A 72,089-nucleotide genomic window follows, 5' to 3' on the forward strand; every position below is an offset into this window, starting at 1 on the left:
GACTCTTTAGGAGGGGATAAGAAGAGGAAGAAGAGAGACATAAGTTTTGATTGAGGATGATTTGAAGGAAACATAAAGCATGGGTTAGTAGCCAGAGTTATAGTCTGGAGTTGTGGGGTGAAGGAATGACTCTCCAGTGCAGATGCTAAGGAGATGTTTGAGAGAGACCCCCCAAATACTCCAATCCACACACATACAAACATATCTACTTACATACATTGCTTGTTATCCTGCTTACAAGACCCCCAAAGACACGCATTAATTTAATCCCTTTAATTTAAGTGCTTGTAAGACTCTTATACACATTTGGTTTGACTATCCTATTCATTCAAACCGATTCTCTTCATCCTTGTCGCTCCATCTAACAGACTTATTTACAGAATTCACACACAGACTCACAGACAGAAATACACACATTTACAACATGTCTAACCACACTATAAAACAGTCATACAAACAGATGCCTCTAATAGTTCTTTGGCAAACCAGGCCACACCCTGACAGACGACCTCCCTCAGAAGAGCGACCACCCGTCCTCTCATCCGGACATGCAGAGCAAAGTAAAGGACTGACTCAGCGCAATGCTAACTCCACCTCAGCTCCCTGACCTCCAACACAGTGTAAGTAAAACCACCTGCTGCGCTCTCAGAGGTCACAGCCACTGCGGTGGCGGGTGAACTCAGTGTCAGACAAGCTACAGATGCACACTCAAATCAGACAACATCCAAGAGGGGCATACTGACACCACACACACTGTTATCAGTGAACATGACAGTGATATTTAGACACACACGTATCACTCTCCACATGGAGTCTTAGACAGGCAGATTTATCCTTACCGAAAGCTTACATGCACACAAAACATTCACAAGCACTTAGATGGAGACAGTGGGTCTTATAGAAGCTGGGTGGGATTCCACTGCATGATTAAAGACAGCAAAGCCCTTTGATCTGTAATGAGTTGTAATTAATGCATCCTATAATGTGGGGATTAATAACTCTGTTCTAAATATGCTTCAGTTCAGAGAAACAAATGCAGTTTTGTCTTACTTCTTGCTCTTGATTTGGCACTAACATTCTTACATTTAGAAAATGTCAGTAGGTTAGACCTTTAATTAAATATTATATATACACAGTATGTACATATTTCACTGCCACTCAAGAAACTGAAATGATCTGTGGTGCATCTTTTAGTAATTTCACAACAGTTTGGCTGAACAAGGTCTTAAATTGGTGGTGTTTTGTCTACAATTATTATAAACAGTATTCTCACCTCATGCAAGGACTAATCCTGGAGATTATCTATCATTTGCTGCCCTCTATTGGACTAATCAGTTACTGCCTATCTATCACGAATTACAAACTCCACCTATTCGTTCTTTATTAATATTTATCACATTTTAGAATAATAATAAAATTATCAAATATATGAAATAGAACAAAAGTAGGGGATTATATAATGACCATAAAACATTAAATCAAAACACTGGGAATTCTTTCAAGCAACGTCTTGCATTCATCAGGGATGCTATGTAAACAATATTTAAGGCATTCTTATAACACATAATAGCTGCCTTTTCTTCACTATTCAGTCCTACTTATCCATTTTTATTTTACTAAAATAATCGTTTTATTTTTTAAATCATACTTATTCACAATTTAATATTTGTCTACACAATTAATTCAAGCTTTTAAGCATAAACCTTTACATCAAAAGGTTTTGAATATCACGTGAAACATAAATTCAGTCCTAATTTGTCCCAAATATTTGACTGATATTGCACATTGAAGGAATTTCTCAATGTAACCCCTCAAGTTTTCCTTAATATGTTTTTACATTATTCTATTATTTAAAAAATTTCCACATTTATAAATATATCTTTTTCTCTACACTAGCAACTTATTAGTGAACTAGGATTTTGACAAGTTTGGTGTAGAGAAAATAGCTTTGTTCCAGGAGGTTCTCTCTTTTTTATATATAATTTGGTGGCCTTTTTCAGTGGTCTCAAATAGCCTTCTCTGGTTGAGGTGTCTAGTCTTTGCGATACAAGGTTGTTGTAACATGACACACATGGAGGGAGGATACAAACAATCAGTGTCTTAATATTTGTTTTTGCTAAATTCGCATAATCCATTGGGATAAGGCCAAAAACAAGGTCAATAAAAAATCTGATTTTAAGCATTCACCAGATTGTTTTAAGTTGGCTTTAAAGCCAAGACTGATTGGTGCACTGACATTTTCAAGGACATTAAGCATGCAATTTCAAAATTGGATATCAAAAAACAAAGAAATCTTCCAAAATATACAAATGTTATTTTTTCATATCAAGTCTGTTTGAACCGTAACTAGAAACTTTTAATTTTCAATTGAAAATGACAAAAGATCCCCCCCCCCAAAAAAAACAAGATTCTAAGAAGTTGTTCCTTTTTGTCTGGTGCAGTCCACAAAAAAGCAAAGGAAAGTGAGTAACTGGGACAAGACCCAGTAGGCTGAACATCAGGAGGGGTAGTGAAAGCCACAAGAAAGTGAGGTTGTCACATAAAAAAATAAAATAAAAATCACACAAAAAAAAAAAGAAAAGAAAAAAAGAAAGCTGAACTGTACAGTTGCGGAGGCCTCCTGTTTGAACTTCAAAACCAAGTAAATGCCTCAGAGGAAACAGAACTGTAACCAGAAAGCTACTAAATATATGGATTGCAGCTGTTCATTACAAAAACAACAACCGTGGATGAATCCATTCTTTAAAACAAACAAGCACACAAAAACTGAAGGGTCTAGGTTGAGAAATTTCAATACACTTACATTCATTTAACTGCTTCATTCTTTTTTTTTTTTTTAACCCTTTTCTCCCAATTTGGAATGGCCAATTCCCAATGTGCTTTTTTTTTTTTTTTAAGTCCTCTTCGTCGCCTAGTGATTCGCCTCAGTCCGGGTGGCGGAGGACGAATCCCAGTTGCCTCGAGTCTGAGACCGTCAGCCCGCTCATCTCATCTTGTTGAGCACATTGCCACGGAGACATAGCGAGTTGGAGGCTTCAGGCCATACACCGCGGCAACCACGCTCAACTCACCACGCGCCCCACCGAGAACGAACCACATTATACAAGGAGGTTACCCCATGTGACTTTACCCTCCCTAGCAACCGGGCCAATTTGGTTGCTTAAGAGACCTGACTGGAGTCACTCAGCACGCCCTGGATTCGATCGAACGAGCGAACTCCAGGGGGTGGTAGCCAGCGTATTTTACCACTGACCTACTTTACCCCTAACTGCTTCATTCTTAAAAGAGGGCCTTGAAGACATACAGTGCTAAGGAGGTTTTTAATTTGTCCTCTGGTTTGAAGTCTCTCTCCTCTTTCTGTATTTGTAGTATGTCTCTTAACTGACGCAGAACAAGTGCCAAACATTATGCTGATCCATGATTGGATGATCGTTGACTGGCCACAGCAGGATGTTTGAATGTGTGTCTATACACTCAAACTGATGAAAAAATGATTGAACTGCTTAGTGAAGGTATAAAACTGGGGACTGTATACAGAAAAACAAATAATTTGGACAAAAATATAATGACTCTAATAAAAATACTTTCCATCAACATTCCATGAGAAAACAATGCTTTTAAAAACAGAAATTAAGGTTGAAAAAAATTAAAACATATTTTAGCTAACCCATCCTGAGAACAATCTAACAAAAAATAAAAATAAATACACCCCCATCACATTTTCATCAGTGTGTATTTAAATGTGTGCATGTGTATAAAGGGCAGACAGGGACAGGGCAATCAGTCCTGATTTAGTTGGCTGTTTGTCAGTATCCCTGGAGTCCATTATAAATCTTTTGAGATGGTGTCTGTTTCAGAAGCTGCCTTATACCTGAGAAAATAGTATATGTTGCATTTATTATAACAAATCACAGATACACAAAATATAAGGAGACAACACATTCAAAATTATACTTGTTAGATGTTTTCTTACCGTCTTTCTGCTGGTCATCAAGCTGCTCTTTGGGGAAGTCTACATCAAAGGTGACTATGAGTGATCCACGGATATTATTGTTATCAAAATTTGGCAGACCCTCACCCTTCTTCCAGAGACGAGCTCCTGGCTTTGTGATTTTATCCCTCACAATGTGCACCTAGCAAGACCACAAGAAACATGTTTTGGTACTTGCAAACATAATGAGACAATAGGAAGATACTACATTACAACATATAACCATAAACTAAGTTCCCAGAAAAACAAAGGATTTCATCTGATGAAAGTACAAGCTGGAAAACAGGACATGCCTTGTGACCATCTAGATGAGTGATGTCCATCTCAAAACCGACCAAAGCCTCTACCAAAGAGATGGTGACGTTTGTGTAAAGGTCATCGCCTCTGCGCTCAAACAGGGGATGTCTGGACAAATCAAAATTTACATGTGATAAATTGGAAACCCCAAATTATAACAGTGTATAACCTCACTCTTTCAGGTGAATTTACCAGAATACAAATACAATACCTATACTACATACATACCATATGTACAATAACAAATAGGCTGCAGATAAATGATATACAGTTGTGTTCAAAAGTTTGCATACCCTTGGAGAATTGGTAATATATGTACCATTATTAAAGAAAACATGATTGAGCAGGCAAAACACATTTCTTTTATTTCTTATGGGATTCATATTCAACTGCAGGTTATAACAGAATGGCACAATCATAAAACAAAACATGGCAACAAAGAAAAAAATGAAATGACCCCTGTTCAAAAGTCTGCATACCCTTTGTTCTAAAGATATCTTTTTATATCCTTTTCCATCTTTATAAAGGTCCATTACCTTGTTACGCAGGTCTTTTGACAGTTCTTTTCTGCTCCCCATGGCTCAGTATCTAGCCTGCTCAGTGCATCCACGTGAGAGCTAACAAACTCATTGACTATTTATTCACAGACACTAATTGCAATTTAAAAAGCCACAGGTGTGGGAAATTAAACTTTAATTGCCATTTAAACCTGTGTGTGTCACCTTGTGTGTCTGTAACAAGGCCAAACATTCAACGGTATGTAAACTTTTGATCAGGGCCATTTGGGTGATCTCTGTTACAATTATGATTTAAAAAGGAGCCAAACAACTATGTGATAATAAATGGCTTCATATGATCACTATCCTTAAATAAAAGACAATTTTTTTGCATGATCAGTCATATTTTCAAAATCAATGCCAAAATTTCACAATTTCTGCCAGGGTATGCAAACTTTTGAGCACAACTGTATACATTGAAAAAGAAAAAGTTCAATCCATTGATTGTTATTGTTGCAATAATATATAACTCTTACTTTAAGACTTTGATGCGGAAACGCAGATCTCCTGGCTCACCATCAATATGAGGTTCACCTGTAGAAAAAGACATAGAACAGAAACATAATATACATAATCTATAAATATCAATGTTTTAGCATTAAGCGAATTCATTAGAATTCAAGTAGAATTATTTCCCATACCTTCCCCAATGAAAGGGTATTCCATCTCATCTCTCACACCCTGCTCGATCTCCACCTCTAGTGTTCTCTCCTCATTCACAAGCCTGGAAACAATGATAAAGCCGTTTAAAAGAAAATCATATACTTTTTGGCGAGCCAAAATGGACGTGATTTTTGGGTAAAACTTACTTAATATTGGGGCATTCATCACACACAACTTCCTGTGTCATTTGGAAGCGACCTGGTCCTAGTTGTGTGGTTTTCATTTCCTGACGGCAATTGCATTTCCTTTTTCCTGGTGCTTCTTTTGCTACAGGCTTGTTTCGTACCACCTACATGTTGAAAGAGAGGAAACAGGAAGAGAGGATAGAGGAAAAGAGATTACTCTTGAGAGTGTCTATTTTCCCATGGAGTATGTACACTGCCAGACAAAAACATTTTAAAAAATCTTAAAGGAACAGTTCACCCAAAAAAAAATAATATATAGATATTTAATCATTTACTCACCTTTAAGCCATCCAAGATGTGTATGCCTTTCATTCTTCTGCTGAACAAATTATTTTTTTTTTTTAGAAGAATATCTCAGCTCTGTAGGTCCATACAATGCAAGTGGATGGTGATCAGCACTTTAAAGATCCAATAAGCACAGACAATCGTAGTAAAAATAATTCAAATGACTCCAGTGGTTAAATTAATGTCTTTTAAAGTGATACGATTGCTTCAGTTGAGAAACAGATAAATATTTTAGTCCTTTTCACCATAATTGTTTACTTCCAGTCGCACTCCAATGGATATCCATGAGAGGATCCAGTTCATGCAGCCTCTCACATGACACAAGCGCGTTGGCATGTTCAAATGAAAGCAAAACCAATGAAGCTTGTGAACAGCGGTCGCGTGAACACGCCAACACACTTATGTTATGCGAGAAGCTGCGTGAACTGGATCCCCTAATGGATACATTTGGAGAGTGACCGGAAGTAAACATTTATAGTGAAAAAGTCTTAAATATTGATCTGTTTCTCACCCAAAGTGATTGTTTTGCTTTAGAAGACATTAACCGCTAGAGTCAGATGGATTACTTTTACTACAATAGTCTGTGCATTTGGAGCTTTAAAGTACTGATTACCATACACTTGATTTGTATGGACCTACAGAGAGGAGATATCCTTTTAACATTCTCTATTTGTGTTCTGCAGAAGAAAGAAAGTCATACACATCTGGGATGGCATGAGAGTGAGTAAATGATGAGAGAATTTTCATTTTTGGGTGAACTATTCCTTTAACACAATTATTACACCAGAGAGGGAAATGTAATCAAGAGTGAAAAGAAGCTCACCTCAACAAAATTCCCAGAATACACCTCTTCTAGGGTTACTTCAAGATCCAGTACTATATCATTACCCCTTGGAATATCGCGGCTGGCTGGCTGCCTATTTCCGCCAAACATGAATCCGAAGTCCCCAAAGAAACTGGCAAGACAATAAACATCTTTGAAAAATCAATGCAAAGTTACATGATTTAGATTAAATCGTGCAGTGCCTAAATTATTGTTTATGTTTCGATTAGATATGCATCTGAAACTAGATTCACAAATCAGAAGTTTGCAGATGTAGACTACAAGCTCATACAATATTTTACAAATCAAACAATGTTCATGGACCAGAGACACACATTCATGAGAGGTGAAAAAGTTGAGAAAGTAATAGCAGGTGTTCCAGATGTATATTTTCAGTTGATTTGTTTGTTGTATGTAAAGCTTTTTGTTGTATTTAAAGCTTCTTCCTTTTTTTTTTTTTTTTTTTAAGTGTTTAAGCTTAAAGTAACCCTTTCAAGTGATTTGGGCAAATTAGCTTAAAAAAAGGTGACTTTAGCTGAAAGGTAAGTAGTTTGAATCCCTGATAGACACATTTACAAACATATCAGATATGAACTCTTTATTGGGCGATATTTTTGTAATTATTATGACGGTTGTTTACCTGGAGAATATGTCACCATGTGAACTATGATGACCTTCCTTTAACCCCTCCTCTCCATATGTGTCATATTGTTTCCTTTTCTCCTCATCTGAGAGCACCTGCATTTAGAAAGTACCATCAGAGATTAGTATTTATGCCTTTACCTAAACACAGTTATACCACAAGCAAAGTTTCCCTTTTTGTTTTGAAGGAATATCAAATCGAAATCATTGTGTAAACAATTATATATATTTTATATTCTATTAAAAGTTAGCTCTATATTTATGAAGTTCATATTGCAAAATGTACTTATGATATTGAGCGCTTACAATCCACCGATTAAAAAAAAATAAAAAAAATAAATTAATGATGTAACAATTACATTTTGCACGTTACACAGCATAGTACACCGCGCTCCGCAAGAGACGCTGGAGCTCCACGTCATATATCTCATGAATAACAATATGCAGACGTTTCTACCAATCAGAGGCGGCCACACATTTCTTTCAACCAATCAATTTCCTCCATCAGTTCGTTTCTAACAACAACGTTCATGCCCGATGGCACTGTACTGAGGTTTCGTTTAGAAATATGGGAAAAACTTTAACACGAAGTTTTAAAGACAAAACGTCCCCAATTTAAATGTATGTGTTAAATTTACGCATAATTTTCGCATCAAAATTATAACTAAGACATGCACTACACCTAGACATATAATTTTCATATCTATGATATCTGGTAAATAAATATTTGTTGAATACATCAAGAGCAACAGTTAAAACGATATATAAGGCCATGTAAAAGGACTTACGATAAAATTAACATACCTCGTAAGCAGCTCCAAGGTCTGCAAATTTGTCTTGGGCATTTGGGTCATCTTGATTTCTGTCTGGATGAAGCTGCAATGCCAACTTTCTGTAGGCTTTTTTAATATCTTTAATTGATGCTGATCTACTAACCCCCAGAATTTTGTAGAAATCCCTCCTGAAAATACAGAGCATTCATTCATTCGATGAATGGATGTGTAAATGTAACCTATAATTAATATCAGTGATTAATAACCATGTATCCATCCTGAAGAGCAAATCAATCTAAAGACAATTGTATGACGCTGTAATTTGAAAGCTTTCGATATTTATGATAAACCCACATTTATATAAGCATGTGGAACAGTACTTATGTTGCAGCAATGGCAAGTTATCAGCCTGGCTACTTCAATTGTACAAGTGATTGTAAAAAGCAGCTCTGACTATTTTTGGAACAATATAAATTACACTTTGAATTTCTTCCGATTTAAAATTAATTTATTAAAGTACAAGAGATTTAAAATTGTGATTTGCGGTAGTTTATGGTAAGATTCACCAGCATGGTGCATGGACAGTGGCGTAGACCAATCACAGTGAAACATGTGTACCAGCCGGAGAACTGAGTTTATTGTGCACTAACCAAAACCCCTGAAAATAACACGATATCTACTCACCCGGCCAGTACTGTCGTTATCAAATATAAAAGTAGAAAACACACACTCGACAATTTCATTCCTCTAACAGCCATGGGTCCGTGTTTCTTTCAGAAGTCCAATAAAACACACCGGCTGCCTGTGTTTTGTCTATCAATATCCTCTTCCTGCTCTCTCACAAGTCCCGCCTCTTTTTTGAACGGAAGTGACATAGAAGTGCAATCGCAATCGCAATCGCAATATTATATATATATATATTTTTTATAAGCAATCTGTCACTTGCACCTTTCGAAATTGTTGACATTAAATGCAAGCACTTATGATACCACTGATATTAATTTATTGGCAGATATTTTTAACTGCAGAATAAAACTCAGACGGCTATTACATATAATACACACATAAATAAATCTTGTATATTTGAATGTATATTTTGCTCATATTTTATCAACTATCATTTTCAACTAATGTAAATAATTGTAATTATTTCTTAACACAACTTTACACCGCTTACAATTGCAACTTTTATTTTGTCATAATAAACGGGAAGAGCGCAAGTTTACACTGTGTACTTCCGGAGAGAGTAATGGCATCTCTGGATAGGGTAAAAGTGTTGGTTTTGGGCGATTCTGGTAAGAAATAGTATCAAAATAGTTCCAGCCTTTTTCTGTAATCTCCTCAAAGATCACGCAAATGTAAATTTCAAATGGTAGCATGCTTGATAATATTCGACTCAAGCCAGAGGTGTTAGCTTACCATATTAGCTTGGAATTCAAATTAATTATGAGGATAAACATCAAGAGGAAATTCATCCACATGAGATGTACTTTTCTGTATAATAAAATAAAGTGTTTGAGCCTTAGTGTTCCTGTTCTGCTAAGTGTTGTTTGATGTTTGTTTACAGGAGTAGGGAAGTCTTCTCTTGTACATTTACTTTGCCAGAATCAAGTTTTGGGGAATCCATCATGGACTGTTGGCTGCTCAGTGGACGTCAGGGTATAGTGACAGTCAGCAGTGATTGTTATTGTGTCCTCATATAAATCTGTAAAGTAACAGTCTGTGTCTTGACACTTTGCACAGGTGCATGACTACAGAGAAGGCACCCCAGAAGAGAAGACTTTCTACACTGAACTCTGGGATGTTGGAGGATCTGTTGGCAGTGCCAGCAGTGTAAAAAGCACCAGAGCTGTGTTTTACAATTCTGTGAATGGTTAAGTATCTGACTCAACAAAAACCTTTGCACATGTAAATAAAAGTTGTATTTACAAGTGCAAAGATAAACACAAATGTGGGAATACATCATAGGCTCTATGGGAAGATATTTAACATTTCTAATGACTCCTCTTTAATGCTAAATCTCTGTGTGCTTATTCTTATTCCCGACAGGTATTATTTTAGTTCATGATCTGACCAATAAGAAATCCTCCCAGAATCTGTACCGCTGGTCACTAGAGGCATTGAGCAAAGACTCCTCGCCCACTGGGATCATTGTATCTAATGGGTGAGTCAAGGTTAACTTCTGGTTCGGTTAGAGCAATGCAACATTACTCGTCTCTTCATGTTGCCTCCTTGGGACCATGGGCTTTGCCTCAGCTGATGTGATTTTCTCGGTTGCTTTTTTAAATTTTTACCTAATAAAATAATGTGGGAAATAGATCAGAATACAATGACTGAATAGAGTATTTTAATTTTTAATTTGATAATCTCACATTCAGTACCATTCTGATCTCATTCTGAGGTTTTGTACTTGCAGGGATTATGACAGAGAACAGTTTACAGAGAACTCTGTTCCTCTCTTGCTGATTGGAACCAAATTTGACCAGATCCCTGAAAACAAGAGAAACGATGTCCTGACCCGTACTGCATTTCTGTCTGAAGATTTTAACGCTGAAGAGATCAACCTGGTGTGTGCCTTTTACAGCTGTTTTAATGTCTATAATCAGTCGAATTTCATATTAAGCAAAAAAAGGAAAAAATATAATTTGACGTGTCATTTGAAATTTTGGGTTTAAAATTGGTTGAGAGCTTTTTTCCTGCCTTCTCAGGATTGTACAAATCCAAGGTATCTTGCTGCTGGGTCATCAAATGCTGTTAAATTAAGTCGATTCTTTGACAAGGTAAAGGCTACAATGAAACCAAAATGTCTATTTTTTTATTTTATTTTTTTAATTAGTGTTATACAGGCCACAAAAGTCATAGACAAATATTAATTTAAACTTTTAAAATATGCACAGGAAATTTAAATGATTGTCTAGACTCTTTTAAGTCCTAAGCACAAATTTATGTTATGTAAATATATGCCTATTTAATAATGTGTATAACTGTGGAATGTGAGTACATTTCTAATACTAAACATATACTGTCCAATGTATGAGTATGTATATAAGATATGAGTATACAATTGTTGTTTGTCTCTTTAGGTAATAGAGAAGAGATACTTCACAAGAGACCCTAGCCAGGTGAGAGTGTGCATCTTTCTTTGCACTTTTTTGTAATAACTTGAGACATTACCTGTAGTAGTAGTACTATTCATTTTTGTGCCTTGTAGATGTCATTTTAATCACATTTTAATTTGAAATGCAATTCATTTGTAATTTTAAAGTAATGCAACCGATTATGTTCTTTTTCTCCTTAGATGCAGACTTTCACAGATAGGAGGCGTTTCAATTTCAAAAGTGTGCATTATGACTGAGTTTATGCATACACTTTGTATGTGGGTGGCTTTAGTCCTGTTTGTAATCTAAACAGTTTTCTTCTGTAATGTTCTTCTGCAAAGATCAATCATTATAACTCCAGTGTGGTCATTGTCTAAGTTTTTTTATATATATAAACATTGTTTAACATTAAAATCCACTTTACCATGACAGAAGGATGAATGTGGCTTGATGAGATACCTCATGTTCTGTTATTCTTTGTTGTCATGTTTAATGTTTATAATATGGGGAATATTAGGATCGTTGGGACTGGGGTGTCTTGCTTAACACAATGATCATTCATTGGGAATCATTCATACCCTTTAATTTCCCTTCTGATGTTTACCATTTCTACTAATGAGGTGACATGGACCCTGGTTTCTTTTTTTGTAAAAGGTAATCCATAATAAATGTTTCCCTTTTTTATAGTATCATTTAAGGAGAGACATTTATTTTCTGAATTACCTGAACCTACTTCTAATTAATCTTTGCAATTAGTTGGTTGCCAGTCATTTGAAAGTAGAAATGAACACTCATATATTTACATTTTTTATTGTTAATCTTTGTAATTTAAAGATAATTTCAAATACAAGTCTTTGCTATATTAGCAAGATGTTCATACTGTGCATGTACATAGAGCTATTTACTTGAAACATCAACAAAAAAATAAAGATGCATTTGAATGAACCGGGAATGTGTTTCGGTCTTCTCTCTTATCTTTTTTCAGTTTTTCATTTCTTACTTTTGCTCTGTATGTGTATAAACTATATACAGTATATTCTAGCTGCCACAACAACTGCAAATTCTGTATGATCTTAATGTTTGAGTTTTAGGTCTGACAACAGCTCAAAACAAGCTGAGTTCCACAATAAAAATTATTACAGATATACATTTTGAATCATGTTTGTTTTATTTTATGTAAAAAAGTTAATTTGACATCCCAATTAGCACAGACTCCATACAATGGTCTTAAGTCAGTACATAATTATCTTTGAATCAGCATTCCTCCACACTTATGCTGCATGTTACACTCTGTCGTTGCAATGTGGAAAAGTTGGAATTTAAATCAGTTGCTCATGTTTCATATGATATTTATACAGTATGTTGCCTATTTAGGCCTTGTATCAGATGTTATTTGTGCCAAAAAAAAAAAAAAAAAAAACATACAATAACAAATTATATTAAAAGCATATGATATAAATGACCTTGCCCCCAAAGAAGTTCTGCTTTTTCCAGGTGTACAAACACCTATTAATTCTTGTCATCTCTAGAGAGACAGCAGTGAGGAGTACAAAGAAACACAACTGGATGATACAACACTATCACACAGTAATGAAGTGAGACAAAATACCTTCAGCAGTTTTTACACCTCCCACCACACACTTGCATGCGAATACACGGGCTTCATAGAGTGACTTTTTGCAAAGTTACTCATAGTGCATAGGGTTGTGGAAACACATTGTGTAACAACTGTTTTTTGCAGGAACAGACTGATTCGAGGACCACCAATCAGTCACACACCCACTCACACACCTTCATGGCACGCACAAATCCCCAAAAAATGCAATTAACCGTTACTGTACATCTATTAAAAAATAAATAAACCGTCAGTGAAAGCAGTATATTTTGTTCTGCCAATCTAAACACACGGTAAGCTATCAACAGCACCAGCATAAAATGCCATGAAAATGTAATTCAACTGCCATTAATTATTTTTAATTAAAATATTTCTGTCTTTCTAGGTCAGTGAATTAATACTTCACCTCCAGTTTATTAATAATGTCAGTTTGGCTAATCACAAATACAAAAGTTCTGACAATTAAAGCAAGAAAAATGTCATGTTTAAATGCATATTGACACCAAAGGTAAATATTTAAAGGTGCACATAAAGTAATGTTTCATTGTCATTTCATCATACTAAACAACCAATACTGTACAACAGTGGCCTTGGACTTTATACTAACATCTTTCGGTGTAAATTCTGCATCACATATGCATTTGGCAGACGCTTTTATCCAAAGCGATTAAGGGGGGGGGGGGGGGGGTGGTATATTCAGAATGTTTTTGTTTACAACATATGTTTATTTAAATATAAGTACATAATCTTGGGGATTTATAAAATGAACTGGAGTAAATAATCTTAGGGATTAATAAAATGAACTGGGGCCAAACATTTTATCAGTATTTATCTTGCCTAACACTTGTATTGTAACTAACATGTTAACATGTAAAAACAAAATGGTTAATAATTTTTATTTACATTAAAATAGTATTTAATTACATTAAAAGAGGTCTTTAAATAACATTTTCAAGGTCTGGCTGTAAATTGCTTCTTAAGATCTGGCTGAAAATCAAAAATGACCTTACATCCTCAACTAATAAATAGGTTTTGATTAGCTTTACTTTGAAAATAAAAACATGCAAAGTAGGGTAATTATTTATGAGAAAGACTATTTAGATATGCTAAAGTGTGTATCTTTGTCAATATCAACATCTTTTTACACAAAATAAATGTAGCCTAAAACTGTAAAAGAGCATTATGTCTGTTTTTCCTTTTTAAAATGTTTATTATTCTCCAATTCAATGAGGGAAAAATTTGCCTTCCTTATCCTGCACACATTAATTTGCACACAGAAGCCAGATACTTGTGCAGACAATTATCATTAGAAACGGTGAACAAACTGATTTGATGATGTTCAGGATTGAGAACGATGTAGAACTAAACACTGTTAGGATATATGCATAGGCAAGTTCAATGGCAATTCACATTATCTTTTTACGAGCACTACAGAAAAGAATGGAGAATAAATGCATTTTTTCCCCATGTATTTTCTTTGAAGGTTCCGTTTTCATCATTATTTTGCCTCTTGTGAAAAAAAGGTTGTGCATATGACCTTATTCACTGCAGGAATGACAAGGCTGTGAGGGATAGACTTCAGTCTCTTCAATGGGTTGTACTTCTAGTTAAAAGTGTTTTTGGATCGTTACGTGGACAAAACATTGAAAAAACATTCCACCCAAGAAAATCCAGTAGACAAAAAACTCCATACAACAGAGTTGTGGAAAATAAGATGTGATCTTTTACAGCTTTATACTGGGCATGCCATTGAAGAGATGTATGTCTATCCCTCACAGCCTCATTGTCATTCCCATTAAAAATCAAATATGGTGCTACTGTGAATAAGGAACCCACGCAGAAGCTGTTTGAGTTCAGATCCCATTGCCTATATACAGGCATAACCCATGATTAATTTCCAAAATTTGGTCATGTTATCTCAACATGGCAGCCAGGTTACTATGATTGGAACCATCCTTATGTAGAAAAAAGCAATTTTCTTGATGCCAATGAAACCTTATATGTCTAAAACTTTTTAAGATGTAAAAATTTACTTATTAATTCTAAGAAATCAATTCAGTCATATATTCAATTTTTACCAATCTTCTTTTTAATCCAGGAGAGGAAGTAGGAGATTTGTACATAGACTTCAGGATACTTTCTAATTGTACAGTCACCATCAAAGGTAAATGAAGCGATTGCTTGCGGTTTAGTATCGCAGATAAGAGGACTTCCTGAATCACCCTATAGTGAATAAGAAGGGAGAAAAAATGAGAGACAGAAATATATTTGTATGTATATAAATAAAAGCTAATTATACTGTATAATATAATACAATATAAAATATATAATAAGACTCCTATAATAAAATACCTGACAAAAAGCATCTTTCCCATCTGAAACACTACAGATCATTCCCTCAGAGTTAAAGTAGTCCTGCCACTTTTCTTTACATTGTGAATTCTCCTGCAATTTGAGAGTGACTTCACGCAGCACACTTGATGCTCGATTATCTTTTGGTTTTTTTACACCCCAGCCAGCAATGGAGCATTTCACATTGGCTAATGTTTTTCCATTTTTCTTAGGAAGAGGCATCATTTCCACAAATTTGTTTAGCTTGGCTTTGGCCTTCAGCTGTGAATAACAGAAGTCGCTGAATTATTTTATGACATACAGCAGCTGCAAACAAAGAGCATAAGTCAGAGTCACAGTAGGTGGAGGTGATATACCTTTAGTAACATGATATCATAGCTGTAGTCTTTCTCGTTGTTTTGTTCAAACAGTGCATGTCGAATGTATTTCCTCACATTGATTTTCTGCTGGCTCTCCTCCTGTTTGCTAATATTGTGTGCTCCCAGAACAACTACTAAGTGGTCACGACTGGAGAACTCACCGTGTCTACAGGTGGAATTAAAAAATTTAATAATGAGGGAATTTTGGCCTTAGAATAATCCTAAAATACAGATGTACAGACAGTTAAACTACAGTGATGTGAAAAGTATTTGCCCCTTCCTGTTTCTTTTCTATTTTTGTCTATTTTTCATAAATTGTTTTAGATCTTCAAACAAGATATAAGATATACAGTTTTCAATATATATATATATAAATATATATGTGTGTGTGTGTGTGTGTGTGTCTAATAATGTTTATTATTAATATATATATATATATATATATATATTAATAATAAACATTATTAGATACATACACACACACACACACACACACACACACACACACACTTTCACAACGCTGTGGTGGAATTCTGGCCCACTCTTCTTTGCAGAACTGCTTTAGTTTAGCCACATTGGAGGGTTTTCCAGCATGAACTGCCTGTTTAAGTTCCTTCCACAGCATCTCAATCGGGTTCAAGTCAGGACTTTGACTAGGCCACTCCAAAACTTTAATTTTTCTTCTTTTGAGCCTTTCAGAGGTGGACTTACTCCTATTCTTTGGATCGTTGTCTTGCTGCATAATCCAGTTGCACTTGAGCTTCAACTCACAGACTGATGACTGGACGTTCTCCTTTAGGATTTTCTGGTAGAGAGCAGAATTCATGTTTCCCTCAATTATTGCAAGTCGCCCTCGCCCTGAAGCAACAAAGCATCCCCACACCATCTACCACCATGCTTGACCGTAGGTATGATGTTTTTTTTGTGGAATTCTGTGTTTGATTTACACCAGATGTAATGGGACCGTCTTCCAAACAGTTCCACTTTCGACTCATCAACCTACAGAACATTCTCCCAAAAGCTATGAGGATCATCAAGGTGTGTTTTGGCAAAATTCAGATGAGCCTTAATGTTCTTCTGGGTTAGCAGTGGTTTTTGCCTCGCCACTTTTCCATGTATACCATTTTTGTCCAGTGTCTTTCTGATAATGGAGTCATGAACAGTGACCTTAATTGATGCAAGAGAGGCCTGCAGTTCCTTGGATGTTGTCTTTGGCTTTTTTTGTGACTTCCTGGATTAGTCGTCGCTGTGCTCTTGGAGGAATTTTGGAAGGTGTGCCACTTCTGGGAAGGTTCACTACTGTGCCAAGTTTTCTCATTTGGAGACAATGGCTCTCACTTTGGTTCTTTGGAGTCCCAGAGCCTTTGAAATAGCTTTGTAATCCTTCCCAGACTGATGTTTTTCAATCACCATTTTCCTCATAATTTCTGGAACTTTTTTCGACCTTGGGTGAGACCTTTTAGCCAACTTCATGCTGCTGAGAAGTTATATTTATGTGTTGATTTGATTGAACAAGTCTGGCATTAATCAGGCCTGGGTGTGTCTAGTCCAGCTGAACCCCATTATGAATGCAGCTTCATAGATTTGGGGATTTAGTAACTAAGGGGGCAAATAATTTTTCACCCAGGCCCAGTTGGTACTGGATAACTTTTTTGCTTAAGTAAATAACATTATCATTTAAAAACTGTATTTTGTGTTTATTCAGATAGCCTTTGTTTTATGCTAGATTTTGTTTGAATGTTTGAAACAATTTAGTATGAGATATACACAAAAACAGAAGAAATCAGGCAAATACTTTTTCACAGCACTGTAAAAGTTTTGAGACTACAAGCAGTCTTTTTTAAAAACAACATAAAAACATATGCATACAGACTGGGACATACTCACTTTAAACAGTGTGCTGATGTCAGTACATAATCATGTCTAATCAACATCCCTCCACATGTGTGATGGCCGTTACGCTGAAGAGATGCTGTGTATGGCCTAGAATGAGGTTTAGCCTCTTTTCCTTCTGTAATACCACTCTCCATCCCAGCTGTGACAAAAACACAGACACAACATTTTCTAGACTATTTAAAAAGGGATTAAATGGAGGGAACATGAACCTTTTACACACACACACACACACACACACACACACACACACACACACACACACACAAAACATTCAATATCTTTTAATACAGTATCTACTAAATACTACTAAGTATTTTCTCTTAACAAAATGTGTACTTCCTTGGAAAAAAAAAAAAAAAAAAATCACTTTTACTTTCTAAAATTCAGAAAGAAAGATATGAATAGTAATATCTTACCAGCCGCAGAGATACCAAAGAAGAGAAGAAAAATGTAAAGACACATGTTGCAACTCTCTACTGAGATCTAAAGCCTGAGTTTAAGCCTTAGGTGTTGATAAAATGTTGATATGGACAAACCCACTCTCTATCTTCAATAGTTGTATCTCCTCCGCTTCATACCACAATACCTCAAACCAAAAATGTGTGTAGAAGGTTACAAGCAGCCATGAGCAAATAGGCAGTAGTGGGCTGACAAAAAAAAAAATGGGAGTCACAAGAACAATAATATGTAATAAATTTATATATTACAGTCCTTACACTACCTTATCATAAGGGAACATGTGGCTGGGCCAAGCATAAAACGTCAAGAGATAATTCACTCAAAAATGAAAAGAATATGTTAGTCAGAATGTAAGGGACTGATGGACTCATTTACCATTAATTTTCTTTAAAAAAAAAAAGAAAAGATGCCATGAAAGGCTGTCAGTCCTTAACTTTTATAACATTCATATACAGTAAACATTCATAACTGAATGTTTAGAAAGTAATATTTATTACAGAGAGAATGGATACATTATGCTTGAAAATGTTTATGGAGACATTCAAAGAACTGGCAGGGGCAACAGAGTGTAACCAAAAATTGTTCAAAAGAATTCATTTCAAGCGTTTCAGTGCTTCACAATTACAGTAGACCACTTCAGAGCCATAAAATTTGAAAGACGCAAGTAAAGTTACAGGGTAGATTTATAGGTGCGCATGAGTAAATGTATAAGACACTCAATAACTAGTCACAAACAAGAGGACTGCCAGAATCAACCTAGAGAGAGACAGATTGAGTTACTGTACTTCATAAAATGTATTCTTCCAGTATCTAAAATATTAGATGACATGTTTAAAACCTCTTGAACTCTGCGGACCGGCCGGGTGATCCAAAAGGGGGCGCTATGTTGCAAAAAAAAAAAAAAAAAAAAAAAAAACAAGTTTCGGCTTAAAAGTCTCCGAATACATAAGTCAGGCATACTGGCATATTTTCTGAAAGAATTAGACACATTTTTGGTAATTAGTCCACAGTATGTATAAATAGTGAGCTTTTAAATTTGAGTGTGAAAAATAGCTGACAGCAGCCCTACATAAATATATATATATATATATATATATATATATATATTATATATATATATAAATCTACACTTTAAGAGGTATGTTTATTTTTTTCATATATTTATAGGCCTATAAACATATTCTGGCCAACTTTGTTTTCACTGATTTAAAAAAACAAAAAAACATTTACACAGTTATGCGGGTAATTGACACGAAATTTTAAGCACTGTCATCAGTGTCCTGCTGTGTGACATTTTCTTCATCTAACTAAACTCATCAAAAAAAGAAACGTCCTCTCACTTTCAACTGCTTTTATTTTCAGCAAACTTAACATGTGTAAATATTTGTATGAACATAAAAACATTCAACAACTAAGACATAAACTGAACAAGTTTCACAGACATGTGACTGACAGAAATGGAATAATGTGTCCCTGAACAAAGGGGGGGTCAAAATCAAAAGTAACAGTCAGTATCTGGTGTGGCCACCAGCTGCATTAAGTACTATAGTGCATCTCCTCCTCATGGACTGCACCAGATTTGCCAGTTCTTGCTGTGAGATGTTACCCCACAATTCCACTGAGGCACTTGCAAGTTCCCGGACATTTCTGGGGGGAATGGCCCTAGCCCTCACCCTCCGATCCAACAGGTCCCAGATGTGCTTAATAGGATTGAGATCCGGGCTCTTCGCTGGCCATGGCAGAACACTGACATTCCTGTCTTGCAGGAAATCACGCACAGAACGAGCAGTATGGCTGGTGGCATTGTCATGCTGGAGGGTCATGTCAGGATGAGCCTGCAGGAAGGGTGCCACATGAGGGAGGAGGATGTCTTCCCTGTAACGCACAGTGTTGAGATTGCCTGCAATGACAACAAGCTCAGTCCGATGATGCTGTGACACACCGCCCCAGACCATGATGGACCCTCCACCTCCAAATCGATCCCACTCCAGAGTACAGGCCTCGGTGTAACGCTCATTCCTTCAGCGATAAACACGAGTCCGACCGTCACCCCTGGTGAGACAAAACCACGACTCATCAGTGAAGAGCACTTTTTGCCAGTCCTGTCTGGTCCAGCGAAGGTGGGTTTGTGCCCATAGGCAACGCTGTTGCCGGTGATGTCTGGTAAGGACCTGCCTTACAACAGGCCTACAAGCCCTCAGTCCAGCCTCTCTCAGTCTACTGCGGACAGTCTGAGCACTGATGGAGGGATTGTGCGTTCCTGGTGTAACTCGGGCAGTTGTTGTTGCCATCCTGTACCTGTCCCGCAGGTGTGATTTTCGGATGTACCGATCCTGTGCAGGTGTTGTTACATGTGGTCTGCCACTGCAAGGACGATCAGCTGTCCTTCCTGTCTCCCTGTAGCACTGTCTTAGGCATCTCACAGTACGGACATTGCAATTTATTGCCCTGGCCACATCTGCAGTCCTCATGCCTCCATGCAGCATGCCTAAGGCACATTCACGCAGATGAGCAGGGACCCTGGGCATTTTTCTTTTGGTGTTTTTCAGAGTCAGTAGAAAAGTCTCTTTAGTGTCCTAAGTTTTTATAACTGTGACCTTAATTGCCTACCATCTGTAAGCTGTTAGTGTCTTAATGACTGTTCCACAGGTGCATGTTCATTTTTTGTTTATGGTTCATTGAACAAGCATGGAAACATTGTTTAAACCCTTTACAATAAAGATCTGTAAAGTTATTTGGATTTTTACAAAATTATCTTTAAAATACAGTGTCCTGAAAAAGGGACATTTCTTTTTTTGCTGAGTTTATTTTAAACAACAATTTTATGATCTTGTATAGCAGTGGTTCTCAAACTTTTTTGATGAACACCCCCATACTTCATTCCCTACTTCAAGTTTTGTTAATAAATTCAGCAGGCTTACACATCATGAATGTGAGACCAAACCTTGCATTTCTTGAATTCAAGCAGATGGAGGGCTATATCTGGGGCCTATAAAATGAAAATGCGTAGATAGATATATATATATATATATATATATATATACACTATATTGCCAAAAGTATTCGCTCATCTGCCTTTAGACGCATATGAACTTAAGTGACATCCCATTCTTAATCCATAGGGTTTAATATGACGTCGGCCCACCCTTTGCAGCTATAACAGCTTCAACTCTTCTGGGAAGGCTTTCCACAAGGTTTAGGAGTGTGTTTATGGGAATTTTTGACCATTCTTCCAGAAGCGCATTTGTGAGGTCAGACACTGATGTTGGACGAGAAGGCCTGGCTCGCAGTCTTCGCTCTAATTCATCCCAAAGGTGCTCTATCGGGTTGAGGTCAGGACTCTGTGCAGGCCAGTCAAGTTCTTCCACACCAAACTCTCTCATCCATGTCTTTATGGACCTTGCTTTGTGCACTGGTGCGCAGTCATGTTGAAACAGGAAGGGGCCATCCCCAAACTGTTCCCACAAAGTTGGGAGCATGGAATTGTCCAAAATCTCTTGGTATGCTGAAGCATTCAGAGTTCCTTTCACTGGAACTAAGGGGCCAAGCCCAGCTCCTGAAAAACAACCCCACACCATAATCCCCCCTCCACCAAACTTCACAGTTGGCACAATGCAGTCAGACAAGTACCGTTCTCCTGGCAACCGCCAAACCCAGACTCATCCATCAGATTGCCAGATGGAGAAGCATGATTCGTCACTCCAGAGAACGCGTCTCCACTGCTCTAGAGTCCAGTGGCAGCGTGCTTTATACCACTGCATCCGACGCTTTGCATTGCACTTGGTGATGTATGGCTTGGATGCAACTGCTCGGCCATGGAAACCCATTCCATGAAGCTCTCTAAGCACTGTTCTTGAGCTAATCTGAAGGCCACATGAACTTTGGAGGTCTGTAGCGATTGACTCTGCAGAAAGTTGGCAACCTCTGTGCACTATGCGCCTCAGCATCCGCTGACCCCGCTCTGTCATTTTACGTGGCCTACCACTTTGTGGCTGAGTTGCTGTCATTCCCAATCACTTCCACTTTGTTATAATACCACTGACAGTTGACTGTGGAATATTTAGTGGCGAGGAAATTTCATGACTGGACTTGTTGCACAGGTGGCATCCTATCACAGTACCACGCTGGAATTCACTGAGCTCCTGAGAGCGGCCCATTCTTTCACAAATGTTTGTAGAAGCAGTCTGCATGCCTAGGGTGCTTCATTTTATACACCTGTGGCCATGGAAGTGATTGGAACACCTGAATTCAATTATTTGGATGGGTGAGCGAATACGTTTGGCAATATAGTGTATATATAGTTTTAACAGTGGTATTTGTAACAAAACCATAGTAGACACATGGAAGCATGGATCTTCTTCACTACCATGGTTTGGTGTAACATGATTTCTATAAAACAAACTATGGCATTTTTGTAATTATAAACAGTAGACCTACTCTTAACACATGTAAAAACAATAAATACAAAATATAAATATTTATAAGTTGTAACAAAAAAGAATTATATTCCCTCACTCTCCTAATGTAGCCTATGACACATTTAATAGAGCTGAAGTAGTGATATGATAATATGCATTATGAATCTATTTCTGCCTAAAGTACCGTTAGTGTTACTATTGTAAATTCAAGGGTGGTGATGTCGAATTCGGTGCCGAATTCAAATGGTTTCCGCTTCTCTCGCCTTGCTTCTCTGTTTTTTGCAAAGCTGTGAGTTTAAGAGCTCGAGCTTCAAGAGCTTTGCGCTCGTGCTGCTCTGTCCATTGTGCCGTATCCATCTACAGAGCCATACAGGTGCATTAGCCAAAGTTGTGCCTCCGCCTGTGTGTTTGACTCTGCTAAACCAGATAGCCTACTTCAGATGTGTTGCTAGACTCCAAAATCAGATGAATCGCAGTACCAATGTGCACCAACCCGTATAAGTGAGAACCAACTGATATACTAAAAGTCTAGATAAATGTTTTAATGCAAAGAGGTTGTAACCTAACACCCTCCTCTCTACAAGTTTGCTCTCAGCGCCCCCTGGCCCCTGTTGAGGACACTTGTTGTATTGCGGTATTTACACACAGTACATATATAATTTATTATTATATTCGTTGTTTCCACTTCCTCATATTAACTAAGCCAATAGCTTATTTGCACTTCTAGAAAAAGTTGATCTTTAAAAAAAAGTTTGAAGAGATGCTGACTTGTCACAACACATTTATACACATTTTCCCTTGTACATTCATGTACATTTTAATCCAGGGCTACTCATCTTTGGAAAGCTCAGGGGCCGCAAACCTGGACCCGTGTAGCCTTGGTGTCACGGGTGGGTGCAAGACAGGACCCAAGAGCAGAGGGAACCGGTTCAATAGGATTTATCAACAAAAAGTTATTTTTCCAAATACAAAGCAAACAAGCCCAGGCGAGATCCTTCCCGGAGACACGGAATCCTCCTCCATGGGAATAGGGCTTAAGCGCCGGCGAAGGCAAACATGAAGGTAACCACACTTCAACAGGCTGGCAACCAACAGATACACAAGCAAGCTCCAACGACAAGAGAGCACAGTTAACGTTGACCGCAAACAACACCTTCACGTTGACTATCACGGTAACAATGATCCGCATAGGACATGACACGAGGTGCCGCTGGCAGCTGAAGGTTGTAATGATCAGCGTTCCCATGGAAACAATCAGGGTTCCCATGGAAATGCTGATTCAGCACGCCAGCAGCACCTGAAACACATAAGGGCAAAAACCGTAAACACACTTTGACAAAAACAGACAGGGAACGATGATGCCACAGTCCCGTCAGGCAGAACCCAACCCGACAAGGTGACCGTAACATGCGAGCCACAGTCTTAATTTTAAATATATACTGGCAGCCAAAAGTTTGGAATAATGTACAGATTTTGCTGTTTCGTAAGGAAATTAGTACTTTAATTCACCAAAGTGGCATTCAACTGATCACAAAGTATAGTCAGGACAATATTGATGTAAAAAACAGCACCATCACTATTTGAAAAAAGTTATTTTTGATCAAATCTAGAGAGGCCCCATTTCCAGCAGCCATCACTCCAACACCTTATCCTTGAGTAATCATGCTAAATTGCTAATTTGGTACTAGAAAACCACTTGCCATTATATCAAACACAGTTGAAAGCTATTTGGTTTGTTAAATGAACCTTAACGTTGTCTTTGTGTTTGTTTTTGAGTTGCCACAGTATGCTGGCATGTATTTTTATTATTAACAGTTTTATTGATTCCATATAACATATATAAATATAATAATAATAAAAATTCAAAATATATAGAATCACATTATATTATTTACAACTCTTCCTCCTGAACATGCAAGGCGAACCCTTGCATCTCTAGATGCAGATTTGACATTTTTTAGAATCCTAGTCCACACTCCCTCCTCCAATGCCAAATTTAGATCTTTCTCCCATAATCTCTTAAGAGAAGTTGAAGTTCTGTCCCCCATACTCTGAATTAGCAGGGAGTAATACACTGCCGCTTTAGGGGGGCTGTAAACCACTCCCAAAAACAGTACTGAGCAGGTGGCGCAGCTGTAAATACTTATAGAACTGAGATCAAATTTTGAAAGGATCTCAACACACCATTCTCATATAGGTCACCGAGTGTAGTAACCTCCCTCCCAATCCACTCTGATCAGCAAAAAGGGGACTTGTTGATGCATAATTTGGGGTTCAGCAATATGCTCGAGGCAACATTTAAAAAAGTGTCCGAATTAAACAGTCTGGACACTTTTATCCATACCGAGTTCAAGTGCGAGATAACAGGATGTAACTTAACTTCTCCAATTAATTTGATAGAGAGGCTCTGCAATGGCGAAATAGGGGCAAGAACTTCCTGTTCTATAGAGAACCAGGGAGGGGCTCTCACAGGTGGAAGCGACCAATGAGCCAAATGTCTGAGACCGAAAGCATAATAATAAAATAAAGTCTTGGGTAGGCCTAGCCCACCTTTGTCAATCGGCCTATGTAACTTATTGAAATGTAATTTGGGATTACACGCTTACCATTCCAAATGAAGGACTTCGCTATGCTATCAAATTGCTTGAAATAAGAGAGGGGGACATCTATAAGGAGAGACTGCATCAAGTAATTGAATTTTGGAATACAATTAATTTTAATAACATTAACTTTCCCAATTATAGATAAATGTAATGAAGCCCACTTGTCCACATCGCACAAAAAAACGTTTTATTAAGGGGTCAAAATGAACTCTAAATAAATCAGACAATTTTGCTGGGAATAAGATGCCCAAATACTTAATGCCTTGTTTGGGCCACTGGAAAGCGCCCAGCTGGAAAGCCGTTACTGGGCAGTACGCTGTTAGAGCCAAAGTTTCGGATATAGACCAATTGACTCTATATCCTGAAAACTTAGAAAAGGAATGAATAATTCTGTGGAGGCAAGGCATAGATCTAGTGGGGTCAGAGATGAATAATAAAATATCATCTGCGTAAAGCAAAAGTTTATGTGCCATACTTCCCACCACCACCCCTGGAAAATCATCTTCCCCTCTTATCGTGGCTGCTAATGGTTCCAGGGCAAGACAGAACAATAATGGGGAAAGAGGGCAACCCTGCCGAGTGCCCCTCTTCAGAGTAAAATAATCTGAAATTAGTCCATTTGTCTGTACCGCCGCTAAAGGGTGTCTATAAAGTAACTTAATCCATCCAATAAAAGTATTCCCGAACCCGTACATTTCCAAAATCTTAAAAAGATAATCCCATTCTACCATATCAAATGCCTTTTCGGCGTCAAGTGAAATGGCAGCGACCGGAGTCTGATCATTCGCTACTGACCACATGATATTGATGAAACGTCAAATGCTGTCGGAAGAGCTGTGGCCCCGAATAAACCCTACCTGATCTATATGTATAAGAGATGTCATAACTTTACATAATTGGTTAGCCAAAATGTTTGACAAAATTTTTACATCTAGCTGGATCAGGGAAATTGGATGGTAACTCTTACACTCGCTTGGATCTTTGTCCTTTTTTAGAATCAGACTGATCTGGGCTTGTGTCATGGTTGGAGGAAGCTTTCCATTCTTTAATGATTCCGTATAAACTTCTAACAAAAGTGGAGCCAGTTCTGTAGCATAAGACCTAAAAAATTCAGCGGCAAAACCATCTGGCCCCGGAGCTTTGCCTGTAGGCAAGGCCTTAATTACCTCTTCAAGCTCCTCCAAGGTTATCTCAGAGTCAAGAGAATTTTTTTGCTCTATCGTCAGTTTAGGGAGTTTTAATGTTTCCACAAAGTCTCTAATGTCCTCATCAGTAGAGGAAGATGTTGAACTATAGAGATCAAGATAGAATTCTTTAAAAGCATTATTAATATCGATGGCTGAGGAAAATATTTCACCACCAGCAGATTTCACTGAGGGAATGGTAGAAAAAAACTCTCTGTTTTATATATCTAGCCAAAAGCTTCCCTGCTTTGTCCCCTGACTCAAAATATGACTGTCTTGCCCTGAATAACCAAAACTCCACTTTCCGTGACAAAATAGCATTATATCTGTATTTCAATCGAGTCAATTCTCTGAGGCCATTAGACAACATTCAGCGCTTCAGCTCTGCCTCTGCACTTTTAATATTCTCTTCCAACTCCACGAGTTCTTGTGCTTTGGATTGTTTGGTGAATGAGGCATACTGTATGATCTGACCCCTAAGAACTGCCTTAAGTGCCTCCGAGGCTACGCCCACGGAGGAAACTGAGGACCAGTTGGTCTCCATATAAACATTGATTTCAGTCTTTAACATCTGTTGGAAATCAGGATTTTGCAAAAGGGATACATTAAAGTGCCGCTGTAAGATTTCTTTTTCTCCGTATGTGGCAATATCTATAAACTCATCAGGGCGTGATCTAAGACTAAAATGTTTCCAATTGAACAATCAACAACAGATTAAATGAGATACTTAGATATAAAAAAAAATCTATTCTACAATAAATCTTATGAACTGATGAAAAAAATGTATAGTCCCTACCAGATGGGTTCAAAATTCGCCAGGTATCAGCAAGACCATGATTTTTACACATCCTATGAAGTGTCAATGTTGCTCTAGTGGGCTTACACACTTTTGTTTCACTATGATCAAGGACTGAGTCCATCAAAAGATTAAAGTCTCCTCCCAATACTATATCATGAGGGGTGCCGGCGGCTTGCAACATCCCTTCAAGATCTATAAAAAAAGCCCTGATCATCAGCATTAGGTGTGTAAAATTAGCCATAATCAACCTTTGCCCCTGAATTTCTCCTAAAACTGTAATGATTCTCCCTAATTTATCTTTAATCTGTTTGAGACATTTGAATTGTAGATGTTTACTTATCAATGTAATCCCTGCTCTTACTTGAGCCAGCACTAAAGATAACCTGTCCACCCCATATCTTCCCAAATTTTTCAGCTTCCTGCGGGTTAAGATGCGTTTCTTGAAGAAACACTATATCATATTTCTTACGCTTAAGAAAAGAAATAACCTTCCTTCTTTTTATGGGGTGCCCTAACCCATTCACATTCCACGTGGAGAGAGACAATCCACTCATATTAACATGTGACATATTGATATAATAAAAAAAAAAATTGTGTGTCAAAAACAAAATTACACAGACCACGTTCCCCAAAAGTGCAACAAATAAACCCCGAACGTCCCCCCCAAACAAAACAAACAGAGAAAAGAAAAACGTGCGCATTAACCCCGCACACGACAGCACCAACCACATCAATCCCTTTAAACTCAAAAGGTCCATATACGCATACGAGAACCCCCGCGACAAATTTGCCATCTGATTGCTCAAGTCCGGTGCTTCTGCACAAATTCTGTGAGGCAAAATGACATAACAGAAATTCTTTGTAAAACAAACCCCAGCCAACAGGCAGAATAAACACAAAGAACCTGTAGATTCATTCACAGAACTGGCTTGAAGATGTGTTCTTCCACAAAATAAACTCCAGCTGATATAAAGCCGTTCAGTTTCCTCGGACAGATAAACAATTGCTCAGTGAGCCGGCTGTTTATGAGTGCAGCAGATGACATAATCATTCTAATGTCCTTTAAAAATACTCCACAAAAATAAACTCCAGCCAACAAGAGGCATAAGCACAAAGAACAAACAGATTCATCCATAACTGTACTGAAGGAGTGTTATTCCACAAAACAAGCTCCAGCTCCACTAGGTGGAACCAGCACAAAAAGAACAAAACAGGCGTCCCGGTTTCTCAAATGGTCAAGTGTGTATTAATCACTCGGAGGCCGCATAAACAAAATACACCATGACTTACTCAGTCCGTCAATTTTATAAAAGACATCCTTTGTGTAGGCATGTAGATATTTTGCAGTCCTTCTTAATATCTATTCTCAATCTGGCCGGGAACTTCAGTGTAAAGCGATCTTCCGTCCATGCAAAAGTTTCTTGAAATGATATTCCACAAAACAAACTCCAGCCACTAGGCGGAACCAACACAAACAGAAACAAAAATGGTGCCCTGATTCCTCGAACAGCCAGAGTAAGTATAGCAAGTTAATCCACTCTAGAGCTACATGAAAAACCCCAAATGGCTTACTTATAACCATTGTTTTTATAAAAGACATTGCTTGCTTTGGACCCGTAAATACCCTGTGACCATCCTTCGTTTCTATTCTCAGTTTGGCTGGAAACATCATTGCAAAAGCGATCTTCCGTTGATGTAAGAGTTTCTTGCATTCCTTGAACCGATCACGTTTCTCTTCGTACAATATTCCAAACTTTTGGCCACCAGTGTGTGTGTGTATATATACACTATATGATCAAAAATATGTGGACACCCCCTTCTAATTAAAGAGTTTGGTTACTCCGTTAATACCAGTGAAGAGAAATCATAATTCTACTCCAAACAATGGCATTCTAGGGCATTCGGTGCTTCCAACTTTATTGCAACAGTTTGGGGAGAGCCCTTTTCTATTTCAGCATGAAAATGCCCCTGTGCACAAAGCAAAGTCCATAAAGAAATGGTTTAATGTGTCTGATGTGGAAGAAATTGACTGGCCTGCACAAAGCCCAGACCTGAACCCCACTGAACACCTTTGGGGTGAATTGGAATGCCAACTGAAAGCCAGGCCCCATCGCCCAACTTCAGTGCTGGACCTCAGTGATGCACTTGTGTCTGAATGGAAACAAATCCCTGCAGCCATGTCACTATATACTGTATAGTGGAAAGCCTTCCCAAAAGAGTGGAAGTTTTTATTGCACCAAAGGGGGAAATTGATGCCTTTGGTTTTGAAATTGAAGGTTCATCAAGCACATATGGTGTCCACAAACTTTTGGCCACATAGTGTGTATATATATATATATATATATATATATATATATATATTCATTTTTATAGTGACATTTTTTATAGTAAGAATTATTAATTTTATAATACAATATTATATCATACAAGCCTAAAAGCCTATAAATTAGGGGTGTAACAGTTTTTAACAATTTTCTCATGGTATGGTTTTAATTTTTCAAAGAGCCACTTTCTACCACATTCATTGCAATGCAATGATATGAGTAATGTTATCACTGTAAAAGACACTGTCAACTCATAAACTCCAAGAGAGTTCCACATCACACTTAACTGAGATATGTTTACAAACAAGAGAGATATATCCACTATTAACTCCAAAACTGCTCCAGTGATAAGTCAAAGTTTTGTTCCCTCTTTAGCGTTTTGCGGTGAAGTAGCCAAACACAGATCACTAATAAGCATGTGCCTGAAGGCGTCTCAACGCCGTTATTGCAGGAAAATGTTTATTTTTTCCTGTTATGACTGGTACCATGAAGAGCAGTGTCTATGTTTAAATTTGCGCTAATGAGTGACAGGTGAGATTGAAACATACTGTTTTTATGGACGTGCGCACCACCGCTCTCATGAAACATCGGCTACGCTCAGATATTGTTGTTTATTTCATTCGTTAAATCCTTTTGCAGTTTATTTCCCTCTCTAACTTTGCTTTGTTTCAGCAATACAGAGAGCTACCGTAAACAATGGAAAATAGACACCTCACAATTCATGCACATTTGAAAGGCTATTGATAAATTTATTTTTGATGATAAAATCCTAACACAAGATGGCTCGAAGGCCACGTGTTAAGTAGCGCTGTTTTAACCTAACATCTGTTTGTTTGGAAAATAGTTTTCGGACATGTTATTTTTAGTGCTTTATCCTCTCATCACATTTACAGTGGTTTTATGTTTTAAAGTTCTGAGAATTTTTGCACTGGTGAGGCCCGTTGTCATGACTAGCAGTCAATAGAAATGTATTTTTTTCAACACAAAAATTTGAAATTGAAATAAATGTCATAAATAAATAAATGCCATATATTCTTATCTAATGCAAGACATTTAAACACTTTTAAATGTGGCTTAACTGTCCAAATTCTTTTGGGGTTCATTGTACCAAATAGTGCAGCCGCAGCCTGAGGCTAATACCTTACCCATTGTCCTTGTGAATGGCCCTTTAGGTATGTAATCCTTATAAAGTAATATACCATTTTTTCTTCTATACCCCAACAGATGTTTTTAATGGAATTTTGTAATCATAAACTCAGGAAAAATACAGAAAAATTTTACATTTAGGGGTACAACAGCTTGTCACTGGGGCAGTACCCTCAAAGGTACACCCACTGTACCTTCTGGTACTAATATGTACTGTACTGTTTAGGTTCTACATGTCAGTAAAAACAGAAGTTGACTGCTAAGCACAATACATCATCATCACGGAAAGGTTTTTATGTGTTTTTACCTTTAGTCATAGCCATCAATTAGTCATCAATTGTCATAGCTCTCTGCATTTTGAAACATGCCTGGGACGCATGTTGCCAGTTGTTCTTCCAATCAAGTAGTTTCTAAAGATGACGGTAACAGTAATTGTGATGTCATTTCCTGCGGGGTCTGTAGTGGCCTGAAACTCTTGTCACACTCACATATACAGTCACTGTGCCCATGTAGTAAGTGTAATGTTTTTGTATTGATTGAGACCATCCAAGGGTCCACCCATGTTTCTTATATGACAAGTGGGTTCAGGATTTTTTCCAGTTGCGTCAAGAATTATGGAGGTATAACAGAATCTCCCCACCCACCTCCAAATAACAACCTTAAATACAGTTATTGTCAGGTTTCTGCCCTGACCATCATGTAGTTTTTGTGTTTTTTGTTTTTGTTCTGTGTTTTTGGTCAGTCTGTCTCTGTCTGAGCACATGGTTTGTTGTTGTAGTTGTTGTTGTTGTTGTTCTGTGTGCCATGTGCTCTTCACTCTCTTTTGATCCCAGGCCACACCCCCTTGTTAGCCCTTGATTTTCTTATTTGGTTCACCTGTTCCCCTTTACCCTTCTATATATACTGTATATACTGGACTTGTTTAATTTGTCAATGGCTGTATTGTCTTGTGATGTTACCTGACTTTAGATATTCGGTCTTGTTTCCTGTTCAGTCGGTTTGTCAGTTTTCTTGTCATTTAATTTTCCCTGTTATTTTTCTACTTTATGTTTTTTACCACTTTGTTATTAAAGATTTCAAACTATACCAGCCCTACAATTCCTTTTCCCTTTCGCTAAACCTGACAGTTACTCCTAAAGATTGTACATATTTATTGTATTTTTAATAATACATACCCAAAGAAAATTGCTCTGATATTATTTTTAATAAATTATTATTATTGTTATTATTATCATTATTATTGCTACATCCTGCTTGGTCAGATCACACTTGAAATGACATATAAAACAAATGACATATAAAACACATTTAAAAAAAAAAAATCGGCAATAAATATCATATAACACTGCATGTTGGATATTAAAATCAGAATCAGCTTTATTGCCAAGTATGCTTACACATACAAGGAATTTGTTTTGGTGACTGGAGCTTCCAGTGCACAACAATACAATATAGCAACAAGACAGAGATAATAATAAAAAATAATTAAAAAATAAATAAAAATAGAATAAAATAAAAATGTAATAGAAAAAAGTATATATAGAAACACAAGACTATATATATATATATATATATATATATATATGTGTGTGTGTGTGTGTGTATATATATATATATATATACACAGGTGCATCTCAATAAATTAGAATGTCATGGAAAAGTTCATTTATTTCAGTAATTCAACTCAAATTGTGAAACTCGTGTATTAAATAAATTCAATGCACACAGACTGAAGTAGTTTAAGTCTTTGGTTCTTTTAATTGTGATGATTTTGGCTCACATTTAACAAAAACCCACCAATTCACTATCTCAAAAAATTAGAATACATCATAAGACCAATAAAAAAAAAACATTTTTAGTGAATTGTTGGCCTTCTGGAAAGTATGTTCATTTAATGTATATGTACTCAATACTTGGTAGGGGCTCCTTTTGCTTTAATTACTGCCTCAATTTGGCGTGGCATGGGGGTGATCAGTTTGTGGCACTGCTGAGGTGGTATGGAAGCCCAGGTTTCTTTGACAGTGGCCTTCAGCTCATCTGCATTTTTTGGTCTCTTGTTTCTCATTTTCCTCTTGACAATACCCCATAGATTCTCTATGGGGTTCAGGTCTGGTGAGTTTGCTGGCCAGTCAAGCACACCAACACCGTGGTCATTTAACCAACTTTTGGTGCTTTTGGCAGTGTGGGCAGGTGCCAAATCCTGCTGGAAAATAAAATCAGCATCTTTAAAAAGCTGGTCAGCAGAAGGAAGCATGAAGTGCTCCACAATTTCTTGGTAAATGGGTGCAGTGACTTTGGTTTTCAAAAAACACAATGGACCAACACCAGCAGATGACATTGCACACCAAATCATCACAGACTGTGGAAACTTAACACTGGACTTCAAGCAACTTGGGCTCCTCCAGACTCTAGGACCTTGGTTTCCAAATGAAATACAAAACTTGCTCTCATCTGAAAAGAGGACTTTGGACCACTGGGCAACAGTCCAGTTCTTCTTCTCCTTAGCCCAGGTAAGACGCCTCTGACGTTGTCTGTGGTTCAGGAGTGGCTTAACAAGAGGAATACGACAACTGTAGCCAAATTCCTTGACACGTCTGTGTGTGGTGGCTCTTGATGCCTTGACCCCAGCCTCAGTCCATTCCTTGTGAAGTTCACCCAAATTCTTGAATCGATTTTGCTTGACAATCCTCATTATGCTGCGGTTCTCTCGGTTGGTTGTGCATCTTTTTCTTCCACACTTTTTCCTTCTACTCAACTTTCTGTTAACATGCTTGGATACAGCACTCTGTGAACAGCCAGCTTCTTTGGCAATGAATGTTTGTGGCTTACCCTCCTTGTGAAGGTGTCAATGATTGTCTTCTGGACAACTGTCAGATCAGCAGTCTTCCCCATGATTGTGTAGCCTAGTGAAACAAACTGAGAGACCATTTTGAAGGCTCAGGAAACCTTTGCAGGTGTTTTGAGTTGATTAGCTGATTGGCATGTCACCATATTCTAATTTTTTGAGATAGTGAATTGGTGGGTTTTTGTTAAATGTGAGCCAAAATCATCACAATTAAAAGAACCAAAGACTTAAACTACTTCAGTCTGTGTGCATTGAATTTATTTTATACACGAGTTTCACATTTTGAGTTGAATTACTGAAATAAATGAACTTTTCCACGACATTCTAATTTATTGAGATGCACCTGTATATATATATACACACACACACACACACACACACACACACACACACACACACACACACACGTAGTGCAAATTTAAATACAAATCTGTTATAAACAGTGCAAGAGAATGTAATGGCAGAAGAGGTAGGATGTGTTGGATAAATATAAAAAGACTAAACTGTGAATTGCACATAATTATTGCTCAGTGGGGCAGTTTAACTGTTCAAGTATTTGTGGAGTTTCAGTTCAAGATGCTCGCGGAGACAGAGACGGCTGAAAGCGTACCCTGTTTATTTTCTTTATTTTACAAAAGCACAAGGTTTTGTAGTTATTTTGAGTGTACACAAATAAAAGTAGACCCTTTATAGTTTCTATTGATGTCTTACACTTATCTGTATGCCCAAAAATGACGGAGTATTTTAAGTTGTTTCCGCTGTTATGCGGAAACAACTCAAGATGGCGCCGAGTATGGCTGCGGCGTTACGAGCTCCGACACAACATAGCAGTGTTTTGTTTGTTTTGTTCACAATTCAGGAGCAGGATTGAAGGACAGTTTAACACCACCAACTCTAGAAGCATGTGGCAGGGAATTAACATCATCACGGACTTTAAAGGGAATAAAAACTCCGCCATGAACACCGCTGCCTCTCTCCCGAATGAGCTTAATACTTTTTATGCTCGTTTTGAGGGAAATAACACCGCCCTCGCCGAGAGAGCTCTCGCGGCCGAAGCTACAGAAGTTAGTTCACTCTCCGTTTCTGTAGCGGATGTAACCCGATCCTTCCGACGGGTGAATATCCGCAAAGCCGCGGGCCCAGACGGCATTCCGGGCCGCGTCATCGGAGCGTGCGCGAACCAGCTGGCTGGTGTTTTTATGGACATTTTCAACCTTTCCCTCTCTTTGTCTGTAGTCCCCACATGCTTCAAAACATCCACCATTGTGCCTGTTCCAAAGCAATCCAAAATCACTTGCTTAAATGACTGGCGTCCTGTTGCTCTGACCCCCATCATCAGCAAATGCTTTGAGAGACTAATCAGAGATTACATCTGCTCTGTGCTGCCTCTCTCTCTTGACCCATTGCAGTTTGCTTACCACAACAACCGCTCCACTGATGATGCCATTGCATCTACAATACACACTGCTCTCTCCCACCTGGAAAAAAAGAACACTTATTTGAGAATGCTGTTTGTAGACTACAGCTCAGCATTCAACACCATAGTGCCCTCCAAGCTAGATGAGAAACTCTGGGCTCTGGGCTTAAACAGCTCACTGTGCAGCTGGATCCTGGACTTCCTGTCAAGCAGACACCAGGTGGTTAGAATAGGCAGCAACATCTCCTCATCACTAACCCTCAACACTGGAGCCCCACAGGGCTGTGTTCTCAGCCCACTACTGTATTCCTTGTACACACATGACTGTGTGGCAACACATAGCTCCAATGCCATCATTAAGTTTGCTGATGACACGACGGTGGTAGGTCTGATCACTGACAATGATGAAACAGCCTACAGAGAGGAGGTGCACACTCTGACACACTGGTGTCAGGAGCACAACCTCTCCCTCAATGTCAGTAAGACAAAGGAGCTTGTGGTTGACTTCAGAAGAAAAGACAGAGAACACAGTCCCATCACCATCAATGGAGCACCAGTGGAGAGAGTCAGCAGCTTCAAGTTCCTGGGTGTCCACATCACTGAGAAACTCACATAGTCCGTCCACACTAAAGTCGTTGTGAAGAAGGCTCATCAGCACCTCTTCTTCCTGAGAAGGCTGAGGAAGTTTGGAATGAACCGCCACATCCTCACACGGTTCTACACCTGCACTGTAGACAGCATCCTGACTGGCTGCATCTCCGCCTGGTACGGCAATAGCACCGCCCACAACCGCAAAGCACTGCAAAGGGTGGTGCGAACTGCCAGACACATCATCGGAGGTGAGCTTCCCTCCCTCCAGGAAATATATACCAGGCGGTGTGTGAAAAAAGCTCGGAGGATCATCAGAGACTCCAGCCACCCGAGCCATGGGCTGTTCTCACTGCTACCATCAGGCAGGCGGTATCGCAGCATCAGGACCTGCACCAGCCGACTCCATGACAGCATCTTCCCCCAAGCAATCAGACTTCTGCTCTTGATCTCCCACGATCAAAATACATCAGCACTGCACTTTATTACTCTTACTCTTATATCTCACACCGGACTGTCATAAATTATATTATTATTATATTATATTCTCTCTTAACAACTGACTATCAACCGACAGCCTGAATGTCAATACAGTACAATACTGTACATTCTATATATACTACTATATATACTTTTTTATATATTTTTATTTTTTATTTTTATTGAATTATGTGTATCTATATAGTGCGTATTGTATACTTTTCAGTGTATGTTATTATTTGTATATTGTTGAGTGTAATTATGTGTATATCAGATGTTTAAATTGTGCTGTGTTAATTTGATGTTATTGTAAATTGGTACTGTCTCATCACTGTCACAACTGCTATGTTGATCGGAACTGCACCCAAGAATTTCACACACCATTGCACTTGTGTATATGGCTGTGTGACAATAAAGTGATTTGATTTGATTTGTTATGAGGAAAAAATCCAGCAGGACGCACCGGCGCGTCCGTCAACCCCAGAGGGTTAAATACAGCTTGGCTTTATCCGCTTTCTTTCTTCTTGATCTTTATGAAGGGCTGGTGCAGAACATCATAGTCATCTGTGTATTGATGGACTCAACTGTGGTTAAACAATCTGTAACCTTTAAAATAAAAAGTATTTTCATTAAAACTGCCCTTGAGTGGATTTTATAGTTTTATGACACAACAGTACACACTTAAGTTAACCATACAAGATTTCTTTTCAGATTTAAATAATAGAGTCCTCTAACCTAGCTTCTTCAGGGCTTACACACACACAAATCAGTGTGGACTTGAAATCATGAAAGTGCCTAGAGACTGCCATGGCAATATGTACAGTGAAAAGGAGTTATATTTTGGTCTGTTCTAACCCATATATACATACGTATATATTTGCATTTTATTCAACTCTGTGAGTTTTAAACACTGGTTGGAATAATCGACTGCTGGCACTAGTAATTTGTAATATTTACCTTTAGAAAATATGGTGCTAATGCGCTAAACATATGCACTGATTACACTGTTATTGTAATTTATGTAATTTATGATGACACTGATACCACTGCAAAGATAGGTGTTTAACAGAATGGGCAGAATACAGATTACTTTGGGCTGATGTGTGAATGACTTTCAGCTGCAAATGGCACATGAGTGAATGGGCGCTTGAGAGTATTTGAGTTGATTTGATTCCTTTTGTAGTCTAATTAACCAAAAATATCGCATGACATGTTCTTGTAAAATGTCTCTATGTGAACGAACTTAGGGACGTAGGTAGATTTTCACCAGCTCGCTAATAACTGCACACCGGTATGTTCATGTCAACTGATCTTGACTGACTGAATGGGAATTAGCTGTCGGCCTCAAAGTAGGTGGAGTTCCAGGTCACACCTATCAATGACGTGGACCAATGGCAGTAAGATGTTAAGCAGCTGGTAAGAAGTTTTTCCTGAAAGTTCGCCCTAGAGAGCTTTTATGAACCACCGAAACTAACTCAAAAACACCAATCCTGCTTTTGCTTTGAAAAGACCAAGCAGATGTAATGGGAAAATTTTAATTTTTTTAAAAAAAATGTGCTGCAAACCAATTGAAAATGAATGTGACCATGAAAAAGGCTGGAACAGGAGGAAACGTAGTCCTGTATGTATTTGTATTAAATAAATATTAATATTCACACGTTGCATTTTAATTGATTCAGCCTATTGTTATCACCCAGCTTTCTCCAGTTTAACTTATTTGGGCCTTAGTTTAACTTATTCATCTTTTGGCTCATTCATTGCAATTTGATGAGTAGGCTACTATTATTGATTTAATGTGCACTGCAGAAAATGTACTGCAGTAAATTTTGTTAACTGCCATTATTAATGAATCACTTTTTAATAATTTTACTCTTTCGTATTCTGTCTTTTTCTTTCAAGCTTTTCTGTATAGCTCAGTAAATGCTATTGTTCACAGACAAGAAATCCTATCACCAGTTTATTAATAATCTCAGTTTGGCTAAACATAAATTTATGTGTTCTGAAAAAGTGAATAGCACATTTTAATACTTTCTTATTATAGGGGGTTTACCAACTTAGTGAGTAGTATTTGGCGGGCCATGTGATATCAACATGGTGGCAACTGTGAATGGGGGACCACCCCTTCATAGAATAAAAAAGATTTTTCTCAGACATTGACATGACTAAAGTCTTCAACACATGTGAGTCATCTTAAACATATTGTCAAAAGTAATACTTTTTTTATTAGGTAAAAGAAAAATGGTTATGTCTTAAAATTAAAATTACTTTTCGGTTACTTGTGAACCTTCAATATCATTAGTTCAATCATATATTGAATTTTCATCAATCTTCTTTTTAATCCAAGGAAGGAAGTAGGAGATTTTTACATAGAGCTCAGGATACTTTCTACTTGTACAGTCATCATAAAATGTATATGCAGCAATTGCTAACGGTGTAGTATTGCAGATAAGAGGACTTCCTGAATCACCCTATAAGAGGGGAGAGAGACACACAGATATTGATAATATGATATAATATAATATAATATAATATAATATAATATAATATAATATAATATACCTGACAAAAAGCGTGTTTCCCATCAGAGACACTACAGATCATTCTTTCAGAGCTGAAGTAGTCCTGCCACTTGTTTTTACATTCAAAGCTAAACTGCAGTTTGAGAGTGACTTCCCGCAGCACACTTGATGCTCGATGATCTTTTGGGTTTTTTACACCCCAGCCAGCAATGGAGCATTTCACATTGGCTGGTATTTTCCCATTTTTCTTAGGAAGAGGCATAACTTTCACAAATTTATTTAGCTTGGCTTTGGTCTTCAGCTGCAAATTATGGAGGTCAGTGAATTAATTCATTTTACAAGATGCAAACAAAGTAAATTTAGAGTCACAATCGTTGAAAGGGAAAATACCTTTAGTAACATGATATCGTGGCTTTCGTCTTTCTTGTTATTCTGGTCGTACATAGGATGTTGAATATATTTTTCCACTTGGATTCTTTGCTGGCTGTTCTCCTGTTTGCTAATATTGTGTGCTCCCAGAACAACTAATAAGTGGTTTCGACTAGAGAAATCACTGAAATTGCGGATGGAATTTATAAATGTAATAATCAGGCAATTTTGGTCTATTTGTGTAACTAAAATACATATGTACAGACAGATAAAATAATAGCTTTGAGACTACAAACAGACTTTTTTTAAGTAACTTATTTATATAAACAATCATACACATGCAGGTTGGGACATACTCACTTTAAACAGTGTGCTGATGTCAGTACATAATCATGTCTAATCAACATCCCTCCACATGTGTGATGTCCGTTACGCTGGAGAGATGCCATGTATGGCCTAGAATGAGGTTTAGCCTCTTTTCCTCCTGTAATACCACTCTCCATCCCAACTGTGACCAAAACATGTTACCATAAAGTTATTGTTATCATATTCTTTAAGGAGGAATTAAGTGTAGAGTGGACAGATTGTAAACATTTTACAAATTACATTCTATATGTTTCAACTAAACAAAACTTTGACATCTTAAGTATTTGCTCTTAAAAAAAATAAAAAGTCCTTGAAAAAAATATCCACCATTATTTTCATAAATTCAGAAAGTATTGAATAGTATCTTACCAGCCACAGAGATACCAAGGTGGAGAAGAAAAGTGTAAAGACACATTGTGCAATTCTATACTGAGAAGTAAATTCTGGGTTTTACTTTAGGTGTGGAGATGAATTCAGTATGCTCAAACCCACTCTTGCTTCCTCTAATAGTTCTCCTCCCCTTTTACCTCAAACCACAAATGTGCACAAAGTTAAAATGAGCAGGTAGGCAGCAGTGGACTCACAAACAAATGGGAGTCACAAATACAAACAGTAACAAAATCATTAAAAGTAGTATGTTTATCAGCAAAGAAATCAACCTATACTAAGAAAAAAAAAATGTTGAAATCTTTTTCCAAATATAATTTTTACTCTTTTGTAGTGTTCTTGGGTTACACATTTGGTGTCCAGCAAGAATGATCACATTCTAATGAATCACCAGTGACAGAATGTTGACTCTGTAGAAGGGTAAAATGATGATACAAAACCAGTACACAGTATTCTTTTCAGGTGTAATATAATAATTGTATACACTGCAGTCTCTGCCTGTTCATAAGAGTCAAGGGAACATGTGGCTGCATGGGCCAAGCACAAAACATCAAGGGATAGTTCATCCTAAGTAGTCCCTAACACTCTTTCTAACATATTTTGTCTTCCATGAAAGAATAAAATTATATGGTTTGGAAAAACACAAGGGGCAAAATTATGACATAATTTTCATTTTAGGTGAACTATCCTTTTAACATGATCTAATCCCTTAAATCTCCTAATATATCCCAAAAATCTATTATAGGTGTGATGATCCTGTCACTTTTTTGTTCCCTCTTTCACCTATAGATGGAATGGCAGAGACAAAGAAACAACTAAATACATTATGCTTTAAAATGTTTATGGAGATGTTTATGGAGAACCTGCAGTGGCAACAGAGTTGGTATAAAAAAATAAAACTATCCATTTTAATAATTTCAAGAGTTCACAATGACACTCACCAATTCAGAGCTATTCAATTTCAAAGACACAACTAAAGTTACAGTATATGATGCGTAAATATATTTTATAATGTATAAGAGAACATTTAAATCTCTCTATGTTTTTTAATCCATGGAAGGAAGGATGATATTTCCATGTAGATCTCAGGGTACTTCTTGTTTGTACAGTCATTATGATAAGTGTTCACCAAAACATTATGTCCACTCACAGGTGAAGCGAATAACATTGATCATGTCCTAACAAGGCCACACGTCAAGGTCTGGGTAGATTACATGGTAAGCAAACAATCAGTTCTCGTAGTCAACGTGTTGAATGCAGGAGAAATGGGCTGGAGTAAAGACCTGAGTGACTTTGACAATGGCTAAAGTGTTATGGCCAGATGACTGGGTCAGAGCATCTCTGAAACAGCAAGGCTCGTGGGGTGCTCCTGGTCAGCAGTGGTGAGTACCTACTGACTGTGGTCAGAGGAGGGACAAACCGCAATCCGGCGGCAGGGTGTTAGGCGCCCAAGGCACATTGATGCATGAGGGCAACGAAGGCTATCCCGTCTGGTCTGAACCAACAGAAGGTTTACTGTGGCACAAGTCAGAGAAAATTTTTAATGATGGTTACGGGAGGAATGTGTCACAACACACAGTGCATCGCACCCTGCTGCGTATGGGGTCGCATAGCCGCAGACTGGTCAGAGTGCCTATTATGACCCCAGTCCACCATTGAAAGTGCTTACAATGGGCACGCGAGCAGCGGAACTGGTCCTTGGAGCAGTGGAGAAGGTCGCCTGGTCCAATGAGTCCTGTTTTTGTTTACATCATGTGGACGGCCGTGTACGTGTTCACCGTTTACCTGGGGAAGTGAATGCACCAGGATGCACTGTGGGAAGACGACAAGCCGGTGGAGGGAGTGTGATGCCCTGGGCAATGTTCTGCTGGGACATCAATTTGACACATGCCACCTACCTAAACATCGTTGCAGCCCAGGTACACCCCTTTATGGCAATGGTATTCCCTGATGGCAGTGGTCTCTTTCAGCAGGATAATGTGCCCTGCCACACTGCACACATTGTTCGGGAATGGTTTGAGGAACATGATGAAAAGTTCGGAAAGTGTCGATCAATCAGGGGAGGATCTATGATAATAGGGTGGAGTCCGTCACCAGTCACTGACGTCACTTTAGAGCGGATACGAAAACCAGTCATTTTGAGACTGTTTTTGATTAATAGGAATATAAGAAAGAGGAGTGGGTGGACTTTTAACATTGTAGGGTGGTTGTGTACACACACTGCCGACTCACATTTATGTTCAAACACGATGTAAAAGTGAATTTTGCATAATAGGTCCCCTTTAAAGGTTTGTAATCCAAATAAATATTAGAAATGTTCCCCTAGGCCCATTATACATTTTTCATGGAATGTTGTTATCGTAGTGTAAAGTGCCATTGATCAGTGATCATTCAAGCAATCATTTCCTCTTCTTAGAATATGGCCATATTCTAAGCGGGTATTGCATAGACAAAGGCTTCTAAATGACTGTAAAACAGAAGTTTCAACATTAGACTGGTGTTCAACATAGTTATTGCACTGTATTTTTAGAAATTCTAACTGAGAACCCTGATGCCAGTTGCTAAGCCAATCAAGTAGTTACTCGATGTCAGTAATGGCTGGTGTGATGTCATTTCCTGCAGAGTTTGTGATGGCCTGAATCTCACACTTACACATTCCTACCCTGAATCAGTGTGCCCATGTACTAAGTCTTACATCTTTCTTTTGACTCCAAGTTTCCATTTTTCTTATATGCCAGGCGGGTTCTCCAGGGTTTGTTCCAGTGCATCAAGGATCACAGAATCTCCCCACCCACCCCTAAATAACAACTTAAAATACAGTTACTTCTAAATATTGTACATATTTATTTTATTTATAATGAACACAGATTTCATAAACAAAAATGTGCTCGGACGTTATTTAAAAAAATAAATAAAATAGCTACATCCTGCTTGCTCAGATCACACTTAAAATAGCAAAAAGACCTAGAAACCACAATACAAAAATAATATCACTGCATGCTGGATATTAAAAGGCTGTTTATGCCCTACTTACAGGCAGAGACCATCATAAACCAAATGCTCAAATGATGCTTCCAGAGGACCATGTGCTATTGTGGCTCCAGACCTTACAATAGGGCCAAGTGTTCTAAAACACTTGATGACTTAACCCTCTGAGGTCTGAGGGTGTTTTGGTCCCTGGAGAAGTTTTGACATGCCTTGACATTTGTGCTTTTTTCAGTTGCTTAAAACATATTAATGGCTAAAGTCTGATAACACTGTATTCAGCACAAACTGGGCTACAATAATATGTGAACAACATGTATGTACGTGTTTGTATTTTTGAGAAAATAACGTTTATGCGTGGTTTTTGAAAAAAATAAAATAAATGTTAAGTCACTGAAATAAGGCCATATAACACATACTAAACATTTGTTCACAAGTCTTTTGAGAACTGGATCTTGTTGCCTAGTGTTTTTGCTACAAAATGATGTGAAAACCATCCTGATCACTCATTCATACAAAACAATATAGTCATTTAACTTTTGTAAGACACTTTTATTGAGGCGTGGATGATCACGAATATTGATGTGATTCACACCTGAGGAGACAAAGACCCCTCCCCTGAGAGAGAATGAATGTGAGGAGACTGAATGATTGAATGTATTGTTTGTAGCTTTTTCACAAAATCAAGTTTAAGTTAAAAGAAGTAATCTGACTATACATTTTCTTTACATAAAGACTTTACTTAAAAACTTTAGACCTACACTACATTTAAAAGTTTTAGATCTGTAAGATTTTTTAATGTTTTTAAAAGAAGTCTCTTCTGCTCACCAAGGCTGAATATATTTGATCCAAAATACAGCAAAAAAAAAAAAAATATATATATATAAAATATTTTTACAATTTAAAATAACTGTTTTCTATTTGAATATATTGTAAAATGCAATTTATTCCTGTGATCAAATCTGAATTTTCAGCATCATTACTGCAGTCTTCAGTGTCACATGATCCTTCAGAAATCATTCTAATATGCTGATTTTCTAATATGGGCATATTTACAGCACATTTTACACATTTACACCCGAACAGATATTTGCAAGCGCAAGCTTCGTTGATGATAATGAGGCAGCATAAACACTAGTTAAAATATAATCTAAACATTCATATTATTTTTATATCATATTACATATATTTATATCATACAGCTTACAATTTAAATACCTGCTTTAGCCGAAACAACATTTACATGTAACTAAAACTTGCTTATTAGGACATATTTCAAATTTCAATACTCTGAATCCTGGCTGGCAAGTCTGGAGATAGTCCAACTAGTAAAATATGTATATGTTTATATAAAATAGCATGTCAACTAATATGTAAGTAAAACTAAATGACTTACTCTTCTGAAATTGTATCCTTGGCTGGATCAAGTCGCTCTTCAAAATGCAAACGTTCATCGTTGGCTTTCCGCTCTTCTTCTGAGGAAAACATGAACTCTTCGTCACTATCCAGGAGCTTCCTCACCTGTGTAGCGTGCCATCTTCCAAACGCGCAGAAAAGTGAATGAACTTGATGTTTTTAAAGGCACTGTTGGGGGCGTTTACCATTTGCATTGATCGCCTCAGCACATTACCGTATGAATAGCGTGCTCTTCTGGTGGGTGGGATCACATTAGCGATAATTAGCTGAGCCAGGAGAAACTGTACATCACTTTGTTTCATACAGATTACATTGCAGGAGAATTTTTTTTTTTTTACATTTGAATTGTTTTATTTAAAAGTAGACATTTTAAGCTTTCTTTAGACATATGCTTCATGTTTGTCTGATAAGTATTTGCGGAGTTTCAGTTCATTTTTGTGACGTGATTCAGAAAGATGCTCGCGGAGACAGAGACGGCTGAAAGCGCACCATTTATTTTCTTTATTTTACAAAAGCACAAGGTTTTGTTGTTATTTTGAGTGTACATAAATAAAAGTAGACCCTTTATAGTTTCTAATTATGTCTTACACTTATCTGTATGCCCAAAAATATTTTAAGTTGTTTCCGCTGTCATGAGGAAAAAATCCAGCAGGACACACCGGCGCATCCGTCGACCCCAGAGGGTTAAATACAGCTTAGCTTTATCCGCTTTCCTTCTTCTTGGTCTTTATGAAGGGCTGGTGCAAAACATCATAAAGCCTTCTTGCCTAAGTGCACCACAAACAGAAAAGGCAATTAACACACAAGCCCTAAGGTAGGTTAAAAAAAAGCATATGCACTTGTTGTTCAGCTCAAAATCAGCAAATATAAACTAATTTCAAATGTTATGTATAAAGCCAATTTCAATAAGTTCAAAATATGAGGTGGAAGACTGTAGACACCTTCTGTGGGCCGAGTCCTGGGCACAAAACAAGCTCCTCCCTGGAAGCGTTAATGATACCCTCCAGAGACTGAGGAGATAAAACATCAACAACTTAGGAACTTCAAAAGTTTATAGAAAAGGACAAGGGCTTTTGAATGTGCAACATTTACAGAAAGAGCATTCCTTACAGAAAAAGTAGACAGGAGAGTCATAGCATCTGTCTTATTGACTGACTTCACTGTAGTTAAACTATCTGTAACCTGTCAAATAAAAGAGAGGCATTTTTTCTTAAAACTGCACAGACGTGGATTGTATATGTAGTCATATAACATAATAGTGTACACTTACGTGAACCATACAAGGTTATATAAAATGTAATTTAAAGGTTTGTGTCCTCTAACCTGGGATAGGTAATTTTTCTCCACTTGTTCTTTCAGGAGGTCTGCAGGCTTCTTCTCATAGGATTTATATGTCTCAAGGTAACGACCAGCTTCTTCAGGGCTAACACACACACACACACACACACACACACACACACACACACACGTTAAGTTAAAGGTAAATCTAGAACTATGGTGAAATTAAGTTTTGTGAGCGATGTAAATGTAAGAACAGAACAAAGTAGTTATATCCTGGTAGTCCTACAGCTATGACTGATGTATATAAAATGGTATGTTCACACCGCAAGTACAAAGTGAAGCCAAAATCGGAAGCCAATTGTTGTTCAAAAGAGGGGGGAAAATCAGATTAGGGCCTCATTCTGCTGCAGTTTGAATGTAGCCAAAATGTGGACTATGAGTGTTGCAAATATGAAAACACTAAACAAAAAAAGTGTATATGGTACACTTTAACGTTGTTAAAATCAGTTTCCGACAAGTTAAGGGACTTTAACACCCACAAGTACATGTCCCACAAAGGGAAATCCCCTCCCATTTGATTATCTTGACCTCTCCCCTTACCTCCAGGCCAGTATGAGAGTACAGTCTGCCATGATGCATATTCGAGCAAGATCTTTCAGTGCATGATGAGGGTCTTTCTGATGAAACAGAAAGAGAGAAATTAGACGACAAACTCTAGCCTAAAAAAGTTTTTTTTATTCTGATCAAGCTTCATTTGGTATTTAATTCTGGGGAAAAAAGAATATTAAAACAATAATACATAGAGATATGGATGTATTGGTAAGAAATGGCAAGATCATGGGTTTGATTACCAGGGAATACATAAACTGATTTACCTAGAAAACACTAAATCACTTTGTATAAAAGAGTATGCGAAATGCATAAATGTAAATGTAAGAGTCACCCTCCATATAAAAGAACAGATGGAAACAAACTCACCACGTCAACTTGGACGAGCAACACTCGGAGGATAAAACTCTGTCCCAGCTGTTTCAGACGTTCATGGATGTAGTTTGGGTTCAGATTATGGTAACGAACACTGAGGTCATGGAGAGAGAGAGAGAGGGAGGGAGAGAGGGAGAGAGAGAGAGAAAGAGAGAGAGACTAAACATAATTTACAGATTCAGTAATCAGACACTAAACTAATTCTTTCATTTACTTAAGTGCAAAACCAACAAAGAAAATGTGTTCATTAGATCCTAGGAGATCGCTTATGCACAAAGCACATAACTTAAGTCACACTTAAAAATGTATGAATTTCACTGCATTAAATAACAAAATATCAAACTAAGCTGCATCTGCAAATGATGCTAGACCTTTTCTAAGAACTAACTTTTCTTTTTTGCCACTTTTGCAAATACTTTAACTAATTGGTCCCAAGGTCATTTTTAGCCTATGTATGAAGTCAGTTACCCTCAAGTTCAAGCAGATGCCCTAGTAGAGTAACCACAGATGTAGTTCATCACATTGAGTACATTTACATGCACAACTTAGGACAAATGGATTATGCTTGATAACCCGACAATGTGTAAGGGCATGTAAACGCCTTACACCGTGTTATTTTACTGGGGAAAGGTAATAAATTGTTCAAGCAAAAAGAGATTGACACACATAGATTTTTGCCCTTTACCCCAATTTAGCTCTGTATGTAAACACCTTAAACAGTTCTGGTGCTTTATCCAATATGCACGTGTTGAGACAAAAGTGCCTTTGACATAATAAAAGTATATTTATTGTAACAAAAAAGTGAGATTGTGCTATCTTTCTTTAAAATAAATGCTACTTATATTTATTTTGAATTTATATTTTGAATCTTATGCAATGAGAAACATTTTGTGTGACTTGTGTCCTAGTACTTTTTGGGTTCACAATATATTTTAAAATGTTGCATTAAAAATTGCCTAATTAATTAATCCTCAAAATAAAAAAATTGGCATCCATCACTTGAGTAAATAAAAAAACAAAAGTACATTTCATTGTCTAAGGGTCAGAATACTTCTGCAAAGTGCTATGTATTTAAATCAAAGCCACATCTCTCTGTATAAGAAAATAAAAGTTATATGTGATTAATTTGTGCATTATTCTTATTATAAATACTTACTTATTTATAAGTACTTGATTATACCTTTCTTCTATTATACACTGTCTAGACTGCATTGTTGTACCAATCATGACTGACAGCCACAAGCTGTTTGCTTCTTTGAATTCTGACTAACTTTCTTGACAAAGAATGGAAGATGATGATGTGGTTTCACACCTTAACTGAGAAGATTCATTCTCGTGTCACTCACACTCTCACACACACACACACACACACACACACACACACACACACACACACACACATAATATTACGAAATCAGCTGAAAGTGCACCAAGCAATTTGTACACAGTTATCATAGAAAACAATAACAAGTGACCTTGTTATTATTATTATATAAAATGTGCATGTGACTGATGTGGACAACACTGGGGCATTTACAAATTCAAGTGGTACTCAGTTTTACTTTGAAAAAGTGTGAAGATGTAGGATTCCAGCAAAGCTGGCAACAAATCCTGAAGTGGTTACTTCATGGAATTATTTCATATAACTACTATAAAATGCATGAACAAAAATCAACAATTGACTTTTGACAAAAATTAAATGAACTTATTGAAATTAACATATATGCTTTTTTCAGAGCATTAGAAGCCAACAAATAGCTGAAATGCAATTACCTTCAAGTTTGAACAAATAATTTTTTTTCCATATTTCTCTCTGTTTTTGGTATTTGGCTGAAGTTTCTTTCAATGTGAAGTTGATATAATTTACATTTAGATACCCATTTGAGGAAATATTTAAAAGGGACATAGAACAAAAAACAAAACAAAAACAAACAAAAAACTGTGAAATTATGTCAGGAATGAAAGCAGGTGTACATCATCTGGTATTGTGCATAGCAGGGGGTCATGAATTAGCTCAAAATACCTGCTGGTAAATGCTGGAACTACACCCTACTGTATGATGCAAAAAGCATGTTTCTCTATTGACAGCAATTCAAAAGTAGTCATGTTTTCTGACTAAATAATTTTTTTCCAAGAAACATTTCATTACATTGTTGTACATCTATTTCTGGTAACAGATTGGTTTTTAAAGTGCATCATTTGGACGCAGTATTCCTGCAGTTTCCAGTAGTGCAGTAATCCTGTGTCCAATTTACCACACTTGTACTACAGTTAAAAAAAACTGCAGTTTTTTTTGTTTTTTTTTTTGTTGTTGTAACGGTACCCACAAACCAACCTGAGAAAGAGAGCACATGTTGTCCGCCCCAAAACATAGTCTGGCACCACTTCTCCAAATTCCCAAGGAACATTTCTCACAAACTTTAGGATGGGGTTGCCTCTCTGCAGAGATATGAAAACACAATATAACACAAGTTTTACCTACACAAATACAGAAATGTAAAATATTTTTTTTTTACAAGTTATACAGTGGCAATTAAATTAAAGGAGCACTCAGTAAATTTTAAATGTATATATGCAAGTATGTTTAGTTGTCTCTTCTGGTGGTCTTGCACTTATTCTACATGACCAATCTGTGTGAATATATGAAGTCTGTTAACTGCTACTGCTTCACAACAGAGTGGTGCATCTTTTAAGATATGTTTTTAGTTTTTTCCTCCGTCTCACACTACATACATCAATAAAATGGACATTCTTGGACTTCGGTATATTGTTGGTGGTTTGTGCTGGTGCACAGCTGGCTGCTACATTTCACCGGTCCACCACAGGCTCTCTCCCTGCACTGTTTGCAGAGTGCGTGCTGCGCATGGCTGCCAGCTGGTCATGTGATCTCAACTCGGCAGGGGACCCCATCATGCAAATTAAATTGACTTAAATTCTTTGCATCAGACATTTGTCATAAGTACTATTCATGTCTTTATGTCTAAATTATTTTTACATTTACATTTATTCATTTAGCAGAGGCTTTTATCCAAATCGACTTCCAAATGAGGAATACAGTAAAAGCGATTCATAATTAGGAGGCAATAACGTGAGAAGTGCTGCTACACAAAGTTTCAAATTGCTCAGAGAAGAACAAGTAGGGAGGAAGGTGAGAGAAAGTGGTGAGAATTTTTTTTATGAGGAAAGAAAATATTGGACAGTGCATTAGTAGGATTGGGTCAAGTGCACACGAAAGAGACTCATCTTTGGACACATATTACATGGAACATCGTATACTTTCAACACACAGTGAAAGGATCTCAGAGGATCTTGCTGCTGAATACTCCACCACTATAATACATGACCACTAGTGAGTGAAATCTGAACATTTACCAGCCAGTTGACAAATATACACTAACTGAGCATGATTCAGGAGCTTCAGTTAACGTTCACATCAACCATCAGAATGGGGAAAAAATTTGATCTCAGTGATTTCAACTGTGGTATAATTGTTGGCGCCAGACGGGCTGGTTTAAGTATTTCTGTAACTGTTGATCTCCTGGGATTTTCATGCACAACAGTCTCTAGAGTTTACTCAGAATGGTGCCAAAAACAAAAAAACATCCAGTGAGTGGCAGTTCTGCAAACAGAAACGCCTTGTTGTTGAGAGAGGTCAACGGAGAATGGCCAGACTGGTTCAAGCTGACAGAAAGGCTACGGTAACTCAGACAATCACTCTGTTCAATTGTATTGAGCAGAATAGAATCTCAGAATGGACAACATGTCGAGTTAAGGCGGATGGGTTACAACAGCAGAGGACTATGTCGGGCACTTTATTAGGACCATAGTGTTTCTAAAAAAGTGCTCAGTGAGTGTATACATTTTTAGTCGCAAAGCACAAAATTTGGTTGCATATGCAAGTGATTTCCTGTCATTGTAGAGGGCTGCGCATAGAGTACAAGACTGATCTTGGGGTTTTAGAATTGATATCAAGATTGTTCAAATGAAGATCCCGATGTTTTGGAAAATCAATATTTTTACCCAACCATTGGAGAGTCAGATACATTTTTACGCCTCTTTGACATGGCATCATGAGGTGCCGTTCACCTGCCGACTGCAAGCTTATGGAGGGTACATAGACCTAAAGTAATGAGTGTAGATAGGGGGGCGCGGAACCAATGGCAGCCAGTGCAGTAAATAAAGAGAGGTGTGACATGTTCTGTACTTGGGTTAGTTAAAAACCAAACACGCCGCAGCATTCTGGATTAATTGCAGAGGTTTGACTGTACATGCAGGAAGTCCTGCCAGAAGAGCGTTGCAATAGTCCAGTCTAGATATGACAAGAAGTTGTGTAGCATGCTCAGATAGATAAGGTCTGATTTTTAATGAAGAAAAATTTACTGAGTGTACCTCTGACAAAAAATTAACATACACTATACAGACCTGTCGAGGACTGACAATAATACTGTTTCCTGATCCTAAAAGATGAGGAGCAATGACACAAATCTCCGAACACTGCTCGTCCTCTTTTGTTGGTGCCTCTGATGGTCCCTGCTGCTCTGATACAGGTTTCCCTGAGTCTGAAGATGACTTACTAACTGACCCAATTCCAACTGTGTTTACAATACTTTGCCCTGCAGCATCATTTATACTTTGGACAGCAGATGTTTGTTTCTCTGATCCATGGGCTGCTCCCTGAAGCACCCTGTTTTTGGTCTGAACGATGAACTCAGCATAGGACAGTGGTTGGCCCGGAGCTGGAGGAGCTGATGAGGCCTCTAGCTGGCCATCTTTGGCCTTGAACAAAGGTGCCACCTGTGTGGATATAGGGAAGCATGTTAAACAGTTTAAGCATTTTCTTTTAAATTTTTTAAATATGCTATGTTGTTGCTGTACCTTTAAAACTTCTATATGTAAACGGTTCTGTTCTAAATTAGCTAACCTCTTTGAATGTGAACTTCATGCGGCATACTTCTAGGAGGCCATATTGCTAAATACTGAATAGTGGTGGTTGATGTGTAAATGTGGGCAGTCATTTGTTAATGCTCATCAAATGATTGGGTGTTTCTTCAACTATGGGAAATGTTTGACTCTGTGAGCATTTAGAAATTAAACAGTCATAAAAAAATATGTGTAAATATTTATATAAACATTTCCACACAATAAATATTGAAATGGTTTATGCTTATTTCACTTTTTGTTTAGATATTGAGTTTTTAAAATGTATTAATTTATATTTGTAGGATGAATTTTCATAGTCCTGGTCTGGGACAAGTATAAAAACAATTAAATCTGTACATAAAGGCATTTGAAAAGTAAAAAATGATAAAGACATGGAAAAAAACTTACTAAGACTTACTAGTTTAATGTGACCTTAATAAAAATAAAACTAGTTTTAATTAATTTAATTGTTGATTTATTTTAATTATATTCATTGTTTTAATATAAATCAAGCACTGGTACATTAAAGTAGTTTATAAGAAACATGATTGTTTATAATTGGTGCGTACGACATCATACAACGATGCAAGTTTTTTTCAGTTAATGGTCTGGGTTGACCGGTGTAGGAAAAGTTGTAAAAGGCTATTTCTTTTTTATTATTATTAAACCTTTCAAAATAAAAAAATCCTGTTTTCGATGATACGTCTCCATTAAGTAAACTCTTGACTGAGTGTCTAGCGTATCGATGATGGAACATCAACAATATAACAAGAGGTCAGGCTCAAGTTTTCCATTTTTCATTAACCTGTAGAAAGAATGGCAACCAGCACGGTATGGATCATATTTGTGAATACAGCTTGTTTAAATGACTGTTTTCAAGAGTTGGTAGGTGTAAGACTAGTCTTCGCAACAGTGTTGCATGGTGGGCAAAGTGTTGTTTCTGAGAGCATCTCTGTCTGTTTTGAGTCACCAATACCTTGTTGAGTTCACAATTACAGAAAAAGTCGTCGACGGTCAGGTTGGTCCTGTTTGTGATTTCAATTACTGTTTGAATTACTACTTGTAAAACGGGTGACAAACCTCACATTACATAACATGAGCAGAGCTGGTGAATACTGTTAAGTATCTAGAGGCTCAGTGGCGATATTTCCTATACATTCCTGAGTTCGAACATCCAACTTAACAGCAGCTCAGACCGTTCCATTACCAACACAATCAAATGTACATTAAGAAGAAGGTATAGTTAAACAATACCGACCGGCCTTCTTTCCTTGGTGAATGCCGAGTCGTCCAAATTAATATTGAATTTCTTTTTTTCCATTTATTAATAATCATTAAAAGTGCAAAGTAGATAAACCAAATACAGTATTCCATCTGCCGCCATTGCAGTAATACAAACAGAGTAAGACAAATGTGTCGAACACAGAAACATCGATCGAGACTGAGGCACGTGCTCATACTAACCGACAGATGGCGCCAAAGTAAAGAATTTAATATATTTGCTCACAATAACCGACAGATGGCGCCAAAGTAACAGATTACAATACATTGCATTCAAATTGCTGCTTTGGAAACTTTTTTCTGAAATATTAGTGGGTGTGGGAACGTGTCAATGTAATTTGTTACGCAAAAAGATTTTAGTTTTATCTAAAATTCACGTCATAGCTATATAATAACAATATATAACATAAAAATTAACTACCATGTTTTTTTTTCTCCAACATGTTGCTACCATGTATAGTTTTTTTTTTTTTTTTTTTTTTTTGGTGGTTTTGACAATTACAATGGGCAATTGACCCTTGGAGTACCATGTAAATACCATTATACATGGATATGGCACTGTAAAACATCTCCTTATTCCTCTCAATGTTTCATTTACTTTGTTAGGTAATCAACTTGTTCTATATTCAAAATTTTGTTAACAACTAGGTAGAAACTGGTTGAAATGAATTGCAGGTTTTTGTGAATTGCATTTTACTTGTATCTCTTCTTTTTCTTGATGTGTCATAATAAATTTTCTTTAGTGGTCATGGACTGTAGTCACATCCAAGAGGTAAACTTCAGCCTGCAGTCATGAAATTGACATCTCACCGAACAGCAGGTACTTTCACCTTTTATCACTTGTATCCACTACTAGAACACAGTCCCTCACATACATGCACACACACATTTTTACTTAACCTCCTGAGACTTCGCATCCACATGCGTGGACATTACATTTTGACTTCACTATAGGCTATGCAAAATTAAATTAAATTTAAATTGACTTAATTTCGATAAGGAGACTCTAGGCTATCACTAAAGGGTTAAACTTTCGACACACAGAGTCATGTGGCAAAACAGCATGGCACAGATCTCAGCTGAGTTTGTCTTTGAGAGTAATGGCAACAAAACCACATTTTGTAAGAAATCTCATTAAATTATTACATTAAAACCTGTTTGAGTCAAAAGAGTAGAGTCTCTAGTTTAATTCAATATGCCATTTTTTTAAATCTCATTGATTTATCGTGAAATGGCAAGCTATTAAAAACAATGACCAAGTAGACTAAAGGCTAATTTTCCTTCAAATATCCTATATTTACTGTGCATTATCACATTGAGAATCAATGGATGCATCCAAAAGCTGTTAAACATTGCTTTCAGAGGCTGTATATGGAGTTAGGATGAAAATAAGGTGCATTTCGAACTGTTCTGACACCAGTGCAGACAGACACTGGAGGTTAAGTTGTTCACTAAATAGTGAGCAAGGGAGCATCCTATAACTTTCCTGTTCAGCGATGTGCATTCACTCCTAACATCCGGTAAAAAGTTCTGTTTCAGGCTGCAGATGATTTTTGGACCACTCAACATTTTTGGCTGACATGGGACAATGGTAATCAGTACATAGATTCAGAATTTTTCATGGAAATTTTTATTTTAACATGGTTGGCACTGATTGGATGATGCTATCCATTATAATTCTTTATGCTAATTTTTGATGTAATATCTGTAGTGTCTCAAAAACATGAATAACCAACACTCCTGGAAATATAAACAATCAGATTTCTTTTTTAATCTGACTTTCTACAACTTCATATTATTTAAAATTTCACTTTATTATTATTTAAAAACTTAGTCCCACTGTCCACAAATATGGACATCAATTTTTACGTAAAACTATTGTTTTAAATGTTTAAAAACAATTTTTCTTTTTTTTTTTTTTTTTCGTGTTTCTTAGGGGGTACAATTAAAAAAGGCCAATGGAAAACGCACACAGCAGTCACGCTCATGTCTCAGGAGGTTAAACGGGGACATACCATAGACTTCTAATGTTTTTATATAAAGCTAATCATAATTACTATAGAACAACCCTAACTCAAACCCAAACCTTAACCCATTAAAAGAAAACTTTTTTGCATTTTTTTTTTTTTATTTTTTATCTCCTCTCCTCTCCCTCAAAATACCATGTTCAGTGTTTGTGCTATGTATGAGGTTGTCCAATTAAAAAGCCTAAAGTCTGACAGGCAGCTGTGTATTGCCCATTTAACCCAGTTTGTGTGTATGCCTGTGGAGGGCGTTTCGGGACATCTTGCCACCGTGCCCTGGCATAGTGGGTCCCATAGCCAGATGGTGCCAGCTTAATTTTCAGTATAATGTTTGTGTCCTCCAAAAGAAGCTATGCATATGTACAATACACACACAAATGTCTGGCATCATACCAATGTATGTCAGTCACTGTTTGAGACAAAACAGACATTATAATATGCTGAAAGGCAGAATGTATGCATATACTGTATACACACACACACACACACACACACACACACACACACACACACACACACACACACACACACGTGTGTATGTTATTTTACATCATCACCATAAAAGATTTGTCTGGTTAACTGTTACAAAGGTGTGACAAGGACACACAGCTAGAGTTTTAAGGTGAGTAAGGCTGTTTCCACAGCCTGTGGAGCAAAGGACTATGGGTAAAGACGTCAAGCCAGTTATTTGCTCCATGGGTGTAACCTTAATATGTGTCCCCTTATTTAAATTATAATAATATTATCAGATAACTTAATTTTTTCCTCATGTTTTCAGGAGGTTTCCTTTTATTAATATTTTTTCATTGTTTTTCACTGTAGACAAACTCAGAAAAACATATAGCAGAAAATGGGACAAACCTTAGTAATTCTTCCCTAACTACTCTATTTTTTACTTATATTTATAATATAGAAATTGATCATTAATTTTAGTAAGGGGCAATATTTTCCACCTGGAATTAGTTTTCATGGGATATTTTGTACATTTATTAGGGCATTTTTAACCATTTCAAAACAATGTCAAATAGTTCAATTGGACCAACTAAAAACAAATTCTCTATCTCTATCTATGGCTGCTACTAATAAAAACCATCAATCAATTCCTATCAATATCAAATATTCACATGGCTGTAAATAAAGCACAACTTATAACAAAATAAACACTATGCAATGATACATTTTAAAATATTTTTTCTGGTCTTTATGTTAGATTATGTGATGTCTACCATCACTGTGGATTTTAACGGAAGTTTTGTGTTAGATGGGAGTATTTTCTTCATGTTCAGTGTTTTCAGACCAGATTTTATTAATTTATTTTTTCATAATAAAAAATATTTAATATTAGCTCCACATTCAACAGCACTACAGGTCACTATATAAGTACTTATACCATATTAAATCCACAGCTAGATACAGTTGTGCTCAAAAGTTTGCATACCCTGGAAGAAATTGTGAAATTTTGGCATTGATTTTGAAAATATGACTGATCATGCAAAAGAAAAAAATGTCTTTTATTTAAGGATAGTGATCATATTAAGCCATTTATTATCACATAGTTGTTTGGCTTCTTTTTAAATCATAATGGCAACAGAAATCACCCAAATGGCCCTGATTAAAAGTTTACATACCCTTGAATGTTTGGCCTTGTTACAGACACACACGGTGACACACACAGGTTTAAATGGCAATTAAAGGTTAATTTCCCACACCTGTGGCTTTTTAAATTGCAATTAGTGTCTGTGTATCAATGAGTTTGTTAGCTCTCACGTGGATGCACTGAGCAGGCTAGATACTGAGCCATGGGGAGCAGAAAAGAACTGTCAAAAGACCTGCGTAACAAGATAATGGAACTTTATAAAGATGGAAATGGATATAAAAATATATCCAAAGCCTTGAAAATGCCAGTCAGTACTGTTCAATCACTTATTAAAAAGTGGATAATTCTGGGATCTTTTGATACCAAGCCAAGGTCAGGTAGACCAAGAAAGATTTCAGCCACAACTGCCAGAAGAATTGTCCGGGATACAAAGAAAAACCCACAGGTAACCTCAGGAGAAATACAGGCTGCTCTGGAAAAAGACGGTGTGGTTGTTTCAAGGAACACAATACGACGATACTTGAACAAAAATGAGCTGCATGGTCGAGTTGCCGGAAAGAAGCCAATGCCACAAAAAAGCCCGGTTACAATATACCCGACAACACCTTGACACGCCTCACAGCTTCTGGCACACTGTAATTTGGAGTGACGAGACCAAAATAGAGCTTTATGGTCACAACCATAAGCACTATGTTTGGAGAGGGGTCAACAAGTATTGTGCTCCTTGAAACAACCACACCGTCTTTTTCCAGAGCAGCCTGTATTTCTCCTGAGGTTACCTGTGGGTTTTTCTTTGTATCCCGAACAATTCTTCTGGCAGTTACAATACGACGATACTTGAACAAGAATGAGCTGCATGGTCGAGTTGCCGGAAAGAAGCCAATGCCACAAAAAAGCCCGGTTACAATATACCCGACAACACCTTGACACGCCTCACAGCTTCTGGCACACTGTAATTTGGAGTGACGAGACCAAAATAGAGCTTTATGGTCACAACCATAAGCACTATGTTTGGAGAGGGGTCAACAAGTATTGTTGCTCCTTGAAACAACCACACTGTCTTTTTCCAGAGCAGCCTGTATTTCTCCTGAGGTTACCTGTGGGTTTTTCTTTGTATCCCGAACAATTCTTCTGGCAGTTGTGGCTGAAATCTTTCTTGGTCTACCTGACCTTGGCTTGGTATCAAGAGATCCCCAAATTATCCACTTCTTAATAAGTGATTGAACAGTACTGACTGGTATTTTCAAGGCTTTGGATATATTTTTATTTCCTTTTCCATCTTTATAAAGTTCCATTACCTGGTTATACAGGTCTTTTGACAGTTCTTTTCTGCTCCCCATGGCTCAGTATCTAGCCTGCTCAGTGCATCCACGTGAGAGCTAACAAACTCATTGACTATTTATACACAGACACTAATTGCAATTTAAAAAGCTACAGGTGTGGGAAATTAACCTTTAATTGCCATTTAAACCTGTGTGTGTCTGTAACAAGGCCAAACATTCAAGGGTATGTACATTTTTGATCAGGGCCATTTGGGTGATTTCTGTTATCATTATGATTTAAAAAGGAGCCAAACAACTATGTGATAATAAATGGCTTCATATGATCACTATCCTTAAATAAAATATTATTATTTTTTTTATTTTTTTGCATAATTAGTCATATTTTCCAAATCAATGCCAAAATTTCACAATTTCTGCCAGGGTATGCAAACTTTTGAGCACAACTGTATATTATAAATATGGAAAATAATAAATGTTACATAACAGAGGAATTTTATTACCCTCACATTTTTTTATATCTCGGGCAATTTTTCACTTTCAGTGGTATGTTTGTACCAAGCCCCAGTTAATTTCTGACCCTTATAGCACACAACTTAAGATTCACTGCTGTTATGCAAAAAGTTTTTCCAGGGAAGATGATAGCCAGTCATATCTCACACCTCTGTAGACCTGAATGAACTGTTTTAAGATGTCACTTGATAGGTAACAGAAGCACAGGATCTATCTGGTGCTGAAGGTTTCTTGAACCTTTAGTTCTTCTAGCAATACTAATTTCCCAAAACGAGTGAGTAGAGATGCAACAGGAAAGGTACAGATGCATAAAGGGGTGTTTAGTGGCTTTTTAACACTTGGCTGATCTATCTGGACATGATTTCTGTTGTTATTTTTATTTTTTTCTGTTGCTCTCTCTCCCGCTTTCTATTTTGGCAGTGAGCCTGGCTTTGGCTGCAATAACGGCCACCTCCCCTCCCTTCACAGACCGCATGCTGGGCTGTCAGCCACCGGCTAAGGGCTGCTCCTGTTGTGGGTGTATTCGCGTGTGTTGGGGCAGAGGGGTAACGGTCGGGTCCGTAGTGGCCGCTTATCTGCCCTGCCATCGCTGGGTGAGGGAGAGGCCAGATTGGCCCTCCAGCTGTCCGACTGAAGGACTCGCAAGACCCCTTACTGAGGAAGCCACATGCCCTTATACACAACACACACATACACACTCATATCAAGAAACCACCTTTCCTTGATACGTCCACACAGAGTCACCCTCAACTCTAACATATGCATTTCAGCGGCACACTGACTGTACCATCCTGTGCCAAAGTACCCTCTTACCCATGAGGTTCAGAAAAAAATGCTTTTTGTTCGAATGAAGAAACAAAACATACACACACTTTATCAGCACCGCTCTGGGCTAATATAACTACACTGAGTAGAGTACAGTAGTGAGCAAATGCAGAGATTAACTTCGCTTAAAGCTGAAGTGTGTAACCTTTTCGATGTTAAAACTGTAAACACTATGTTACACTTATATTAAATAAAATAAAATAAAAAGCATTCGGGAAAGCTGTTAGAAAACGATGTTTATTTTTGCATTTCCGTTTGGGGTAGTAGGGCTGCATAATTAATTGAATAAATAATCGAGATTACAATTACTGCTTCTACAATTAACTAATCGCGAAAAGTGTCAGTTATTTCAGTCCATGTAGGTTTACTCATGTTGCATCAAAATTTTCCATTTAATTTTCTATTTAATGTATGTTTTTGCAGTGGTTGGTCATTTTATCCAATCAGAGACATGTCCATTGCTCGCTTCTGTGTATGATTTGTTAAAATTTTTAATAACAGCTTTGTTTTTAATGCTTCTGAAAGGGCCAATGTGGAGTTGACCATCTAGGTAACTAGTCTTGATTTACTGTATAAAACAGTAATAAAAAATTCAGGAACACAGTTCTTAGCTGTATGATGTGTAGTCAATATAAAGAATATGGCATGCAGTTGAACCCCATGAAAGTATTTTAATGTAAATTCTATTAATCGAAATTAATCGCAATTACAGTATTGAGGGAACTAATCGACAATTATGATTTTTGTCATAATCGTGCAGCCCTAGTTTGGTGCACAGAAATTGCACACTTCAGCTTTAATATATAAACCATTTGAAGAAACCTATAGCGAAAAGGGAGCATAATGTGCAATAATATACTGGTGAAAATTCCATTTTAAGTGAGCATCATTATGCCCTACACACTATGGAGGGCAGAAAACTTGCAGGACATTAGAGTCTTACTGTATATGTGTGTGTTTGGTGCACCCTACACAAAATCCAAAATTCAACACTGCTACTTCATGTTGAATTAGAATGCTAGCTTGATAACGTAGCAATAAAATTCATGTTTATAGAGAATTGGTGTGGCAATCTTATAAGATTATTGTGGCAAATAAAACTAAGTATCAAATATTGGTTAAAAACAAACCAAAAAACATTAAACTTACTATGTTAATATGTAAGTAATATGTTGTGCTGATACTAGTCTTTGGGTGTGTGAGAGAGCAACTGAGGGTGTTAAAATCCCAAGCAAAATAAAAAATAAATCATCTCAGGTTTCAAAATGTATCGTGAGGACTACCCAAACCAGGATCATGCGATTATAAATGGCAAAATTCCTTCATTAAAGTAACTATTGTATGTACATTTCACAAAAGGCCTTGCGGAAGGACCCTCCGTGATGGGATTATGTTGCTCAATAGCGTTTGGAACGACCCTATGAATAGTGCAAAAAAAGCCATTTGGAATTTGCAGATAATTGCTTTTTATAGATTAATTGCACCTTCTTTGGTAATTCTAAGTAAATTGTATGTGTGTGATTTCTGGGTTGTTGGGAAGTAATTACAGTTCTGCTTCATTAGCTTAACAGCTTCACTTGAGTTTTGCACATTGTATCCTGGCTTCGTGCAAAGTAGAAAATACTCTGAATTTTCTTGTTGTTTTCAGTTACTGTTACCATGCACTGTGGCATTTGTCTTCAATTGCAACATTAATAACCTCATCTCTTAGCACATAGACACATAATGAAGTGTTTTTTCTCAGTCAGGTTACAATACTTTGGTCCCCATGTCCCAATGCCACATATTATGAGAATTCTCAGTCAGCCTTCGTTACTATATCTCACCTCGCCCAACCTATAATCCTGGGACCAGCTATTCCCAAAACTGCCTGTTAGCTACAATATCAGTGCACTGTGTTTCATTTGCCTCTGTTGGCTCTTTCTTCTGTACATGTACACTACCAGTCAAAGGTTTTGAAACACTTGACTGAAATGTTTCTCATGATCTTAAAAATCTTTTGATCTGAAGGCGTATGCTTAAATGTTTGAAATTAGTTTTGTAGACATAAATATAATTGTGCCACATATTAATTTATTTCATTATAAAACTAAAATGTAATGAAAAAAAAAACGTTTTTGAAATTGATGACTTGGACCAAATAATAAAGAAAAGCAGCCACTAAGTGCCCAACATAGATGGGAACTCCTTCAATGCTGTTTAAAAAGCATCCCAGAGTGATACCTCAAAAAGTTGGTTGAGAAAATGTCAAGAGTACATGTCTGCAAATTCTAGGCAAAGGGTGACTACTTTGAAGATGCTAAAATATAACACAGTTTTGATTTATTTTGGATTTTGTTTAGTCACAACATAATTCCCATAGTTCCATTTACGTTATTCGATAGTTTTGATGATTTTACTATTATTCTAAAAATTATAATAAAGAATGAATAAGTGTTTCAAAACTTTCGACTGGTAGTGTATGTCTGTACACACTGAGAGAGCAAGAGAGAAAAAGTGAGACATTTAAATAATTATATGTGTTATAAGAATATTAGAGTTATTAGAAAAGTCGTGTAGGATTAAATGAGGCAAAGATGCGTTCCTATGTGTCTGTGTGTGCACCTGTGTTTGTATGTTTGGGTGTGGCCCTCGGGACTGGCAGGCCATCTCGAGGGCCTCTAGGGGCCGATGGCAGCAGGCTGTATGATGTCTGTGTATGGTCTGTTCTCCAGGTTTGACATGGAGCAAATCCTTATGAGCACAATTAACCAGAGAAGGGTGCGGCCAAGACAACATAGTCAAAGATCTGCCCTCAGAAAGTAAAAGACAGACAAAGAGTAAAGAGGATGGCATTGTACGAATATAGGAACGTTGTTAGATGAAGAAAAATAAATGAATACGAGAAGATGAGCATGATAGGACTTTAGGGAAAACTGGATGATAAGATTGGATGGGGAAAATAGGTGGGGCCAGATGCAGAGAGAATCAGGACACAATTAACAAAGACAATGAAAATATTCATGTAATAGTTAAAGGACAGGCAAGGAGTAGGCGGGAATAGGCTGAACAGTAACCATAAAGTTTAATGGTAAAACTCAACTTAAAACAACATAGAACATGCATGAACACAGACACACACAATGTGGCCGCGTGCGTCTCTCTCTCGAACTGGCACCTCCGGCTCGTCTTTATCCCCCTCCCGGCTGATTAGCTCGATTCGGGGCCGGCCATGTGTCCTCATGGGAATTGAGAAGTCATCAACGTGAATATCTAGGGACACAGGGCCGGCCGTGTGTCCCACTGGACTTGAGAAGTCATCAACGTGAACATCTAGGGAACGCTTACTCGCCAGCCACCGAGATATTCCATAACCTTCAGAAAACACCACAGACTACGCTCTCTAACAGCCACAATGCATCTCCATCCAGATCCAGGGCATCTTCCCATGACCTACTTCCCCCCTCATGTAGTGCATTGTTGTGTGTTTGCGGCTGCTGAATGCACCCTTCTTTTGTGGCTATTTGTGAGACCAGGAGGTTAAGACCCCTGTGTTCTCCCCAGTCTCCAAAACAGGCCTCTAAACAACCATGGCAACAATAACAACAAAAACAAGCAAACGTTGATGGCAGCCGAACTAGGAAGCAGGCTGTGGCAGCATTGCACCAACACAGTGCCGCCTTTGTCAGCACTCACATGCCGTATTGTGCGGCACGACATCATCGCCTCCCAGCAGCTGTTGCCGATGGAAACGAGCATGACTGTCAGCCGTGCTGGATTGTGTAATGTTTGGGCATCAGGCACCATGACTCAATGTGTGTGTGTATGAGTATGTATGAGTTTAGACTAGTTAACCATTTGTGCTGGGGTTTCGTCTGGTTTGCTTATGTCAGGCCAAATGCCAACATTCAGTCACGTTTTCATGGTTTTACTCTACGCAAGTATGTGAAAGCAATGACTTCTAGCTATGCAAGCTCGATTTTGCATGTTGTTGTGCTCTGAAAAGCATTCTAGTGCAATTCATAATGCAACACAAGTATTGCCACAAGAGGTGCTATTGTGGCCTTTAGCGCAAATTGTTTTCAGTAGTCTGTTGTCTTTTTCAGGGGACCTACTGTCATTGCGGAGTATCAGTTTGAACGGAACTTTGCAAGTCAGTTAAAGTAAGTTAAACTGTCAACATGTTTATTGCTAACAATAAGACTAATTTAATGGCGCAGTCATTTGAAGGTAACTCTGTTGGTCCCTTGAGTAGCAGACTGTGGTTTGTTACCGTACAGTAACGCAAGAACACAAGTTATGTATTACAATGTACATTGATTCAAAGCAGCTTTGCAGAACAGTTATGCCTTAATATATTAAAGCCTCCCATGAAAAGCAATAACTTAATGCCTTTAAGCATCACTGTTTTTCAGAAACAATATATGGACAATAACAGCACTGATCTACAGATGACCTCCATTCCACATGTGATAAAATTGGAAGATCTGTAATAATATGACATGCTTGTTAAACAGATACATTTGTAGTGAGTAGGCTTACCTTGAATGCAAACTACTACTCACATAACACACACACAGCGCACTTTACATCTCTCTTTTTCCTATAGCATATATTTTTTTCTTATAATTTTTTTTCTCATCCTCCTTGCTCTATCCTTAATTGCCCATAAATGTCAGAGTCACTAAGTCTCCAATGTTCTTCTACTAAATTAACCCATGTTCCCCACACATGCATACACACACACACACACACACACACACTCACACACTCACACACAGACAGACAAAATTAGCCCTCTTGTGCTGACTCAGAGTTCATTAGTGCAGATAAACACCCGGAATTAGAGTTAAAGCACAAAACACACCTGACAACATTTATTCCTGCAGATCATCCTCCCCCTGCCTCTTGCCATGTGTGTAAGGAGAAAGAAAGTCACTGGGGAAATTAACCCCAATGCATTCACTGTCTCACCTTGTTATTGTTGCCACTGCTTGCATGCACGTTGGCAACCCTGACTGTTTATCTTAACTTAGGTTTCAAAATTTTGCCCATTGCCCCTTTTTTACCTTCAGTAGTTCAATGTGAATGGTCCTGCAGTGTGAGCAATTAATTTTGAAAGTATAAATAAATGTATAATTAGGCCATGTAATCTCACAATTAGTATTATGACATTAAAACCACATATATAATATTTTTTTAAGAATAAGAAAAATGTCATGATGTGCAAATGGCTGTCAAACACATATTGAGCTACACATAACACATAAGCTACACATAACTCACTTATTGAGTCTATATAGATTCACAACTTTAATCATTTCTGTAGTACAGCCAAATGTCAATAGTCATACCATACTGTTCATGTGTTGTACTTGCTATAGTTTACTTCCACTTTGTTTCTTCATCAAATAGCAATGTCAAATGTAAATCAAGTCAATCACTGAAACAACAGCACCAGCTTGAGTAAGAAATAGCATGTATATTATGTGTATAAACGCATGGGATACTGATAATAATTTACCATTGTTGCACAAAAAAAATCAATGTGATAGTATATATTTCTTTGAATATAGTACTGATTTCTCTAATAAACAAAGCAGTATACTATATACTGTGATAGTAAACTTATATAGATATGAAATAACCATAAAAGTTATTTTATGATGGAGGGAACGTGACGTTGTGTCGATGTAGGGTGTCTGTCATGACCACGACGTGCCTTGAGACCTGCTCTAAGGGAACGCCCACCCATAGAAATGCCAGGTCTGTCCAAGGGCTGAAAGTCTGACAGCACTGTGGCGTGATAGTCACACGCTGGGTGCCGTGGCGCCATCCCCACCTTGGGACTCGAGTCTGTAGCCAGTGCTGAAGCGGTCTCATATGCATCAACCTGGGGGGAGAACCGCCACTGAGGATGCCATATGCCCCAGGAGCCTCTGAAATTGTTTCACTGGCACCGCTACCTTCTGCCTGAAGCTTTTCAGCACTGACTGTGCACGCTCGGTCATAAGACGTGCCATGAGAGTGACCGAGTCCAACTCCATACCGAGAAAAGAGATGCTTTGCGCAGGAAAGGGCTTGCTCTTCTCCCATTTGACCTGAAGCCCGAGTCGGTCGAGGTGCTGAAGCACATGGTCCCTGTGTGCACACAATAGATCTCGCGAGTGAGCTAGGATTAGCCAGTCGTCGAGATAATTGAGAATGCGTATGCCTTTCTCCCTTAGCGGGGCCAGGGCAGCCTCTGCGACCTTGGTAAAGATGCGAGGGGACAGGGACAGACCGAAGGGGAGGACCTTGTACTGGTATGCTCGTCCCTCGAAGGCAAACCGAAGAAAGGGTCTGTGTCGAGGAAGGATCGATACGTGAAAGTACGCGTCCTTCAGGTCGATGGCCGCGAACCAATCCTGATGTCATTAACATCCTGAACGGAAGCCTGTGTAAGGCCTTGTTCAAGGCACGCAGGTCCAAAATTGAGCGCAACCCTCCCCCTCTCTCTGCTACGGGGACGGGTTCTATTGCTCCCTTCGCCAGAAGGGTGGCAAACGCCACCTGGAGGACGGAGGCACACTTGCCCTGCGCCGAAGTGGAGAGGATGCCACTGAACCTGGGCGGGCATCTGGCAAACTTGATCACGTAGCCGAGACGAATCATCCTGATAAGCCACCGCGAGGGGCTGGAGAGCATTAACCAAGCCTCCAGGCTCCGTGCCAGCGGCACCAAGGGGACAACTGGATTTATCGCGCATGGGGAGGGTGGTTCACGGCAAGGCAGAGCAGGCGCCCCACCGGAAAGACAACTCAGGGGTGACGTACTGCTCCACAGGTCCGCAACAGTGGCTGGTGGCTGCGGCGGACAAGCGGCCCCAGAGACCAGCATACTTACCTGTTCGCCAGCCATCTCTCGATGGAGAACAAGGGTTCTCACGTCCGACTGGTTGACTGGAAAGACTTCCAGGGCCTGGCCGTCGCGAGTGCGCTGACCCAGGGAATGAGGAAACTGCTCTTTTATTGACCATGTGGGTGCCGAGGCCCAGGGGGCACCCGGCAATTTCATACTCAACACGCGCTGGCCCAGGGGCGATGGTGGGGCTGGTAAGTTCACCCAGGCCAGACCGGTCGGAGTCAGACATCTCATCCCTGGGTCGCCTGTGTCAGGTCCACCTCGAACCCCGTCCGGGGTTCTTGGGGGCCGACTGACGGGCAGGTGGAGCCGCCTTCTTGTGGGAGGATCTTCTTCTCAGAGGCCGGTGTACGGGCTCCGATAGTGTGGGAGCCGTGGCTGGCACCGCAGGAGGATGGCTCTGATGAAAAGCAGACGGGGCGTTGGAATTCGGAGGCCTGAAGGCGGCCGAGTCACGCCACGGCAAGATGTGTTTGATCGCCTCGGTCTGCTTCCTCACTGCCGAGAACTGATGGGCGAAGTCCTCGACAGTGTTGCCAAAAAGCCCCCCTTGGGAGATGGGGGAGAACCTTCTCGACGTCACGCATCTCCGCAAGGTTGAGCCACAGGTACTGCTGTTGGACCTCCAGAGTGGACATTGTCCGGCCCAGGGCGCATGCTGTGAACTTCGTCGCCCGTAAGGCGAGGTCGGTCATGGTACACAGTTCCTGCATAAGCCCTGGGTCGGTTCTACCCTCATGCAGATCTTTCAACGCCTTGGCCTGGTGGACTTGCAGGATGGCCATGGCTACATGGGGAAGCTTGATGTATCCCTTAGCCGCTCCGCAGTCGAGGGTAGTTAGGGTGGATGAACCCGTAAAGTGTGTACGGGCAGAAAAAGGTGCCTTCCATGACTTTGTGAGCTCCTCATGCTCTTCTGGGAAGAAAGGCACCAGGGCAGGGCACGGCCATGAGACGCGCTCCAATCCCAGAAACCAATCATCCAGCCGTGAACGCTCAGGGCAAGGTGGAGGGTTCCACTTTAGCATAAGGTACACAGCTGCCCGGGCAAGCATGACTGCCATCTCAGCATCCGCCTCATCCTGTGCTCTACCGCCCATGAGCGGGAGCTCAGAAGCTTTGTCCGCTTCCGACAGCAGAAGCCCACCCTCCGATGCTGCGACCAATAACTCATCCTTGTCACGAGCCGTGAACGAGCCATTAAATCTGCCCTGAGGCGGACCGCCTGCATCGCTCAACAGCTCTTCTGGGTAGAACGAGCGTGCTGGGGGATGGGAGGTCCACGGGGGCTGAGCTGGCGGAAACGCTCCCATGTCCACATCCAGATCGCCCGCGGTGCTCGCCGACCCGACCGCCTGAGTTTCGAGCTCTTTTAGTAGAAAATATACTCTTTGGAATATACTCTTTTAGCACCTGTCCGCACTCAGCCGCCGAAGCGCCCAGGGGAAGCACAACACTCGACCGTGTGAGGGTGAAGCGTTGGTGATAGGGAAGAACACACATGCGTTCGGCTCCGAAGACAAAATCTGAATGAGTGGTGCACGCTATCTCCTTTTATACCTGTATGTCTGGGGCGAAGAGTGGCATGCAGATTCCACACGCCAATTTTCATTGGCCTTTTCTATTTTAAGCAAAGGTGATTGGGGCTCTCAAAATCGAACCCCTAGTGTCACTACATCGACACAACGTTGAGTAAGTTACAGACAGGGAACCAGACATACCTAGGGGCTCTAATGACCCTATACACTTGTGGTACTTAAGCCATAATACATGGGTTAAAATACAGGGTTAATATAGTTTTTGTTTCTCCACTGCAACTGAGCGATGTGCCACAATGATGTGACAGAATTAAAAGCTTGTAATAGTCAACAAAGCTGCAAGAGTGAAATCCAAAAATAGTTCAAATGTGACATTTTGAAATTCTCTTTCCTAATAGCATTAAATGTATCAACAGAAACTTTATGTTGGATATAGAGTGTATGAGAGAGAGAGAGAGAGAGAGAGAGAGAGAGAGAGAGAGAGAGAGAGAGAGAGAGAAAGAAAGAAAGAAAGAAAGAAAGAAAGAAAGAAAGAAAGATGCAGGTGGTTGTTGCCTAGGTGATGTTTGGTGCAGTCTAGGGGTTTCAGTCCCTTTACACCCTGTTCACAGCTGTGTGTGTGAGAGAACCTGCTGGAAAAGACACACACACACAAACACTAATAATGAGCATCTTAGTGAAAGATGGCTCCATAAGCTGTGAGGACTGACAAACACGATCTCTCTTCTTCTATCTTATGCTGTCTCTTCTCTGTCCTCTGTCACACAGTGGCGTCTCTCTTCTCCAATAGCATTTCAATACTCTACTGTCATGCCTGCTGTATGGGGACCAGATCTTATTGTGTTGGCTTAAGATGCACACATTGAGAAAGAGGGTTTGTGTTAGAGGGAGATACAGAGACAGCAAGAGCGAGAGAGAAAGAGTTAGAAGGAGAAAGGAGCGCAGTGGGTTCTCTATGATATCATTGCATAGGCAAGAGATGAGTTCCATTGTTATAAACTCTTGGCAGGAATACAATCTGAGATGTAATGCTTTGAGCCGGTCAGGTGTGCATGTGCCGGCGTGTGTGTGTGTGTGAGTCAGTCCGTGCTATAAACACAATGTTTGTACTATGGGGGTTTGTTGACAGATGGTCAGGCTACTCGTAACTGCTGTGGGACAGACCAGTCTTTGTATCGAAAGAAAGAGAGTGATTGTCATTCTTAAACACTTTTGTATCCATTCATCTATCTCTCCGGCCATCAACAATCAAGTTCTCTTTTTGAGTTTCGTTTCGATTTGATGCTTGCATTTCAATGTGAATTAGAAATATTGGTTCTGAAAAACCAATGGACCTTAGTCAGGGTTGGCTTCATATTTAATTTTTCATGATTGAAAATGAGACTTTGAGGAAAAGAGGTACAGTCTGTTCAGTGAGTTATATTGTTTTAATGTTGTTCAGCTGACAAAACATGCTTGTCAGATTTTTCTACTGAGAAAATGACCCCAGTAATCTCCAACTTGGTCTCATGACAAGTTTTAATAATAGTACTAGATGCCGAAATTATAAGAAATCTTATGAGTTTGCTTGTACAAAAATGTACTTTTACTCCCATAAAGAAAAGTAATCAAACCAACAATGTTTTAAAAAATTTTCCTAAGTTAAACCCCAAACCCAAATCTAAACATAACCATAAAGTTTAAACCATTACCTAAATCATAATTTTAATTTAAAAAAAAAAAAATGCATGGAAGAAACAAAACATCAGGGTTTGGAATGAGATGATGGAAGTATAAATATGGAATGAGTTACCAAATTTGTTCACTTTCTTACATAAAGGGTTGGATAGGAGGCTAGCTAAAATGTGATGCCTGTATTGAATAAATCGCTTTCACATATTTTTTATTTTTATTTTATTTTATTTTTTTTAATTAACTGCAATTTTCAGTTTAGAGGTCATGTATGAACACGACTCATTTAAAAATACCGGGAAATTTAGCACTGGCTATTTCCCTGAATGAGAAGTTGTAACATTACCTGAAAAACTGTTCAGTTCAGTTTTGAGCACGTACGAGATCAGGACGCGCTGATGTAAGAGACGGAGATGATAACACTGGACCACGAAGAAATGGAGATTGCGAACAAGCGGCAAATGTGAAGAAAACATTTAATGCCACTCACCTTCAACACGTTTCACAGTCTCTGTCTTTTCACACACATAGCCCGTTTCTTTTGAGACTCAGAACAGAGAAGCAGCAACATCAACTGCAGCATTCCCATACATTCATGTTTGTTTACATATGTCATGTGTCTCATAGAATGGGGGCATGTGTTTCTGCATGAGATTGATTGGGTAGACTTTACAGCCAGTGTGATCCTGTCGTTTAGTGTGTGATGCCCAGTTTTTTTCTGTAGCCATTTACATGGTCAGGAAGTGTGATATACCTAGTATTTTTAGATTCTGTTCATATTTTAGAAGTGATGTAGTGTTATCCAGCCTAAAAGCATCTCTCTTCATCCGAGTGGATAAAGAAACTTTGTCGACTGATAAAATATATAACTATTTCTCAGAGTTTAATGGCATTTTGGTGCTGATGTGTTAATAGTAAAAAACAGAAACTATTGCATGTGTGAATAGCAGATGTGGTACCTTTACCTGTAAAGGTAATCCAACCATTTTACTGCAATTTACCAGGTTGCATGTGTGAAAGGGGCTATAGATTTGATTTTTTTTTATTTTTTTATTTTTTATTTGATTGGTTGGTTGGTTGGTTTCTAGTGGAATAAATGTCATACATTTTTGTATGAGCCATGTTGTGCAATATGTTTTTTCAGATTAACAATTTTTATTGATTTAAATATTTGAACATAGAAAAACAAAACAAATATACACAGAATCAATATTAACCCCCAGTATTAGCCCTCCCCCTCCCAATCCCCAATTCCACCCTGGCCCCCAACAACATCCCAGTGGCCGTACATGATATAGACACACACAAAATAAAAATAACTAAATAAATAACTAAATATTTTTTTTTAAATATAATAATAATAATAATCATACATCCATAAATGACAGACATCAGCCCCATTTCTCCACAAACAAGTTAAACTTCCCCAGTCTTCTAAATGACCCTTCTTCAAAGGCCGCCACCCTTCCCATCTCCAAACACCACTCCTGAAATGAGGGTGCTCTAGCCGACCTCCATCCCCGTAAAAGTATCTGTCTGGCGATCATGACACTCGTTAAGTCCCAACTCTTTATGTTTCTATTTTCAACATCGATGACCGCCCCATCACCAAAAATACAGAATCTGGGGCAAAATGATACCCGAGTACCCAATACATCACACACCAAACTCTGAACCTTCAACCAAAACTCCTGGATCTTAACACACCCCCAAAAGACATGAGTTATGTCTCCATCCTCTGACTGGCATCGCCAGCAGGTGGGTGTGTCTTTAAGACTAAGCCTATACAATCTAGAGGGGGTCCAATAGAACCGATGTAAAATCTTGAATTGCATAAGGTGCACCCTTGCGTCTCTAGATGCAGACTTGACGTTCTTTAGAATCCTAGCCCACTCTCCCTCCTCCAATTCCAAGTTTAAATCTTTCTCCCATAATCTCTTGAGAAAAGTTGAAGCTCCATCCCCCAGACTCTGAATTAACAGGGAGTAATACACTGATGAATCGTGACCTTTTCCAAAAGCAGTAATCACCACTCCCATAGTATCTGCCACTTTAGGGGGGTGTATGCTATTCCCAAATAGAGTATAGAGCAAGTGGTGCAGCTGTAGGTACCTAACAAACTGAGATCTGGGGATCCCAAAATGTTGAGCCAAATTTTCAAAGGATCTCAACACACTACTCTCATATAGGTCACCGAGTGTAGTAACCCCCCTCACAATCCACTCTGACCAGCAGAAAGGGGACTTATTAATACATAATTTGGGGTTCAGCCATATGCTCAAGGCAACACTTAGATAAATATCCAAATTAAACACTCTGGACACTTTTGTCCATACCGAGTGTAAATGCGAGTTAACGGGGTGTAATTTAACTTCCCCGGTTAGTTTGATAGAAAGGCTTTGCAATGGCAAAATAGGGGCAAGAACTTCCTGTTCAATACAAAACCAGGGAGGGGCTCTTTCAGGTGGAAGCGACCAATGAGCCAAATGTCTGAGACTGAACGCATAATAATAAAACAAAATCTTGGGTAGGCCTAGCCCACCTTTGTCAATCAGCCTATGCAGCTCACTGAAATGTAATCTGGGACGTTTACCATTCCAAATGAAGGACTTCACTATGCTATCAAATTGCTTGAAGTAAGAGAGGGGGACATCTACAGGGAGAGACTGTAGCAGGTAGTTGAATTTTGGAATACAATTCATTTTAATATCATTAATTTTCCCAATCATCGATAAATGTAATGGAGCCCACCTGCCCACATCGCTCGAAAACCTTTTTATTAAAGGGTCAAAATTAACTCTAATTAAATCAGACAAATTTGCTGGGAATAAAATACCCAAATACTTAATGCTCTTTTTGGGCGACTGGAAGGTGTCTGGCTGGAAAGCCGTTACTGGGCAGTACACTGTCAGAGCCAAAGCTTTGGATTTAGACCAATTGACTCTGTATCCTGAGAACTTAGAAAAGGAATTAATAATTCTGTGGAAGAAAGGCATAGATTTAATGGGGTCAGAGATGAATAATAAAATATAATTTGCATAAAGCAGAAGCTAATGCGCCATACCTCCCGCCATCAACCTTGGAAAATCATCCTCCTTTCTTATCATGGCTGCTAATGGTTCCAGGGCAAGACAGAACAATAATGGGGAAAAAGGGCAACCCTGACGGGTGCCCCTATCCAGAGTAAAATAATCTGAAATTAATCAATTTGCTTGTACCACTGCTACCAGGTGTCTATAAAGCAACTTAATCCATCCAATAAACATACTCCCAAACCCATACATATCCAAAATCTAAAAAGATAATCCCATTCAACCGTATCAAACGCCTTTTTGGTATCAAGTGAGATGGAGTCTGATCATTCACCTCTGACCACATGATATTAATGAAATGCCTAATGTTATCAGATGAGCTGTGGACCTGAATAAGCACCACCTAATCTATATGTATAA

At 38.3% G+C, this 72,089-nt stretch overlaps 5 protein-coding genes across 6 annotated transcripts; 1 reads left to right on the forward strand and 4 right to left on the reverse strand.

Annotated features, from left to right (window-relative positions):
• Nucleotides 1-1,947: 1,947 nt before the first annotated feature.
• LOC127447485 (dnaJ homolog subfamily B member 11) lies at nt 1,948-9,059 on the reverse strand. Its single transcript, XM_051709389.1, has 10 exons — nt 8,901-9,059; nt 8,248-8,404; nt 7,442-7,539; nt 6,802-6,934; nt 5,655-5,797; nt 5,487-5,569; nt 5,322-5,379; nt 4,285-4,396; nt 3,974-4,133; nt 1,948-3,871 (listed from the first exon to the last, which is right to left on the reverse strand). The coding sequence occupies exons 1-10, from the start codon at nt 8,972-8,974 to the stop codon at nt 3,807-3,809; spliced, it is 1,083 nt and encodes a 360-aa protein (XP_051565349.1). The 5' UTR covers nt 8,975-9,059; the 3' UTR covers nt 1,948-3,806.
• A 365-nt stretch (nt 9,060-9,424) lies between these two features.
• Nucleotides 9,425-11,772, forward strand: rabl3 (RAB, member of RAS oncogene family-like 3). Its single transcript, XM_051709397.1, has 8 exons — nt 9,425-9,511; nt 9,784-9,875; nt 9,960-10,089; nt 10,266-10,380; nt 10,633-10,783; nt 10,925-10,996; nt 11,300-11,338; nt 11,515-11,772. Exons 1-8 carry the CDS (start codon nt 9,466-9,468, stop codon nt 11,569-11,571), a joined length of 702 nt encoding a protein of 233 aa, XP_051565357.1. The 5' UTR covers nt 9,425-9,465; the 3' UTR covers nt 11,572-11,772.
• A 1,857-nt stretch (nt 11,773-13,629) lies between these two features.
• Nucleotides 13,630-30,873, reverse strand: LOC127447490 (granzyme B-like). Of its 2 annotated transcripts, none has more exons than XM_051709396.1 (5): nt 30,777-30,873; nt 17,528-17,675; nt 15,638-15,806; nt 15,282-15,542; nt 13,630-15,152 (listed from the first exon to the last, which is right to left on the reverse strand). In XM_051709396.1, the coding sequence occupies exons 1-5, from the start codon at nt 30,790-30,792 to the stop codon at nt 14,997-14,999; spliced, it is 750 nt and encodes a 249-aa protein (XP_051565356.1). In that variant the 5' UTR covers nt 30,793-30,873; the 3' UTR covers nt 13,630-14,996. The 2 variants fall into 2 exon arrangements, with proteins under 2 accessions (XP_051565356.1, XP_051565355.1); XM_051709395.1 differs by lacking the exon at nt 30,777-30,873 and adding an exon at nt 17,953-18,049.
• A 6,870-nt stretch (nt 30,874-37,743) lies between these two features.
• On the reverse strand, nt 37,744-39,541 carry LOC127447488 (granzyme B-like). Its single transcript, XM_051709393.1, has 5 exons — nt 39,423-39,541; nt 39,048-39,195; nt 38,709-38,871; nt 38,359-38,619; nt 37,744-38,267 (listed from the first exon to the last, which is right to left on the reverse strand). The coding sequence occupies exons 1-5, from the start codon at nt 39,466-39,468 to the stop codon at nt 38,100-38,102; spliced, it is 786 nt and encodes a 261-aa protein (XP_051565353.1). The 5' UTR covers nt 39,469-39,541; the 3' UTR covers nt 37,744-38,099.
• A 2,886-nt stretch (nt 39,542-42,427) lies between these two features.
• Nucleotides 42,428-52,433, reverse strand: ercc1 (excision repair cross-complementation group 1). The gene is made up of 9 exons (XM_051709391.1): nt 52,285-52,433; nt 50,529-50,900; nt 48,442-48,545; nt 46,101-46,200; nt 45,723-45,799; nt 45,165-45,264; nt 44,952-45,023; nt 44,783-44,851; nt 42,428-44,608 (listed from the first exon to the last, which is right to left on the reverse strand). The coding sequence occupies exons 1-9, from the start codon at nt 52,345-52,347 to the stop codon at nt 44,543-44,545; spliced, it is 1,023 nt and encodes a 340-aa protein (XP_051565351.1). The 5' UTR covers nt 52,348-52,433; the 3' UTR covers nt 42,428-44,542.
• Nucleotides 52,434-72,089: the final 19,656 nt, after the last annotated feature.

Source organism: Myxocyprinus asiaticus, chromosome 10, assembly GCF_019703515.2.
Source record: "Myxocyprinus asiaticus isolate MX2 ecotype Aquarium Trade chromosome 10, UBuf_Myxa_2, whole genome shotgun sequence".
NCBI classification, from domain to species: Eukaryota; Metazoa; Chordata; class Actinopteri; order Cypriniformes; family Catostomidae; genus Myxocyprinus; species Myxocyprinus asiaticus.

Bases quoted from the DNA above. Each gene is read 5' to 3' on its own strand.
- LOC127447485 (XM_051709389.1), bottom strand. From the start codon at position 8,974: ATGGCTGTTAGAGGAATGAAATTGTCGAGTGTGTGTTTTCTACTTTTA. The intron at 8,405-8,900 runs GTGAGTAGATAT...CTGTATTTTCAG, and splicing joins ATAACGACAGTACTGGCCGG to GAGGGATTTCTACAAAATTC. The intron at 6,935-7,441 runs GTAAACAACCGT...TTGTCTTGCCAG, and splicing joins CATGGTGACATATTCTCCAG to TTTCTTTGGGGACTTCGGAT.
- rabl3 (XM_051709397.1), top strand. From the start codon at position 9,466: ATGGCATCTCTGGATAGGGTAAAAGTGTTGGTTTTGGGCGATTCTG. The intron at 10,381-10,632 runs GTGAGTCAAGGT...TTGTACTTGCAG, and splicing joins GGGATCATTGTATCTAATGG to GGATTATGACAGAGAACAGT. The intron at 11,339-11,514 runs GTGAGAGTGTGC...TTTTCTCCTTAG, and splicing joins TCACAAGAGACCCTAGCCAG to ATGCAGACTTTCACAGATAG.
- LOC127447490 (XM_051709395.1), bottom strand. From the start codon at position 17,998: ATGTGTCTTTACATTTTTCTTCTCTTCTTTGGTATCTCTGCGGCTG. The intron at 15,543-15,637 runs GTATATCACCTC...TGTTATTCACAG, and splicing joins ATGATATCATGTTACTAAAG to CTGAAGGCCAAAGCCAAGCT. The intron at 15,153-15,281 runs GTATTTTATTAT...TATTCACTATAG, and splicing joins GGAAAGATGCTTTTTGTCAG to GGTGATTCAGGAAGTCCTCT.
- LOC127447488 (XM_051709393.1), bottom strand. From the start codon at position 39,468: ATGTGTCTTTACACTTTTCTTCTCCACCTTGGTATCTCTGTGGCTG. The intron at 38,620-38,708 runs GTATTTTCCCTT...CATAATTTGCAG, and splicing joins ACGATATCATGTTACTAAAG to CTGAAGACCAAAGCCAAGCT. The intron at 38,268-38,358 runs GTATATTATATT...CCCCTCTTATAG, and splicing joins GGAAACACGCTTTTTGTCAG to GGTGATTCAGGAAGTCCTCT.
- ercc1 (XM_051709391.1), bottom strand. From the start codon at position 52,347: ATGGAAAAAAAGAAATTCAATATTAATTTGGACGACTCGGCATTCACC. The intron at 48,546-50,528 runs GTCTGTATAGTG...ATATCTCTGCAG, and splicing joins TTATTGTCAGTCCTCGACAG to AGAGGCAACCCCATCCTAAA. The intron at 45,800-46,100 runs GTGAGTTTGTTT...CTGTTTCATCAG, and splicing joins TGCTCGTCCAAGTTGACGTG to AAAGACCCTCATCATGCACT.